The following is a 72,089-nucleotide window of genomic DNA, read 5'->3' as shown; positions in this document are numbered from 1 at the left end:
TAGTAAAAAAATGTAGACGGTGATTATATTCTGTATACCATTATTTAAAAAGGTTTAGTATTTAACCATTTCCTTTTATGCACATTTAAGTTCTGTTTGTTTATACCGACAAAGACATAAGAAAAAAAGAAATAAAAAAAATCAATAAGAAAAAATTCAAATGAAAATTTTAAATATGGAAAAACAATTTCACACTTAATTTTCTTTATGTTATTAAAAAAATAAATTGAAATATAAAAAAAATATTTATAATATATATATATATAATAATAATAATAAATTACATTGAGAAATATAACCAATTATATTTACGTAAATATAACTACATATTTATGTTTCATATTATAATAAAAATTAAAATAAGAATATTTTAATGAATAAAATAAGATAGTTTAAATGTTAATACCTTGTGAAGTTCAATATTTTGATATTTACATGTGATTTTGTGAGACTTTTTTTTATTTAATTAATTAACTTGTAAAATAATTTTATTATATTTTAATATTTTAAATTAATATATGAATGAAAAATCACATCTATTTTATAATTAATTATTTTTTAAAATAATTTTTACCATTATTATGAATTTTATATATATTTTTTCAATTTTAATTCATACTTATTTTTTTTGCATTTTAGTTAAAAAATATTTTTGATAATTTACATGATTTTACTTATTTATTTTTTCATTTTGTTATATGTAACCAGTTACTTAAAATAAACTTTCTTCTCTTTTCTTTCGTTTCTGTAAATTTAAATAAAAAATATTAATTTATTTACTTGTTTCCTAATATCAACAAAATGTTATTGATAAGATTTAAAAAAACTCACATACTAAGTTTTACTATGAATTTTAATACGCAGACTAAACTAATTCCCTAACATTCAACAATCATATATCAATAAGTGAAAAATATATGAAAAAAACAAGTAAAAAATATCAAAAAACTAACTAACGCTCTCAATGAAAGAAAGTTTACAAATCTAAAGTTTAAGAATTGACATTTTTTAGTAACAATAAATAAAGTATCAAATTAAATAAAATCTAATCCTATTTTCAGTTTGGCGTACATTATAAACAGTCAACACAAGTATTATCTTTAGAGTAAACATTAAAATTAGATGTGGCATGAGCTTTTAATTGAGTCAAAACCACTCATGTGCATTAATTAATTTGAGGAAATAAAATTTCTCCCACTTTTCCATTTATATGATTCAACTTAAAAATACATTAGGCAAAAAGGTTAAAAAGATTCTTTAACTTGAATTTGCAGCAGTAGGAGATACAGTAATAAACCCCTTAAAGTAACATTGATTCATTTAGGTATATAAAAGATAATTTTTAGTTGCAACATATAAAAATTATTCAAAAACTATTGTAATTTCTTTATTTCATGATGATGGCTATGAAATTTTCAACATACAGTATTAAACATCAAACTCTACTAAAAAAAATTCAAAATTTCTCATTCGACAATATATTTTAGTTTAACTAAATTTAAACCACTAATTTGAGTTAATACCAAACCAAACTTTATAAGGAAAATACTCACTTGGAACTCAAGGAGTAATGGTCAATAATTTATCATAAATAATTTGACATGGTAATTGACTAAACAATACATTATAATTATGGAGTAACCCTTCACAATTATGAAATGCAATTTTTTCCTTGTGAGCTTTTTTTGACCACAATATAACTCAATCCCTAAATGAATCACAATTGTTAATTAAAAGATTGAATATATTTATGGATGCCCACAGTATTAATAAGGGAAAAAAATAGTGTGAACAATGCCATGCACGTGGTTAATTAGTTAACCTGTCTCTCTCACTTTATGTGACTTGATCTTCAATCTAATGTAAGAACAAATAAATTGACTTTAGCTTATATATAAAAAAATTATTAGAGCTTTGAAATACTAATCATACTACAACTTTTGGTAAGTTACTATTACTGTGTTAAATACCAAATAACCAATTTTATTTTCATGGAAAAAACCTTTTAATCAAGAGTTTAGTATAAAGGAGAAACGTAACATACAAGAAGAATGGGTCAAAACTTTGGCTTTAATAACTTTATAACAGTCATCAGTATAAACTATCTACATATTTTATTATACAGTTAGAATGTGACACTCAAATTTATGGACACAACGACAATTTAAATTGATAATAACTTTTATATATATATATATATAATTTAAATATTTTTAAGATTTTACTGAACTTCATAGCAAGATGATTCGATATAAATTTTTTGTGTGTCGCATTAAATGTACAAAATAAAATATGGTTACTTTATTCAATCATTTAGTACATGATCTTACCTTATGCTGTGCTTGGATTGAGATATGAATTTTGGAGAATGGATTTGTGTTGATTTGAATTGATTTATAGGTAAAGATAAGATTGTTTGAATTAAGGGAAAAATAATATGATTTGAGGGGATATAAGTGGAAAGTTGATGAAAGTTTGTATTCGATGTGATTAATAAAATTTAATAAATTATAATTTTTAATAGAATAAATTGTATGATTACCATTTATAAAACTCACTTTTTTCGTAAAATGTCTTGGGCCTGGTTTAATAATAGAGGGCCTAAGGCCAGTCCAGTTGTCTATCCATGACTCCTTCCAACCATTCACTAATTCCATTCTGTCTCATTAAGCCAGAGACTTCTATTGCTTAGGTGAAGGGTTCTAGTTTCTAGCTTGAGGGAGACTGGTGTAAGGACGTACTTTCGTAATGTTATATTTGGTTGCTTGTCTCAATGATTGAGTGATTTACCTTAAAAGTATGAAGTATGATGTCCTGTATGTTTTATGTGATATACTGAGAATGAGATTTTTGTTGTGCTTGGTATGAAACGAATCATGAATGGGTTGGTTGGTGGTGCATTAGCATGAGATTATGATGTTTTGAGACAAGATGTGGACTTGGTGTGGAAACATGGTTTTGGTATGAGCTAGAATTAATTCCATGAGTCTCTTGACGAGATTTCATGGTGATGTTATAGTGTATATAATCAGATAAGGATTTAAGCAAGGTTGCATCTGAAACTCTAAAGAATCAATCAGTCTCACATAGAGCATATTGATTCAAGTGGCTAGAGTAGCAGGAGGTCCAAGTCTTTGGCAGGATAATGACCATAGATGATCATGGACTAACCTTGTTCGTGGTAGGGTGAATCCCATTGACAATGGCTCTGCAGAGCAGTAGACGCCAACACAAGTGCAAGCATCCAGTGACTTCGATATTTTTATATTTATCCGGATAATTGAGTTTGAGGGTCTTGCATTATTTGCCTTCACATGTCTTGTGTGCTTACTGAAATGCATTTTTAAAAATCTGTTGGTATACATATATGATGAAAATTATTTTTATCTTTAGCTTACCCTTTCTCTATGTGTTTGTGTTCTATTTGATTTTCTTTTCGCGATGAACACCACTTCCTTGGTGTGAGTAGATGTGGAGACTATCGGTGATCGTAATGTTGGCGGGGAAGCTGCTGTTTAGTTAGGCTTACTGGATTCTTTATTGCTCATCGTTGAGCCTTTCTCCTTCTGAAATGTTATTTTAACTTCATATGTGAGCAACCTTTTGTTTACTATTTCACGTGTAGTCTAAGTAGAAGGCATTGGGTTGTACTTTGGTATTTACTTCAGTATATTGCTTGCAGATAACTATACTGATTCTGATATACTTTCTGTGGGTGCTTTATTTTTATACTATAATCATGCAACATTTTTATTTATTAGGATCATTTTATTAGATTGGGTCGTTACACTATTTTACCCTTCATCGTAAATAGAAGAAATAATATTAAAATAAGATTAAAAATGTTATTTAATATTAAAAAAATATAATTTATTTATATTATTATTAGTAACTTGAAATAAATTATTATTATTCTTACTGATAATTTAAAATAATTTATAATATAAACTATTTAATTTATATCTCCATATTTATTTAAATTTATTTTATATTCAAAAAAATTATTTAAATAATAATAATATTATTATTATATAATACTAATTATTATAATAATAATTCTTAATATTTAAAAAATTGTGATTATAATATATATAAATATATATATATATATTATATTATATTATATAATAAAAATTATTATAAAATTATAATTATATATACATATACTGATTTCAAGTTTTTATCTTAATCATTGTGAAGTAGAATAAAGTGCTTAACGAGTTTAATGACTAAGATAAAAACTTGAAATGAGTATTTTTTGGTGTCTCCAAAATAATTTTAAATTGTTCTGAACAAAAGAAATTCAAAATTTAAGTTTGTTGTCTCTTCAATAAATTTTTGTATTATGTTTTCAACTTATGTAAATTTAAGTTGAAATTTTATCCAACTTAAATCGATGTCTTCTGTAATTGTATCCGACCAAGAACAGACATAAAAGTATTTAACATAATATTTGTGTTGGTGGGATCAATTTATCGAACCTATTTTCAAAGTACAGTAAAGTTAATGAATCGATTTATTATCTTTATAACAAAAATAGGTTAAAAACCTATTTTATTTTTCTTTGGTTTTCTAATTTTCAGAAAAAGATTTAAATAGATCCTTTTATTTATATTTTATTCAATTTATTTCTCTAATTTTTTTAAATAATTTAATTAGGTCATTTTTATTAAATTTACGTTAAAATATTTTTATAATTTATAATATCACTCTACCTATAAAATAAAATTAATTTGAATATTTACTCTTATTAGTGAGATTATTTGATGTATTAATTTTAACAAAAATCTAATACCAATTAATAAAAATATCAAATTGAATTATTTTATAAAATTAGAGGATTAAATTAAACTAAATAAAATATAAATATTTAATTGAATTTTTTATAAGAAATAAAGGAATAAATGAGAGTATTTTTTTAAAAATATCTTTCAGAGATTATTTTATGGATGGAGATGTAAAAACATTTTACATTGTTAATGCGTGAAAGTTAAACTCTAAAACATGAGAAAATAAAACGAAATAATTATATACTAGTAAGTTTAATATTTTGTACATAAATTATTAATTGATATTGTAAAGGTTAACACTGAATTATGAGAAATAGTTGCGATCATCATCATTACAAATAAGTCTGTATTGTCTTTGTATAAGAAATCATTATGCATTTTTCTTTTTACTTTTAAACACTATGATTTAATTATCAGCGTAAAACGTATGAAAAGATAAGATCTCAAAACATTACACCATTAACCTAAATCCCAATTTTAAAGTAATAGTTTAATTAATTTTCAATGAAATAGAATTATATTTATTAAAATGTTTTAACGTTTGCAATCTTTTAACAATCAGTATCTTTTTATGTTAGGAAAATTATATCAAAACTCTAATTTTAATTTTTATATTTCATTTCATCTTTCATAACGTAATTTAGTGTGGATCATTAATTTTTTTAAAAATAATAATATATTAATTAATAATGTACATTAAACTACATCCAAAAATAAAGAATAACAATAAAAATGTGAGAGCCATAGAATTATTATTTTGTAGGTTAAAATACTCCCTTAGTCCATGTTTTTGTTGAAAAATCTCAAATAGGTCCTAAGATTTTTTTTAGTTTCAATTAGGTCCATATTTTTGAAAATGTGTAACAATTAGGTCCATTCCGTTAGTATGGTGTTAACGGTGTTAAAGATGTGCCACGTGTCAGCTCCATATTTTTTTGATTTTATTTTTATTTTTTTTTGAATTTTTTTTGAATTTTTTTATTTTTTTTTAAATTATTCATGCCACGTGTCACATCAATATTGTGCCACGTGTCAAGTCAGTAAGGTGACACATGTCAAGTCATTGTTTGAATCTCAATTTGGTCCATATATTTGTTATTTTAATTATATTTCAGTCCATTTTTTTTTTAATTTTCAATTTCGTCCTCTCCAAATGGAGATCAAATTTAACTTTTATATAAATTTTATAATGATATTTTTATTAAACATTTTGATAATATTAAGTTTATTTTATATATTTTTTTAAAATTTTAAAATATTTATTTTAACTTGTTACAAAATTGTTTTAAATAATTTATATACAAATGTTAGAGTTGATTTAAAATTAACAATTTTATAAATTTAAATATAAAATTTTAAAACAATTTTGTAAAAAGTTAAAATAAACATATTTAAAAAATTTTGAAAAATGGACTGAAATGTAATAAAAATAACAAATATATGGACCAAATTGAGATTCAAACAATGATTTGACACGTGTCACCTTACTGACTTGACACGTGGCACAATACTGATGTGACACGTGACATGAATAATTTTCAAAAAAAAATTAAAAAATTAAAAAAAATTAAAAAAATTCAAAAAAATGTGGAGCTAACACGTGACACATCTTTAACACCGTTAACTCTATACTAACAGAATGGGCCTAATTGTTACACATTTTCAAAAATATGGACCTAATTGAGACTAAAAAAATCTTAGGACCTATTTGAGATTTTTCAACAAAAACATAGACCAAGGAAGTATTTTAACCTATTTTTCATCTTATGTTAACAAACTGTTTTTATGTTATGTTAACAAACTGTTTGACTCTGTAAGATAAATAACCTTCACCGTGCTTTGAAATTCAGACTGCAGGAAAAAAAAAAAAAGTTGATTATATTATTTGGTCACATGCAACTAACAAAAAGTTGAAATTGGAGCACCCATAAAAGAGTTGGAACCGAATTAACCAACTTCATGAGAAAATTAATTCCATGTCCACTAACAACTGTTTGACTACCACATGTGTCTAACATTACTTATTTTATAGTGAAATTTATGAGTTTAAAACTTTAACTGTGTCAGTTACATTGACCTTTCTGTAGGTTCATGAACCATACCCCAATTTATTAAACGCTTAATAATCTCTTATAATAATTTTAGCAAAATTTAAGAAGGAAAAAAAAAACATTATTGACTAGGTATACTTAAGTTGTTTTTGTCTTCCTAATTCTTAAAATTAGAAAAGGTAGTAAATGAAGCAACACATTTTTTATATAAAAATAAAAAGGAAAAAGGTTGACAAAAGTGACTGCACAACTGAAGTGTGTTCGGCTTTAGGTCAAACTCAAATGATGGGTTCACTTGGTCTCAAAATCTATCTATCTATCTATCTCTTATGTTTTGTTAACTACCTTGAGTTACACTCTTTGAATCAATTCCTTCAAAAATACTCACTCTTCAAAATCTGTTGAAAGGGGACAAAGGTGCTGCAGTGCTGCTGCTACTTCCATTCACCCTTTACTTCTTTAACTAACTTCGCTTCCACTCTTTCAATCCCTTTCTTCTGAAACACTTATTCTTTTTCTTTTTTTTTTTTAAATTGAATAAAAAAATACAGCAATTATTATTATTATTGGTTCTGAACCCAGATACATTTTCAATCACTCTAAGTGTTAGGCTTAGCACCAATTAATCATCCCAAATTCGCAGCCTTCAAAGTTTGTTGAAAAAACAACAAAAGCTTTTATTTTATTAGGTAACAATGCTACATTTCAACGTAACCATCACCACACTGTAGAATTCTAAATATATAAATTAACTCCGGAATACACCAAGTGCCTTACACGCTATTTATGGAAACAACTCTAACTTTCCCTAACATAATTACGATTTCACCGTTTTGCCCTAACATTTTTTTTAATTAACTATTTACTTTATGAGACGGTGTTTTCTATTTTCTGAACAAATCATGGTTGGCATCATGTTAAGATTTGGAAGGTTGTGTTTATTGGATCAAATGGAAAGTAAAAAACAAAACTTGGGTTGAAGCCAGAGAGAGAGGGAGAGAAAACGAAGAGTTTTATTTTGTTTCTTTTCATATATTTCAACGCGCTTATACGCCCCAATACAACTGTTTTATACTTTTTGACTTCACATGCCAAACACAGTTCATTTAGCAATTAGCATAAGCAACTTTCTTATTTTATTTTCTTAACTTCCTTTTTCCTTCTTTTATACCACGCAACTTTTATTCTTTTAATAATTCAACGAAAAGGTAACCACGGTGAACAAAACTAAATGCAAGAGTTAAATGATTATAATTTTAGTTTCTTTATTTTAAATCATGCCTAATATTTTCCTCTTTAATTTAGATATTTAGTATAGAGTTAATAACATTTAATAAAGAGTTTTATAAAACGTGAGGCTTAGAATTAACGTGTGACAAATGTTTTTACTCATCGAAGAAAATTGTTTGTCAATTGTCTTTTCTAGAGAAGACTATCCCTAAACTGGAAAGCATAAATATATCTTAAACAATAGGAGGAGTATGAAAGCGAAGTTGCGCACCGACGCTTTTCTCACTAAGTTGCAAAAAAATCACTTATTCAAGTCACTTCCTTAACTAAATGCGAATGTAACGGATTTAAATGAACGACGTGATTGAACGTCAAAGTCTTCAAAATATATGCTAAATATCTTTTTACAACGCGTATTTTTTTCTACATAAGATAATTCCACTGAAAAAAAAATCGAATAATAAAAAAAATTTGTTTTCAATTTAAGACTTAAATTCAAGACTAGGAATTAATTAAATCATAGATTCACGCTAATGTGTTTCCTGTGATATACAGATAATTAAGATTAGATAGCTAATCAAGTTGCTTTCTTAAATTAATTATGGTGTGTCGGTACAGTGAGCAAAATGCTCTTGTACTTTTTTTCTTATTGAGAATGGCACATGGGTTTGTATCCTTATTGTGCAAGCATGCATGATGTATAAACAAAGATTCAATGCCAAATTAATATCTCTAAAGAGAAAATATTAACATTAATATGACCGCATTTTATCCCACATAATATTTATAAAAAATAAACCAAAAAAAAAATAAATAATACAAATAATTTAATTAGTGAAAGTTTAACTACTTTTTCCTTTTGTAATAGACTGAAGGCATGCACCATCGAAGTAGAACATGTGAATTTTGAATTGGATAAATTACTAATTACAACATATGGATTGTTAAGGGTTACAGGTACACACGCACACGTACACGATCATGATCTTTGATTCTATAATTAAAGAATAGAATGTGTTTACACGATTAAATTTCTCATTTATGCTAAGCAACACCAAAAATAATTAAATAAATGAATACTTTTATATTTGAAGTGACTAATAATGTTAATTCATTATATAAAGAATTTTTGCACGTATAGAACTACAAATATTTGTACATTTCGTGAAATAAGTAAAAAAAGAAAAAAAATAGCATCTAAAAGTGGAATGATGTAGAAGACGAAGGGAGGTGAAGGAGAAAATTAGGGAATTAGTAACAAAAAAAGCCTAACCATTGTACTTACCTTTGTTTTACCTTAATTAACCTTCCCAATGAAATGTCGGCATGTTACCTCCATGCTGGGGTGGGTCCCGCGTTTCATGTTCGAAAGTTCAGTCCACACGTTCATCAACGTGGCGAATATGGACTACTACCCCACCCACTCAATTCCAGCAACACCACGTGACGTGGGGACTTCCCTCACGTGACCTTGCCATCGCTTCTTCTCATTCGTCACCTCGCTCCACTCCCCCAATCGGAAACTGCCACATGTTCCTGCTGACTTTTTTCCGTCAAAGCAACCCCTAACCTGTTATTTCATTTTGTTTTACATTTTTATTTCAGAAGCAAAATACGAAAGAGTATTAAGATATTTTCTGTTGTTACAGTTTTTAAAGAGTTTGGTTTGGATGCATCATGTGGCGGTGGGGTCCACATATGGTAGTGCCGTACCTAAACATGGTCCGGGACAAAATGTGATCTCTCAGGGAGTTTTGTGGGTCATGCCCCTAACAATGCCTACCCCACAAATCAGTCCTTAATTTAGGATTACGGCACCATTATCACTTTAATTGTTATATTTAATGTAACCAAGCATATCACGTATCAAATGAAATCACTCAATTATTAATATCATTATCAAATCAGCCTCACTGAATTTACTACAAATACTGAGGACAAGTTGGCCGAATATGTTATAGATGAAATAGATAATAATTTTAAGGTAACCCACTAGGATGTTTTATTAGACAGTTAAAAAAATGAATTTTTAACACTGAAAATAATTATGTAAAGAGAGAGTATGTTGTCATAGATTCATTTTGTGCTATTCTTGATATGTTTGAAATTGTGAAAAAATTACTTGATTTGGTGTAACAATAATAGAGGAATAGTTAATGAGAATTTTGGAAGGTGGTATGTTACAAGAAAAAAACAGAAGATAATAAGAATGTCTGATCCATTCAGGGTGTGCAGCTCACTGGCAGAATGCAGTGAGCTGTAAACTTAAACAAACACGACAATGGAAGAAGCAACGAACGAGGTGAAAGAGCACGATTCTAAGTGTATGTTGACTATATATAATTTATTACTAATTTAATGTTAAATCATTGAACTTAATCATATTTTTTTACAGTACTATACACATGCTTAGTATTTCAGAACCAGGGTTTGGATCCCAAAGCACATTCTTATTCCTAATGTTAGTTCCCTCTTTTAATTTATTCTTAGCCCCTTTTATCTCAATAAATTTTCTAACCAAGTGGACAATCATTTGTTGTCACCTCTAAACTTATAATTTTACTGTATAAATTTTCTTAACCTTAACGAAGTATATGTTTTTACTATCATATTTATTCAACATTAGGCCGACAGATTATTATACAGTGAAATCAAAGTAGATCAGCTGCTGATAGAAACTTTAGGTACGCTACTTGATAGAGAAAATAAAAAATTTATTATAATCAGATTAAGCGAAAACAAAAATTATCGAAAACATTGGGCCAAAAAGTCAACCTTTTGATAATATTTAGAGATGCAGTAGAAGGTATGAGAATCGTTCAAACGAAAGATATTTGCAATGGAGTAGAATGTGATGATTGATGTTTAGTGTGAATTAATTGATACCACGCTGAAGTATTGAGAATAATATTTTGGTAGTTAACAATAGAAATGAAAGTCATACCTATTCGTATTAAATATATACGATATTAATTAAAGAATGGAATATTATTTACACTAACAAATACAAGTTAAAAATCATCATGCCTTCGAAAGCGATTACATCGACCTTAACATCTAGGTTAAATCATTCCAGAGGTCTCCATTTTTGTAGCGAAATCTCAAGTAAGTCCTCCCATTTTTATTTGACTTAATTGAGTTCTTATCTTTGAAAATTCGTTACAATTGGTTCCTTTCCGTTAGTTGTCCAGTAACAGTGCTACTTATGTGCAACGTGTCAGCACGTGATTTTTTATTTTTATTTTTAAATTTTTTTAAAATTTTTAAATTTTTTTATAATTTTTTTAAAAAAAATTTAAAATTGCCATGTGTCAATCTAACATTGTGCCATGTGGCAGAGACAGTGTGATGTGGCAGTGACAGTGTCACGTGTCACTATTGGATGTCAAAAGTCTCGATGTAGTCCCTGTATTTGTTATTTTATCTCAATTTGGTCCCAATCTTTTAAAAACTGAATCAATTTCATCCCTATATCAAATTTAATTTTTATATAAATTTACAATGGTATTTTTATTATAATTGATATTTTTAACAAAATTAAGTTTATTTAAGTGTATATTTTGCATTGAACTTTATTTAAATATTGTTTCAAATATTTATATATCAATAATTTATAGACAAATGTTAGAATTGTTATAATTCATTTTGAAAAATTTTATATTTGAATTGATAAAGTTTTTATTTTTAAAGTCACTCTAACATTTATCTATAAATTATGGATATATAAATATTTAAAATAAAATTTAAATAAATATCAGTGCAAAATATACATTTAAATAAATTTAATTTTTAAAAAAATATCAACTATAATAAAAATACCATTGTATAATTTATATAAAATTTAAATTTGATACACGATAAAATTGATTCAGTTTGAACAAAATTGGGACCAAATTGACACAAAATAACAAATATAGGGACTACACCGAGACTTTTCACATCCAATAGTGACACGTGGCACTGTCACTGTCACATCACACTGTCTCTGCCACGTGGTACAATGTCAGATTGACACGTGGCAATTTAAAAATTTTTAAAAAAAATTATAAAAAAAATTAAAAATTTAAAAAAAAAATTTAAAAAAATTTAAAAAAATTTAAAAAAAAAACAAAAAAAACCACGTGCTGACATGTGGCCCATAATTGCAACGAATTTTCAAAAATAGGGACTCAATTGAGTGAAATAAAAATGGGGGGACCTACTTGAGATTTCGCTACAAAAATGGGAATCTTTGAAATGATTTAACCTAACATCTAATATGTGGAATGATAATCACATTCTAAAGTTATACTTATCTAATTTATTATGACAATAAGATATTTATATAATTTAATCATATTAGGTCTATATTAGGAATACAACTAAACACATGATATAAAGATTATAACTGACTTAAGCATGAACTATTTTTGTTAACTTATTATTAAAAATAGTTATTTATGACATTAATTAATAACACTTATAGGATCACTTTGTAAAAATAGGTGATGGTAATATTGTAATTATATTTTAATAACAATTAATTGGGGAACCTTATTTAAAATCTTACCAAGGCATACAATGATAATTCTATGGATAATCGTCATTTAAAGTCTTAGATTGTCGATTTTGTGATAAATTATAGTTCAAAATCATACTTTAAAAAAAGTTTCTTTTTTCATTGTCCTGCTCATACTGTAATTTTTTTTGTAACATCTTCCTCTCTTCCCCACTTTTTTTCTGTGCAACTCACCATTCCACCTTGTTATACGTCACACCTTTAAGCTTGTCAATCATTGTACCATCAAGGCTCTTCAATTATCTTGCCGTCAATGTTACTATTTTTTTGTGTCGAGTCACTCTATATTTGCATGGAAAGATTTTTTTAAAATTCGAATAAAATTAGAGGATTAACTTAGATATTAAGCTTTTTTTTAGTTTTAAATTTTTATGTAGATTCTCGATTATCTATTCAGTCATGTCATACACCTTGAATCTAACTTAGAAAGAAAAAAAAAATCAAGCAATCAAGCATTGACCCCAACCTTGTGAAAGAGTAAAATTATCTATGTATAATGTGATGTTCTAAACTTAAATTAAACTTTTCACATTTTAGCTTAACTTGAGTTATATTAGAAGATGAATATGTTAGTTATGCCCACTCTATTCCATGCTTTATTTGGATATAGAATTAGAGAAAGGAATTGTTTGGTTAATTCCACCACACTCTATGTAAGTAAAATTCAGGTGCTCATTTATATATCAGTAATGATAATAAAACCTATTCACATTGAACGTTACTTTGGAGAATTCTTATCTTAATTAAATTATATGAAAGGTGACAAATTTTTATTAGTCTTTGTAAATGATATATATCAAAGTATAGGTAGTGTACTATCTTCCTTCTCTTTGCTTAGTCTTGTTGAGTGGTATGCAACTATGTGGTGAATCTTTTTCTTAGACCAGTTTATGCGAGCCATATCTATATATAAGGAGTGTCTTGAAAGAGTAATATTTCAAGAAGATATAATCAAAGTTAAAGAGCGTGAAAAATGTTATTTCTTAATTTTGTTTAACTTGCGGGATAGATTATAAGTGACAAATTTCCATATTTGATTATCTCATGTAATTCGAAATATATATAGTTCTTTTTAATTTCTAAAATTAGCTTGAATTGTATATTATTTTGTGATGTTTTTTTTTTATCGATACAAAATCAATATCAGAAATATATTAAAGTTTTTTCCTTTAAAGAATACATCAAGAAGTAAAACTTAAGATAATTCATTTGTAATCAAGTAAATGCTTCCATTTCGATATTTCCCAAAATTTCTATACACCTTTGTGATGGAAACTACTTCCGCCGACATTTGTAATTGGTGTTGCCATTTTCTAATATAAGCATTCCATAGTAATTTTCAAAAGAAAAAAAAAGTTTTTCAAGGATTCATTAGGGGCTCAATGAGATATTTCATTATGTTTGGTTCTATCAATTATAAGTAAAAATTAATTTAGAAACTAATACACAATAAACTGCTTTTCCAAAAATGAACTAAAGCTCATTTTCACACGTTTTTCGCCTTTCAAAATTGCACTAAAATGGAACAAAACCGAATTAGATAGTATGTACATGTGAAATAATACTTGAAAAGTGTAGCGGATTCAAATAAACTTAAAAATGATTGCTTCACAAACTCGAGTAAAAGAGATAATTCACTCATACAAAAAAATCAAACAAATGGAAATGATTTTTCCTTTGTTTTCCTACAGTAGGTAACAAAAACATTTTTTTATAAAAATAGAAGAAAACGTGTGGAACGTTTTTTCTGCTAATATCTGAGTACATGATGTAATATTATGACAGTTATGACGTTTGAAATGTAAAGTTGTACGGTGAAAAACTTGTACAGTAAATGTAATGCAAGGTGGCATATGAACTTACTCAGTTATTTATTGAACGTGAGTGGTACTAATAGTTATTTAGTGGTTAAGTTACCACTTCTTGGCTTCGCATGCCTTTTAGCGAATATTGGTTGTAAGTCACGTGGGAGCTTGATCCGGTACTTGCAACCACACGCTAGGAAATACTGGTCCCCACATAATTATAAACATCTTTCACTTCAGACCCTACTATCGTGCTCCGCACCGCAGCCTAGTAATCACCACCTCTTGAAGGCACGTGCCACGTCACCGGATATTAAATTTCGAAGGCAAAAATATCCTCTGACAGTGAAAGCACGTCCAAAGGAACATACTGCACCGCTTCAAATGTTATTATTATTATTATTATAGAAAATAATTATAATTATTTCATAAAATTATTAATAATAGTTATTATTATGATTTCATAAATGGAAATACCAAAAATGAAGGAAAACGACCGGAATAAATGTGGCATGTTGGTGGTGCCGACAGTTATGGCACCAACAGGGTAACCGGGAAAAAGAGGTTGATTACCGGTTAAGGAAGGGAAACGGAGCTGAATCCCATGCATTCGCCGTCGGTGCGTACTATTTTGACTTGCTTTTAACTCCTTTTTCCCAAACCAATTTTCGTTATCTCAACATATTTATATATGAGAATGAAAATCACCATAAATTATTTTCATGTTTTCGAATAAAGTTTGATTGTATTTACACAAATTGAGAAAAATGGATTCTCTAAATATATATATAACAAAAAAGGACTTGCTTCATTTTAAAGCCCCAATAAGTAATATTATGTGTGTATTATCCAAAGCAGAAGAAGACCATATTGCAACGGTCAGAATTTGTGACTATATTGTATAATTGGCGATTTTTGTTTTGTTTTCCTGATAGGAGTATACAAGGTTCTTGTTATTAACATTTATTTATTATTAAACTTTGGAGACATAATATTTGTTTGTTCTTAAGACACAGGAAAAGAAAAATAAAGGAATCACGTGATGGTGTCACGTGGGAATGCATATATTAATCTGTAAAAAGATTATAAAACTAAACATTTGTGAATCACCGAATAAAACGCCGAGAATAGGGAAAGGAAAGCGATAGTTACATGTGAGGTGGGGCTAAGAAGGTCTTTTCCGCAATGCTTTTAGTCTTAAATCAAAGTTTGAATTATTAAATTAAGTGTCTCCTTCAAAAGACAAGGAAGATTTATGAGGCATAGCAATACACAACATCTTTGAATGCGGACATGTGCCACGTGGGTGCCACAATTACATAGCACAACGTGGGGACAACGTTGTTATTTTCTCATTTCTATGTGTGCTCAAATTACGGTGTTGCCCCTGCGTACGATGAATTTGTCGGTGCATGAAACAAGGGCATTTTGGGAGAACCAAAATTAAGGGTTTTAAGGGTGCTTCCCATTTAAGGTAACGTGGAAAAAAAAAATTGAACAGTGTTTGGAGAGTGGCAACCCACTCCTTATGAAGGGCATTGGGGACACAACACAACACAACTCCAAAACACTCTATTTATCAATCACAATCACAATCATATATTATAAAACACTTATATCAAAAAACAATGAGAGTTGGATAATCGTTTTCACAACTTAGGTTGGACCCATTTTATGATTAAATATTGACTCTTTTTTATATATATAATAGGAAAAAAGGTGTAATAATTTCATTTTGAGTTGTGGCTTGTCTTCAATTTTGTTTGCATTTTTCTTATATGGGGACTGGTTTTTGTGGGAAGGTTGGATAGTAACTTTTGTGGGCCTACCCAAGTTCTAATAAGAGAGGCAACTTTGTCCCAAAGCCCAATCCCTGTTTGGAGTTATGTAGAAAATTGATTACGAACCAACTTGGCCCACACCCATAAACCACAAAAATGCCAAAAAGACACCAAAGAAACAAAGCAATAAAAATTAATGGAATCATTCACGCCAATGACCGACACTTTTTTTTTATTTTTTCAATTTTTTTTTGAATTTTGTAGGAATTTGTTTGGAGCCACGCGTTTCAAGTTTCAACTATAGTCTTGTATACAGAGAATGTTTTGTGATCCATACTCTTTTAAGATTTTTTTTTATGCATTTTATGAAACTTTAGCCACATAATTGGATGGATCCATTTCAAGCTTGTTGCTCTGAAGAAGATTAAAGTGAATGATATTCATGTTACGGGTGAGATTGATGGATTGAAGATGAAAGAAAGGTTTAATTATTGGATTGAAGAGAGAAGAAACAAAAAATGAAGAGATTTGAATGGGCAGTCATAAATGAAAGAATGCATGGGAAGTATTATGATGGTTGTGTAAGAGTATGGTGCAGTATGACTCTATTATGAGATAGTATTTTGATTTTGAAGGAATAGAGTGTTTGATAATAATTGCAGAGAAAAAGTAGAGTGGTGGTGAGGTCACAGGAACAAGACCATGTCTTTTGTCTTCACTCTATCAGAGTTAAGGGCAGTGCAAGATAAAAGATAAGTCACAGATGTGCCAAAACCCTAACCTCATAATCTCCATTTTATCTTTTTCTATTTGAAGTGTAAAACTTTGTGCAATGCATTTTAACAGTAACTTTGCGAGCTACCAAATTATACAAGTTTTTTTGTATTTGTATTTATTTTTTCAAAAAAAAAAATCTTTTTGAAAATCAGTGCACCCCATTGCCCTCGTGAAAATCAGAGTTTCGAAAGTGTATACTGGAATTTAAGTTCAGCACTATAAAACCTTGTAGAAACAAGTAAAAGGGAGGTGCGTTTAACAGTTATGAATCCATGGACTTCACGTTAAATGTGGGCTGAGCCCAGGACAAATAAATGCTTTTAATTGTAGAGAAACCTCATAAACTTGTTTAAAGATTCGTTATTATTAAATATTATTAATCCAATAACAAAAATATAACCATTTTTTATATTATTTTTACCTTATTTTTGCTTATAGGATGCATGTCGATAAGTTGCAACAGTTTTATTATCCAATCATAGGAAAAAAAAGGTAAAATTCATTTTTATTGGAGAAAGGTGTAGACAACATGGCATGTAACCATAACGTACCAACGAAGCCACTGTAGAGAATACGTGTTTTAATATATTTATTTTATTATTAATATATAATACTACTATCAGGATTAGTTGATACAATAGTAGTAATACGACTTTCAATTAAGTAATCAAGATTAAAATCATGGCAAAACAGGTTGAAACATGAATAATATATATGAATACAACGATTAAAAAAATAATAATATATAGTATGCACTATTTTCTCTCACGTCATCTTTCAGTAAAATTAAATTATCGTAGGTACTAGACACAATTATAATATTAATGTATATATAACATTTTTTAAAAATACATTTTTTAAAAATATCGCGTTAAAGTTATGTTCTAAAAATTTATTACCTGGAAATAATAGTTCCATCATCCATAAAAATATCGATATTATACTGCTTTCTCTCCTTGTCAAAAAATTACCCACTCTTCTCCTTAGACAGATGCAAATATAGAGCATTTTTTAGCATATGAATGTAACTTTTGAATAAAAACAGATTATAATTTAAATTTGGGATCCTGTTTTCATTCTTTTTTTAGCTTGTGATTTGCATATTATGTTAAACCGTGACATTGATACAAGCTAAGGAATTAGTTTTTGTGTAACCATAAATTAGATAAGGAACAAATGCTTTAAAAACTGAAGCCCTGGGGGAAAAATCACAGGAAAACTCCCAGCACCAGTATCAATTTTGACTGGTTGGACAAAACATGAAGAATGCAGGGCAACAACCTCTACAACATCTGACACTTCTACTCCTTAACTTTTGCAAGTGCAGGAGTATCAGCTTCTGCTCCTCAAAGACTCCACTGTCAAGTTAAAAATTATGAATTCACCAGAAATGCTTTCGATGCATCCATATGATTTAGTCGACATGTTCCAAGGAGGGCTTCCGGTAGCTCATCCTGTGTGTTGCTCTGCACTCATTTTAAGATGTGTCATTTTTGTAAGGATAACCAAAGTTGTTTTGTTAGGTACCACAGTAAGTCCAATACACATTTTACTTCGGAGAAAACTTATATACAGTTATATAGGTGCTATTTGTTTTGCTATCTAATCATAATAAAATGCAGTTTTACTTTGTTAATTCAAGTAATATAAACTTCTATTTCATGGATTATGGAGATCAAACTTATGCTCTAACAGAACCACATTGATCCATTACTTTTACCTGTATCAAAAACGCCATTTCTACCACCAAATTGTTCAGGTAGCCAAGAACTAGGCTAGCTACCCCTCTTGCAACTGTTGAGGATCCAACGTCGATATCAAGCTAATAAGGCAAACATAATTTAAGGGTTAGCATGTAGAACACCAGTGCTGAAAGTAATAATACGGCAAAATCACTAATGCTTTCCAAGTATTACTAAATTTGGCAATGTACCTCTAAATAGTTCTTCCCACGGAAATAAAGTACTTCTAATGCTTGCCCCACCAAACATGCTTTCTTTCCAACACTTTGCTTTACTATCCATGATCCCTGGGAGAAACAAATCAAGTGGGGATGAAAACCATTAGATACTCATCTTGATGCTGAAATTTTTATTTGTTTGTTGCATGCCACATTTAAGCAGAAATGAACCTGGGAGATGTATGGTATCAGCTTAAATCTAGAGTTCCTGTAAGCATCATCTCCATCCACAAAGCTCTGCAATAAGGGATAGTCTTCCAAAGGACCTTTCAACATGTAATAAAGTGCAAGGGAATACATAGGAGTTCCAGGCATCTGATACATCATCAAAATAGTATTCGTTATCAAATCTTATACTTTAAGAGTGATGGATGTAACAATCAAGATAAGGTAATACTCACTTGTATGTTGATGACAAAAAAGAATTCTGGACCACCTTTTGCTGCATATTGCTGAATAAATCCAAAAGCACAAAATGGCAATGGTTATCGGTTATTTTGTGACAAAATTTTGGATCGTTTTATCACATACACAAATAGAAGATTGAGAAAAAGGGAACATACCTGAACTATGGAGCCCGCACGACTACTTAAGTTATCTTCTCTTGCGTCCGAACGAAGCCAATCTGCACCAACCATTTGCGTCAAGGTGCCGTGTGCCTTGATCTGGAAAACAGAAATTCATTTACCCTTTAAAGTAAACAAATGAAAAAAGTAGCATAAATTTGTTTAGTATAGTTTGAAACATCAGCATCTAGCTTCACTGAAGCCTTTCACAAATAAAAGTTATGATGACAGTTTCATCTCGTATAAAAATGAATTCGGGGCATAAAACTTTCTGTCTCCTGGGTTTAACCTTTGGCTATGCAGAAAGGAGAGGGTAATGAGACTTTTTGTTTTTTATTAAGAAATCATATATTTGGTGATCATATTTTCAATGTGATACATGCGCAAATGTGTATTACCATTCGGCTAGTATGTTTTCACTAGTAATTGTAACAATGTTGGATAGTTTATTAATTTTGTGTTCACGATTAAGTGTGCAAAATAGTCAAAACAAATTTTAAAGTTTTTAGAGATTCCTTTTACATGTTGAATATAACTCCAAGATGTAAAAATGAGGTAACATCAAGTTAAGGTAAAAACATAAAACACACCGAAAGGTTAAAATACCTTTTGATGGTCTTGTAAATAATTTTCTCCTCGAACCAGAAACAAAGATGGATCAGAAGCAGTCCAGGTACAGGGTAAAGAACAACTTGAATCCTTTTGAAGAGTGGCACCAAAAGGGCATGATGAACTTTCGTCCCTGTTAGCTTCGTGCAAATCCATATACCCCTTTTTCTGAACTGAAACGCATGTAAAATATATTAAAAAGAAATATGTTATACACATTCTATCCCAAAAAATATTAGTAAGAACTTAAATTATACCTGCAATGTCGTGTAACTTTTTTACCAAACCAACAGCTGTTGATATTCTGGGGATGGACATACCCTGTGCATCCATTGGTTCAATAAAAAGATTGTTTATATAAACAAAATAAACATATGACGGAATCACACAAAATCTTAATGTGTAATTAGATTCCTTATATTAGAAAAAACATCATTGTAAACCTGTCTAAAATTATCGACGAGGAAAAGTACAAATCATAAAAAGACTGTTTAGATAAACAAAAAAAAAATATGACGCAATCACACCAAATCTTAATGTGTACTTAGATTCCTTATATAAGAAAAAACATCTTGTAAAATTGTCTAAAATTAGCAACGCGGAAAAATACAAAAAGAAATAAAATAGAAATTCAAAAACCAATTAGAGGATGAATGTTGGTAAGCAACAGTACCATCTGATCAGAAGCCAAGTCAGTATGCCATTGATTGTCGAAGTGATCATACTCTGTTGGTTCAGGAACATCAAAGAACTCATCAGAATCATTCAATCCCATTAAATTTGTACGACCGGAAGGTTCTACACCATCTTGTAGAACAATAAGAGGTTCCTCGTACTTGCTTTTCTCGTCCGAAACTTCCGACTTAATATCCTCCTTTTCACCAAGAGGCAATCCAATTTCTTTTGTCATAGGTTCAGAGGAGGAATTTCCACCTTTGGTTCTAAACAATTCCCGAAGAGCTGCGAAAAGGAGAATATAGTAAAAGCTTGTAAAATTCCAGTTATAACTAATGTGACAAGACAACATAGATGGCAGAACTTTGAAGTCTGCCACATACCTGCAACTCGTTCAAGCATACGAATAGTAATGGACCTTGAAGATGAGGGGCGCAAATACAATTTCCAAAACTTCCAATCAATAGCAAGCATGTGTCTCACCACTGATTGCGTTCCCTTGTTAACAGGAGTCACTACAAATCCTCCACCTGCAGAGTGTTCAAAACCATTATTGGTTATTCTTGGCATTTTTCCGCATTTTAGGAAACTAATAAATATTGGTTCGAGAAAACTAAGAAACATTTATTTTAGAGCAGTGATTGGGATTTGAGTGAGGTTTTATCACCCTCGAGTCATTTATAAACCGGTTTTTATAGTTTGTGCCTGGGATACACTAATTCATATTTTATTATATGAGAAAGAAAAACTTTTAATTGAAAAAAAAAACTAATTCAAATTTGTATATTATTTATGATTTTAATTAATATGATTTTTCAACAGATTTGAAAAGATAATTTAAGTACACAATGATTTTTAAATATATTTTATTAATTCAATTTTTCTTACGAAAATAAATTAAACTTAACACTGAATTATGTTAAACCTTATAATAGTACTAAATTTATGTAATTTTTTAAGACAAAATATTGCCAACTAAAAATATACGATAATAATTGTTAAAATGTGCTGAAAGCCGCACACACTAAAAAATAAAAAATAAATGCTCTTTATCTTTGGATGTTGGTTCTTATTTTAGGGTGTTGCAGCATTTCCTGTATCCCTCTGCCATAGGATTGAGTTATTTGGCGGCATCGATAAGTAAAATAATAATCTCAAATTTAAAGCATACATTACTTTTAAGGCAAGCTCGGACATAGCCTTTCTTTGGTGGACACTTGGAATGGTACACAGAATGGTATAACAACACTGTCACAGAATCAGAGATAAAAAAGTTAAAAGACGGATTAAAATGAACCATATCTTCGTAACATATGGTATAACAACCTAAATGTTTTATTAACAGTACCATATGATCCATCATCCTCCCTCCTCCAGTATCTTCGTAACAACAAATCTCTGGGTTTCATTCCCCTGGACATGTGACATAATGACATGTTAAAAATGTTCGCTTACTGAATTATCATATACAAGGTTTCATATATATATATATATATATATATATATATATATATATATATCCTACCATGGTAACCAATCACTGTACAGCTCCATATGAACAATATCTGTGTGTCCATCAAGGTGATCAACCACACTGCCTCGATAAACACAAAAGTCCCATCTGCAAAAAGCTAGGTGACTTAATATAAAAGCTATACTAAATCATGTGGATCACATTTCCTATTTAGTGGTTCCACATTTCCTATTTTTCAAGTGAATAAGACTTACTCCGATCTTGAGGGATCAAGAGTCATAAGAGTGTTGAAGATGGCTTCTGAAGTTCCATCGACCACACCAACTGCCATTATTGCTGGGTGATCACCCCAATGCTGAACAAGGAAAACAACTTCTCATTTTTTAGAAGAGTTGACCGCTTACTAAAATGAAAGTGTTATCCAGTTAGGAGCAACTTACATTTCCAAGGGAATCGCAATCTTTGGCTTCTTTGAACATCCTTAGTCCTGCATAAGGAATGAGCTATATGAGATACAGATTAGTGCCGTAACCATGTGGTCTAGGGCTAAAGCTTTACCATTCTGACAACCAAAAATCTTCCATGGTGAAGGGGCAACAACATCAGAGCTAATCGCTTCAGTGCCTATTTCTGTTTGAAGATTCAAGTTGATGTATTTCCAATCTGTGCTTTTTGAGCCTCCATTTCTGTTTGAACGAAACTTAAGACATTAAAAAGCATACTACCCATAATATGATTAGTTTAACTTTAGATAAATATAAAAGAGTACAGGAAGTTCAATGAATTGTAGGTACGTAAATATTATCACTGCCTTCTAGTAATGTTACAGCAGAAAGAAAAGGACTGATGAGTGTGATTATGTTAATTTTAAAGCATTTTAGATATTCAGAAGGAGAAGTAGAAATTGCTGGACTAAATATTAAAAAGTAGTTAATGTACCTCAAAGTTGAACGTCTTCTTCTAATACAAGCCACTAAATTCTTTGTTGGAGATGGGCACTCCTGAAAAAAAAAACAATAAAATATGCTTCTTATAACGAGAACACCATCCACTCATTAAGATAGCGGAGTACAACCTTCATTGCAGAATCCTGCAAGGTGCGTATCCATTTTGCAGCTTCTTCTGAACTGCTTGCTCCTAACTAAAAAATTATGAAATATACAAGATCAAGAATAATCAGTGAAAATTTTTGTCAGAAATATTTTGCTCGGATTCTTAATTTCAACACACCTTAAGCTTATCACTCTGGTTTGTTGCATTATAAACAGTAAACATGAAGAACACCTGCACAATGCAAACAACTCGTATCGTAAATACAATTATTAAATGTTCCAGGAAACAATGCAGCTCTGTCAAATAAGTAAAAAATAAAAAGCCTCCAGTGTTGTCCCATAGAAAGAGCCGCAGGTTGCTTACCTTTTTGTTCATACTCTCCCTTCCATTATCATTAACCCGAACGCAAGAGTCAATTATTGCACTTCTAATTGGCTCCTGAAAATTAATAAAATGCTTTCATTAATCACAATTTGACAACTCAACCATCGCAAGAAAGGAAATTTCAGAAATATTGTTGTCATTAAAATCGAAGAACACACATACCACACGTATAGACATAAATTAATCCAAAGCCTTAAAAACGTTATCCGTTCCAGGATACATCAAATAATCAAACGTGGTAACGAAACGTTACTCGAACATTAATCAAAATAAAATATTAAAAATAACATGTATAGAGACAGACACCAATGAACAGAGTGAGGTCCATTCAAGAAATTGATCTGTTCGGAGAAATATTTTTGATAGAGAAGGACCTGAGATCAAACTCCTCATCACACACTTAAAGTGAGAAGAAGAACGTTATATAGGAATGGGGGAACGTGGAGTATTTACCTCGGTTGGGGTAGCGGGTTGGATTTTGAAGCTTCGGAGGACATTGTCTTTGAGAATAAAGTACCTCTTCCGTGAGTAATGCTGACCAAAGCGATTGGCCCGAAGGAGATAAAGCCACCCTTCCATTTTCCTCTCACTCTGCGGAAGAACACCCATTTGGAAGAAAATCGGCTACAAAGAAAGAAAACAGTGTTCGAATTCGTGAGGCTGCATGAAATGGAACGAACGAGAATGCGAGCAGAGAAGGAAAAGAACCTGAGAAAGGGGATCGACGATGGCGATTCCCTGACCCCGTGAAAGGGAATCAGAGAATCGAAATTGTGAGGGCAGTGACAACGGTGGTTGTTGTTGCTCTTCTTCTTCTTGTTCTATTTCCTATGTTCCCGCTTCATCAATTCATCAATAACCGTCTTCTGCGTCTTTCCTTCTACTTCATACCACATCATATACTACAATCCCAATTTACCTTCTTGCCCTTCTTCTTTTACCTTTAAAACCACTTTTTTACTCACCCACCTACCTAAAATACATTTCCTCTTTTAAAATCACATCATTTCTTTCTTCATCAATTACTATATCGTTCTATTACATCAAAATTACTTTCTTTTTTCATTTGACTAAGTCTCACATTTTATCTCATTTATCAAAACTTTAAATCCCGATATTTTTCTACATTTATTTTTAGTTTGATTGCCACGTAAATTTTTTGTAAACTATCAATTAAGTAGGAATATATGTGTGTGTCTTTTATAATCAAAATTAAAGTTTCATTTAGTTTATGTCAATATTTAATGAAATTTGTTCTTTTTTACTCATATATTGATGTAAAATTTCAATTCTCGTTAAAGACTAACAATATAAATATAACGTAATACACTTATGAAGTGAGTATCTTGAAGTATAGTTGTAGTTAGGGATGTAAATGGGACGGGTAGAATACAGATAATAGCTCTCTCATACCCTATATGTTGGATAAATACTTGTATCGTACCCGTATTTATATTCGTCGCGCGTATCCGTTATACGAGTACTTCTATAATTTTTTAATATCCATTGATATCCACGAGTATCCACGGATATTTACAAAAGAATAAAAATAAATATTTAACAACATATTTTAATCATAAATTTAAATAAAATGTAATACATAGCATTCATAAATTTTAAACAAAGTTCAAATAACTCATTTAAATAGTCTTGAATAACAATTTACAAAGAAATTATTTTTTTTAAACTAATTGATAAAAAATAACTTATTCAAAATCAATATATTAATATTTTAATCATGTAATTTTATTTTATTTTTAATTTAAAGTATAGTATAGCGGATATGGATATTCACGAATACTATGATATTCGTACTCATCCCGTTAATATGCAGATATTAAAAATACTCGTATCTATTACTTGCGAATATCCATTTATAGTATTATTTTTTATCCATTACAAATTTTATTAGCAGTGGATACAGATTTTTTTACTTGGCGATCCCTAGTCGCAGTATCTATAATAAATATATTTTCATCGTCGTTTTATTAATGAGTAGGGTAGTAAATGGTTAAAAGATGTTTTTGCAGCGTAGATAGAGGGCAAAAAGGTAAATGAAGTGTTATGGTTGAATAGGAAGAAGATAAGAGGTTGTTTGTGAGGCAAGACAGTGATTTTGTTGTTATTAAGATGAAATTAAGAGATAATAAACCTTCAAACATGACTTGCGGGGAATCGTTGTCTTGCATTAATCATGGGACGACAAAAAAGGCTTTCTTTAAAGCCAGTTCCATTCATCTCTAGCTTTACGTATGTGTATATTTTTGTTTTTAAAATTTAATAATATTCACTGCTAAACACAAAATATTAAAGAGAATTTTCTTAATTACTTTGGAAGTGATTATTAAATATAAGACCAGTTTCTTTGTACTTCAAGTATTATTTCTTTAAAAAAAAGTTATTTACTTTTATTAAGGATAATCGTGTTTTTTTATATTATGTAGACGAGATTTATAAGTAATTTACTTTTAATAAATTATATTATAGTTCATTTCTATATGGTTCATAATTTCAAAGAACAAATTTACGATTAATAAATCTTATACAGTTATTAGCAACAGACGATGTTGCTGCGCTTCTATGTAACACTTCTATCATTTTATTTTTTTTATTTATCTAAAATTTATTCATGAGGAAATTTTTCCCTGCACTCCCATATTTTCTTACTATATCTCATAAGCAAATTAGAAAGTTAAATTTGCCCTCTTCATCTGCCCTCCTCCTTTCCCATAGCACCTCCATATTTTTCTTTATCTCAACCTCATTATCTTCTCTCAACTTCATCCTATCTTTGTCTTCGAGTCCATTTTTTCCCACCTCCATCTTCATCTCCATTTTCATCTTCACCCCATCTTCTTCCTCGAAATCAACATTATCTTCTTCTACTTTCACCCTAAGTAATATCTAGTAGTGTTTACTAAAATAAATGAAAAGATCATAATAATATGAAGTGTAAAAAAGAATATAAGGATCAATAATAAAAGATGTGTAATTTAAGTTTTGAACTTTACAATTTATGTGCATTCTGGATTATATAATCTGAAACTATAACTATATCAAGGATATAATTGAAACTTTTAAAAGTGAGAATGCAGGATGAAAATATGGAAGTACAAGAAGAAATTTCCTATTTATGGTTATAGTTTTCTTTTTTTACATTTCATCAAATTTTTTTTATCATATGGTAATATAACATGAGAAACTTTTTTTTTATTACATTGTGATACATATTTATTAATCGAATTAAAAGATATGTTATAAATTATTAACTTAGTTGGAAAACTAAATTAAGTATATACAATATATAGGGATGGTAACAGGACGGGACGGAAACGGGTTTCACTATTCCATACTCATTCCCGTAAAAAAAATTCATCCTCATCCCCATACCCAAACCCAACGGGTATCAAAGTTTTATCTCATCCCCATCCTCATCCCCACCGGGTAACGGGTATAATCTCGTACCCATACCCGTACCCGTTTCCTTACTACTTCAATATAAATTTTGATTAATTTTTATAAAATAATAAAAAATTACGGTAAAAGAAACATAATATTATCAAATATTCAATATTAGGAGGATGATTGTTTCTTCGATATTAAGTACTTTGAAATAAATTATAATTGTTTGCATTTTAGATTGGAATACCAAATAAAATTTCATGAGAACTAAAACATTTATTAAATTTGCAAACTACAAACATTAATGAAACATAGTTGATAAAATTTAAAAATATTTTTAAAAAAACTTAAAGGAAAACAAATATTCAAATTAAAATATATTTTAAATGTTTGTTTACTTCAATTTTTTAAATTCTAATTAATCTCTTTTTTTATACACTAATAAAAATGATAATACATCATTTAATCAAAATGATGCAAATAACAAATAATAAACATAATAAAACAAATTTAACATGATTATTGTATATTTTGAACTCCAATATATGTTGGATGGTGATAAAAAAATATTCATGACAATTACATTAAATTTTGATATTGTAGTAAATAAAAGTTATTTATACAATTATAGTGAAAAATTAAAGTATGATTGATATAATGAGTTAGAAAATAAAAATAATTAGATAAAATATATTGAAATAATATTCTACACGATGAAAATAAACAACAAATAAAAATATTAAAAAATTAACAAATGTATGTCTTAGAAACAATTTGAGAAACTATTGAAAGAAATCACACAAAGGAAAACAAATGTATCATTAAGGGTATGATAAGATGAAAAATACTTTAGACATCTAAGAACACTTTTCAAATATCAACATATATACTCAATGGTTGAGAAATAATTGTTTTAGGGAAACAAAAGAATTCTTCAAATGAAACAAAAATTAATAAAAATAAGTAAATTTTTTTTATATTATCTGGTAAATGGAAAGGTTTATGCTATTATACACTTAAATTGAGAGTATTAAACATACTTATGTGAAAGGAAAACATACAATAAATAAAAATATTAAAAAATAATAAAAATATTCAAATATGAGACATAAAAGAATTTTAATTAACATCCGTCATTTTAACATAATTACATAAATGTTATGATAAGATGATAAATATATTGGAGATGCGAATGAGTTTTATGACAAACCAAATAATTAGAAGAAATAAAAAATTGAAAAATAAATAAATAAATAAATATAAATAAATAAATAAATATATATATATATATATATATATATAGGTTACTTAATTAATTATGAATATTTTAATAATTTAAATGATGACGGAAATATGACGGGAACGGATATTATGGCGGAGATATGTACATACTCATAACCATCATCATACCCAATTGAAAAAGTCGGCCGTCAAAATGGGAACGGGTTCGGGCAATCCTCACTCCTCACGAGGACGAGTTTATTGTCAATATCTTGCTATAAACAAATTAATTTAAGAAAAAAATTTCAATTACCCTCTCTAAAACCTGACTTAAACTTATGTATAGGTTAATTACAACTGCTAAAAGAAATTTATTTTCTTTTGTCTTTTTTTTCTTCTAATATTTTTTTTATCTCTTTTCCTTTAATTTGTTTTACCTCTTCTTTTTCTCCATGTCAGTATACGTTCATAATACTATTCAAACAAAGCCTAAGTCAAACCTTAACTCCTATCAAACAAATCAGTGTTACTATAAAATTTTAAAAATATGATAGCCTACTTTCATTCTTCCGTTAGATTATTTAAAAATGTAAAGTTGTTATCTAAGACGCTTAGGTCCTTCAAAACAACGCTTTTCATGTGTTTTGAAAATTCAATTCTAAGTATCTCGTTTTAAAAATCTTATTCTGAAAATTTTAAAAAACTTGTTCCAAAAAATTTCAAAAACATGTAACAAGGTAAAATGTTATTTTCAAAATTTGGGAGGTGAGCAAAGAAAGAGTGGGGTGCAGGAAGTAAAAGCCTAATGTCTTACTACAAAGCCAAACCAAGCCTTAACAAGAAGCATTGCTATACAATTTAACTTATAGCTTGACTAACAAGCCTATTTTTGTATTTTGCAGCTATATTATAATTTTACAACAGCCTAGCGAAAAAAGCAAAACTAACTGGGAAAATCTACTTTTAACTTAAAAGTTCCTCTATCCAAAAAGTGCGGATTACCTTTTAACGAAATGATTATAACATAGATGACTGAATACGTTTTTTTTTTCAATTTAATTCAAGTTTGTATATTGATTGCTAAGTTTCACATAAATATTTCTAATACCTACATAGTAAAATCTTACAGGTTTCTTACAATTAAGTGCCTAAGATCAAATTGCCATTGGAAAATTGTACAAGCAAGTAAACTCTATAATTGCAATCAGTCCTCTTAACTCCACACAATATTTCCAAAAATGCAATAGGAAATTCCAAAACTAAGGAAACCTTGGATCTGCTCAGTCACTGCCTGTTAAGAAAGGCACAATACTTCAATAGAGGGCAGGGCCAAAGAGAATGTTTTAATCATAAAAATAGTTGGAAGAGGGATTTATTACCTTTCAAGAAACTGGTTAGATGTTCTTCACTTGCGTATGGAAAGATCAATGTGAAGATATGCCACAGAAGCAACAAAAAGCAAGAAAAATGCAGATACCAGCATCAATGGCTCAGCAAGCATGAATATAGGGTTAAAACCATAGTATACCTACCAAAAATGAAAACAAAATTGGTTAGACCATACCAGACTTTAAGGTAATTCAAGTAGTCATTGACAAGTTGCGTAGAAATATATTTGGAAAATAAGTCCATGATTTCATAACTATAAAATATTTTATGCCTTCCATTATTGTAGTTGCAGATATGAAAGGCAGCGGTAAATGTTTTTAGTAAATTAAGTAGTGATAGAGAGAGGACGCTCTGTTACATGTTTTGTCGTCTGAGATTAGAAGGCAAAGAGAATTTTGTTTAAAATTATTTGTGGAAACCAGAAAAACATTTTTTCTTGGATTTTACAACTAAGAAAGGCAAACAAAAGGGGATCTAAGAAGAATTTTTCCATTCATCGTTTGTAAGCTTTAAGCCCAAAATTACGAACTGAAGGCATAACATTACCAAACAGAGTAAATAAACAGATTCAAGTAAAACACAACTTTCATCTGCAATAAGACCTCCATCCATTTGCATAAACACCACATTGTTTAAAATGCCTCGTTTATTAACTTGCATTGCTAGGAAATATAGGATACAGGATATTCTATATGCTCTAGAATCATTTTTTGTCATTAACATGGTGTCAACAAATTCTGTTGCATCATCATCATCACATTTAAACAAAAGTATCGTTAGTCCCTGATTTGGACCGCAATAAGCAAAATTATTATCTCAGAATTCGTAAAATGCTCACATACCAAACCAGCTTTATAATTTTCTATTTATTTTTTTCGCATTAGATTGGTAAATACCTGCAAACGAATATTATGCTCAGGAACCACATTTCTTTTTTCTAGAACCACCACAGTCCTGCCGACAACATCAAGATATGAATACTTGATCTGCAAAGTTCAAATTAAAACCATTTTAGCTGCAGGGAGTCAAATGCTTTATGCTACAAGCACAGCAAGTGAAATTCTTCAATAGCAGAATCAAACTAGAGAACAAAAATGAATTATCTTGGAGAACTTGAAGTTAAATTGTATATCTAGACCATATACTATTTTAGTCAAAGATTACGAAATGAAATATTTCTTTAACATATTGATACACCCACCCCCTTTTTCCTTTTCGCAATAAGTTGTGTACTTCTGATTTTTTAGTACTCTGTTGAAACTATAGGATGGGGAGCGTGGCGGGTAAGAGAAGACACTCTGAATAATTTATATTATACGTGATGTATGTTATAGTACAAATCACTGCACCACTAATCAAGTTGAGTACTGGAGCATTACAACAAGTACACGTTCTACTCAGAGCCCACTTTTAGGAGATTTTCTCAATATATAAATATGTAATGCACAAGTTAAGGTCAAATCATCATGTATGATGGCAATTTGACCACGCAGTAAAGAAGTATATCTAATATATTCATACACTGTATCCTCAAATCATCATGGTACTGATTGAAATGCCCTATTTAGAAGAGGGCTTATTATAGACATTGATCCCTGATTATAAGATAGAGAAATGCAGCTGATGTAATTAAAAGTCACAAGTGCACATGTTCCATCTATTTAATGCAGATGAAACTTTGACTGCAGTCGAAAGTTGAAACTAAACCAATGTTGAACGAAAATCATTATCTTAAGAGAAAATTACCTCTAGATGCTGCTTTACTTCAAAAGGAATCTCAGCTGTGGGATCTTTGGATCCCTCCGGCAGCACAACCTGAATTTTAATGGTTCAACAAGAAAGGTAAATTAAACCTCCACGTTTGCATACAAAATCAGTTGAAGCAAGGAGAACAGTTTTCATCTACATAACAAACCCACTTTTACAATCAACTTATCAACCACTGTCTCGACAAGAGGGCAACCAAAAGTAAAATTGAGGTATCTTCTGCCATCTGGTGATTCAAAAAGGAAGTCTTGCAATGGTAGTCCATAGCCAATGACAAATGTTGCTTTCCAGCCTCCAAATAGAGGATACCGAGGTTCAATTTCAAGTTCTGACTGCAATCAATAAACGTGTAAATAAGTATGAATCAGAAAACATGACATTTTACAAAAACGATTATGTTGAATAACGAAAATGATCTATTTGTCATTCAAGACTAAACCCCTTGGTGATCTATATACATCAATAATAACCCTTATATCGCCTACTCTTCATTAATATAGAAGCATGTCCATGAAGAAGTCATCCCTTCCATTCATAATTCATACTTCAGTTTCTATCAACTCATTATGAAGTTGATGTTAACCAGTAAAGCATAAATATAGACCAAATAAAGAAGATGACGATGCTCTTTATGTTGACATGAATGACATTACTTTCAAGCAGAAAAAGCATCATGTCTCACTTATGATGAACACAGCCATGTGGTCACCTATTGAGTTGACACAGCAGTATACTTTTTTTCTAGTGTTCTTCACCCCAAGTTTTGCAAAAGAAAGAGGGAGAAAAAGAAAAGAAATGGTGCATGATGATGCCAAGAAGGATGGGAGAAAAATAATCTTTTTTAAAGACCCGATAACATATATTACCTTCCGAGAATCTGTACGAAGATGTGAAGAGGAAATATTTCCTATTCCATCCCTGTAGTATACTGAGTGGACCCTTGGGGGTAGTTTTGCTAAAAGATGTTTAAATGATGAAACACCAGTACCAGCTGGTCTAGTTTGATATTCAACCCTGCCAACAGAAAAACTCCAGTTATGCACACAGAAAAAATTATATATGAAGGGGAAAATGGCAGAATAAATGTAGAAGAATATAAATATAACATATAAACCAAGAGATACTATAAGTTAATGTTTCATTAACTTTCATCCAGCTGAACAATTGGTAAAGTACATGTTAAAACTGAGGCCATTTCAACTCTCGGAAGTTCAAATACTGGAGTAAAACTACAGTATAAGTCCGTGCCAATCTATACAAATATAGAATAAATAACCCAGGGTGCTTATGAAGAAAGTGCCAATCTATCTGTTCTTGCCTGGATGTGATAAAAATCTTAAAATGATCCTTTTTTTCTGCAGTTAACTACTTTTTAAAAAATATTCATGGATGCTGTCATCACATGTTGCACTAAAACATGTAGTAAAAAGACAATACTTGAAGTTACTACCACTTGAAAGGATTAATATGAAGGAAAGAAGATTTTTATTCAATTGATTAATTTGAAACATAAACATTACATCAGCCTTTATATATAAAGAACTCTAACTCTATAGTAATAATTACAGAGAGAAATCTAGAATCTTCTAACAGCTTCTAAGAGCTTCTAGTAGTAAACTTAATATCCTACAAACAACACACTACCAAATTATCAAACCAGGAAGAATTGTGAGAAACTATATAATGTTTCTAGAGGTGAGATGAGAACACTTTGGCAAATTACAACACACATAAGAATAATAAGCATAAACAAATAAATAAAAATATTAGAAAAAGGTCATTCCAAAATCTTAAACTAACAACTATTTCCTCCTGTTATTTTGACATGTAATTTTTTTTATTTCTTCCAAATTTTAACGGATATATATGTTTCCCAAAGAACTGAATGCAGATCTGAAGCATCAAGTAAAAAAGCGAGATAACAAATATACCTTGAAAAAACACCTTTATGTTGAGCACCGGCATGGACCAAGCTATATCGCTCAGTGACTTGAATGCTTCCCCAGTGAGATATTTCTATTTCACGTTCTAGCTCCTCAACAACCGCAAATGGATTGTTATTTTCAAAATGAACAAGTACAGGAGAATATGAATACGGGGGATGATTTTCATATGGCCCATATTTCAACTCTGTACCAGCACGTTTAGTGGGGTCCACCACCGTGAATGATTCTACCCTAGTGCTTGGTGTCTTGAGAAAAGTTGTCTGTTGTTTGACATGATAGGGAGATAATAATATTGCACTATCACGGAAATAAACCAATTGTGACTCTGATTGACTTATTTCAACTGGGAAAGGTTCCAAAGACCGTGTCAACATGTAAAGAACCTCTAATGTCGTGGTTTCATCTTTACTTAGTGGAGTTAACAAAGTTATAGAGAAAAACTTAGTTCCATTTGGTCCATCAGGCTGCTTAGCAGACTTGACATCAAGAGGAACATAAGTTTTCTTCTTCCTCTTACCAGAAGTTGCAGCGGCTTTGAGTAATGCAAGATGTTCAACTTCAGTGGGCGAAAAGGCCAAAAGTACTTCAGAAGCAGCAGATGTCCCCAAATTTTCAACCTGAAAGAAAAACTCTCAGAAATATAAAATCAACAAATTTTGTAAATGATTATTTGATTGCACAATCCTTCGAAAAGAAATAAAAAATAATAATTTCAAGTTAAAATTTGGTCCAAACAAATACTGATTTGTTGGTCTAAGAATCCAAAACATGTTATAGACTTCAATAGACTCAAACATTCATAGACCCGACACCCCCCCCCCCCCAAATATTTTTTCATGTATTGATGGCTACCATTAAAAGAATAAATCTCCACATAAGGTTCCCCTTTACCAAACATGCCCTAAGTGTTTGCAAAAGGTAACTCTAATCAAATTCAAAAGTGAAACTCAGAAAACTCTATGCATGAGATGTGCTAATGTGTTATTACGTTGGTTTGTATAGACATAAGTTTGGTTCAAACCACTTTTCACAAAATTATAATAAATAAAATTCATCTAGCCAACTTAAACATGACTTTTACATGCCAGTAAGTTAATCAGATATTATACTTAAAGCCAAGTCCCTATTCCCAGCTGAACATGGAACATAGTTTACAGATATGCATAACTTAAACCAATACAAACACCAGATTTACCTGTTTGGATAAACATTTCCAGAAGAAGAAACTAAGAAAAGAAATCCTTAAGTTAATACTAACTTGTGTACAAACTAATTTATAAAAAGATCTCGCTTCTCAAAAATCTGACTTTTCACTTGTATATAAACTAACTTTAGCCATTGAGAAAACCTATTTCATCTTTTCTTCTAATTTTCTTCTCCTACACATGCTCGAGGGAAAAATTATCCAAACAGAATCCTACTATCAAAAAAGTAATAGTATGGAGAGGTTACCTTCAATGTCAAGTACACCTTAATAATGTGAGAGGTCAAGTCAATCTGCAAGGATCGTTGGCATATTAGTCATGCAATATATAGAAAAGAGCATTTTGGACGGCGCCAAATATAGTGGAACACACCCAACATTTCCTCAAAAAAAGAACACAGAAATATAACAATTGTTTTGAAGAAAAAAAATATCTATCTAATTTATCAAAAATTGTATTGCATAAAAAGGACAAACTAGTCCACTTAAATCCGCTCCAAATCGTACACCACAAATCTTTTTAACAAACCAGCTAGAATAATGTAATCTCAATTTCCCAGAACTCTAAAAAAACACAAGAGTAAGCAACAAAACACAGATGGCACGCATTGTTCACACAAGAATTACCCATTCACATGAATCTACGATACTCATTGTTATACCCATGTTGCAAGTTCATATTTTCTAGGCACTAATCAGCGCAGGAGAACAAATTTCCCATTTTGACACGGATCTTGAGCGAAAGTCGACGCGCATGTTATCGAGAAAAGACAAAACTTACCCTGCGTTCGGCATCGACGATCTGAATGTGTTGAGAAGGAGAGGAGTTGACAATTGAAAGAAGGGAGAGAAAGAATAGAAGGATTAACAGAGGTTGAGGGACCATTGCCATTGCAGTTGTTGACAGATGCAGAGGAAGACTCTGAAGTCTACACTGCAATTTTGGGTTTATTAGATTGGAGTGTAATAACTCCCGATTCACCGTAGATGATGCAAGTCTCATTTTGGGTCAAATCAAAACAATTGGGTTTTCTAGATTTGCTGCTTCTTCTTCCTGCTCCCCTTTTTTCTTCCCGCACCCCACAAAACTTATAAACCCCAAATTATCTTCATTAAAATTACTAGCGTAAACACAAGCGCTATCGTATATGTGTATACGCATTTTTTACATATACATGATATTATATTAGTAGGTGATGATATTGTAATTTTATTAAGTTAATATATAAAATAAAATTATATAAAAAATAAAATGGAATATATCAGAAAAGATGAGAGAACCGTTGATAAATAGGAAAAAAGAGAAAAAGCATAGATAGACGATTTTATAAAAAACTTGTAAAAATAACGGTCAATTTTCAAAAATTTAATAAATAATTATATTTTAAAAGGTAAAATTAGAAATTTGAAATGTGAACACAAAATATGGAATTTTCTTTATATATTGTTATAAATAATAAAATGATAAATGTTATCCCTAAATATAAACAATAAGGTGGGAGCAGAACGAACTTTATTACCTTTAGGGATGGCAAAAATACCCGCGTCCATGGATATCCGCAGATAAAATCCACGACGGATAGTTACTACCCGCGGATAACGGGTAGTGGGTATTTTAATACCCGCTTATAAACGGATCGGGTATGAGTATCATACTATCCGTACCCGTAGGTACCCATTACCCGCAAAAAATTAAAATTAAAATTTAATTTATATTTTATTAAGTTAAATTTAACTAAAGTTAAAATTAGCAGTATATTTTATTATGTCAAATTTAATTATAATTAAAATTTAATTTAATTTATATTTTATTTGTATAATTTAATATTAAAAAATTTATAAAATAATTTTTTTTAAAATATTTGCGGATATCGGGTATCCACGGATATCCGTCGGTTTATTAGCCGGGTAGCGAACAATTTTTTTTTTTTGCGGGTCGGGTAGGCACTATCCGTGCCCGACCTGACACGTTGTCATCCCTAATTACCTTATACTCCTCTCAAAAAAAAATAATTTATCCTCATTTTTATACTTGTACACAAACATTAATATCTGAGTTGGTGTTAGCTTACTTAATGTTTTTATTTCAATATCAATTAGGTTACCTAATAAATACAGTAATTTGGCAATTTAAATTAAGCGAAATAACTATTAGGATAGGTATGTGAATAGGAATGAGAGGGTATGTACATTCCTACCAAATCTCTATACCTAAATGAAAATTTTGATATTATCCTTACACTATGAGTATTCTTTGTCAAAATGGAGACAAGGTTAAACAATATCTACGGTGTCAAGTTTATTTGTCATTCTTATTTATTCATACATCTCTTCCTCTTTCATTTTACATCTTTACATTCTTCGTTATGTTCTTTGTTTTTCAGTCCTCCTTCAAAGTCCTTTATTCCCGTTCTTTTGAAACTTTTATTTATTTGTGCATCAATGATTGATAAATTGAATAAATATGCTTATTTTTTAAAATAATTTAAAATTGTGCTATTAATATTTTCAAATGCAAAACCATGTATCATAACGTAAAATCTGAAATATATTAAAAACCATACATTTTGAAATATACATTTCAAAACATATTTTTATATTCAAAATACCTTTGGATTACATAACCCAAAATATATTTAATAAAATTACATGAACATTTTGAAAAGTGTTTTTAAATTTGTAAGTACGTTTTGAAATACATTTAAATAAACCTTTTGGATTCAGTGTTTCAGAAATATTTTCAAATCGCGTGTTCCCTTCTTTCATATTAGATGTCCCCATGTTTCTTCTTTCCTTCCTCCACCATGCTTATTCTTCTCACTCCTTCCTCCTTTATGTTTCTTCTTCTCCTTATTTTTTGATCGATGACAAATGGTACAAGACTAGGCATAAAGGAAAAAATAGGGGATAAAACTGTCATTTCCTCACATATATGGGTGCAGGAACAAAAAATAGGTGCGTCATTTCCTGTCATTTAATTTCATCACATAAATGTTAATTCAAGTCGACCCGGCCCAATCAGCCCAACCAATCCATTTCTCTTCTTGTTACCAATACTCACTAGATTTAACTTCAAGAAGTGAGGAAATGAGGGATTATAGATAGTTTAAGCTTATAAGATATTTTTAATAATAGATCACCACTTTCTCACTTTAAACTGATCTAATTTTTTATACATGTGAAAAATAAAAGTGTTGGATCTATCTTACAGGAACTTCTTTTGGGCATGAACTTAGGTTAAAATAATTATTTTAAACTTAATATTTTTACATGATAAAAAAAAAGTTGATTCTAATGTCTTTTTTTGAAAATGAAAATTGAGAGGTAACACATGTTTCCTTTTATAATGCAAAAGTATTTACTTATCATCATTGGTCACTTCTATTTAAAAGTATGTCAATTTTGATTCACATAAAACCATTCCTTTTGACAATTTAAATTCGATGAACATTTGTTAAAAATATTATTCTACAATAAAAATAACATGTAACTTAATCATGACTGAACTAATTTATTAGGCAACAAAACAATGTTTATATTGAATTTGATTAATTTTTACTACTGGATCCAGTAAATATTTGTATATTTTAAAAATTGTATTAAAATTTTGTCAAATAATTAGAAAATACCTGATTCAATGCCATCATAAATAATATATTTCTTAAACCTAAAAAGATGATATAGTTTCAGGAATGATATTGTGTCTAATTGACCAATAACAAAACAATACATACAAATATTATTAAAAAGAAAATGAATTAATATATTATTGCAATGGTAAATTAAATTTTCAAACTTTAAAATAAATATAAGTATTGCTAGAAAGAACATATTGAATATATATATATATATATATATATATATATATATATATATATATATATATACCTTTATATCTAAGAAAAAAAAATTATAATACTATTTATTATACTTTATACTTTAAGCATCCTAAAGATTATTGGCATGAACATTTAAACATTGTGTATACAAAGTAGTCAATGAAAAAAAAATTTGGAGCTATTTTAAATCTATGGAAAAGCATGTGATTAGAAATATATAAGAATATAAAAGTATGATAAATTGACTCTCATATATCATAGGTTTCCTTACCTGGATTTCATGGGTGAAAATACCACTATGACTGATTCATTTATTAAATGTATAAGAATAGAAAAAAAGTATTCAATAGTTTTTTCCCTTTCACTTCCTTTTTTATTATAAATTAATTTAACCTAAATTTAGGCATGATCTAATTGAAAATTATTTTCTACTAAAGTTTTGTACATATTCTATGAAACTCCGTATTAGATTTGCATACCAAATTAGTAAAATATAATTTTCAAGTGCGAAGTGTATTTATTTTTAATTATTAATTATCCATTTTTTTATGTTTATACTAATATATATATATATATATATATAGGATAATAATAATAATATAATGTATGTTTACAAAAATACACTGTGAGAAATGTTTTTACCAAAAATTTATTTTCTTTTATAAAATCAAATATCAGCTCGAATAGATAACAGAATATGCATATGATATTATTTTTTTTTTCAAAATAATAATTTTTTTACTTTAGATGTAATTCTTTTAATATATACTTAATTTATAATAATTTCTTGATAGAAACTTGTAATACATTTTATTAACGTGATCTATTATTGTTTATAAATATAAAATTCAATAGATTTGCTTAAATCAATTATTTATTACAATTTAATGAATATATTCTTTAATACTATATATATATATATATATATATATTGATAAATTTTACTGACAATAGAATCTAATAATAAATGGAGCATTCATCAACATGCTTTAAGCACATAGAACTTTTGTTAAACTCAACCATGATATAGTGTTTTATTTTTATTATTACGATAACGAAATTTAATTCTAACAGCCTCAATAGAGAATCACTCTTCTCATTACACATTAGCATAACAACTGTAGCTTATTTTTCTTCCTAAATTTTCCACCTTTAGAACCGGAATCAGTATACACACTACAACACATTGGCATAACAAATTATTTTTGTGAGAGAAAAACGTGGAAAAAATCTCAGTACCCAAAACAGAAACAAAGAGAAAAAGGATAATAGCTATCATGTAGCTTTTAATTTTGTTTGCCACTTTGAAGGAACATTTTGACGTTAATTAAGTGCCACAAATGGCGTGCATGAAGCTGGGATCCAAATCTGAAATGTTTTACCTCTATGGCCAAAGTTGGTCAGTTCTTTTCCACTTCTTTCTTATTGTTTAATTACATCTCTATAATCTCATAAGTGATCTTTGTCCCTTTTTTGTGTCACTGTTATAGCATGTTTCCTTCATCATTTGACAAGCTTAAAACACTAGTTTTGGTTAATCGGAGGAAGTTTCTGTCTTGTCTATTGGTGGCTGATGAATACATGCATGGCAGTGAAATATGTTTTCACTGTTACAAACAAAGTAGATCGGTTGTATAACCAACATGATAAACCTCTGTGTGTGTTTCATCTAAAGATCTTTTGTATGCGTGGATGATTCCATTCGTCGTGTGTTTTTCCCAACAAATGTTCAAAATCGAATTCACAATTGAGAACATTATAACTTCAATTAAATTATACTTGTTCTTAGGGTTACATCAACAGTGGCTATATATTCTGTACATAATTCATCATTTTATTTATCAGTGAAATCTTGTTATAGTTTATCAGTTATCAGTAACCTTGTTGGCTTCCAAATGATTATTCTAGGCTTTGCTCAACTGGACTTCCAAGTGATATCATCATTGAAATTGGTGATACATCTTTCCATCTCCACAAGGTGTGTTTTCATACTTTCTACACAATGCGTTTTGAAGATATATCACTGAATGCATCACAAAACAATAAGAGTATCAGTTATGCTTCAACCTATATATTTGTTTGTTGTCATTACCAGTCACATTGCATGATTAATTCGTTTGTTGCCGCGTTACCAGTTTCCACTGATATCAAGAAGCAGAGAGCTAGAAAGTTTGATGAGGGAAGTACCATGCGAACCTGATAAGTCTGTTTTGGAACTGCCTGGTCTACCTGGAGGAGCCAAGGCGTTTTTGCATGTTGTTAAGTTTTGTTATGGTGTCAAAATGGAGTTGAATGCATCGAATGTGGTTGGTCTCAGGTGTGCAGCAGAGTATCTGCAAATGAGTGAGAACTATGGAGAGGGGAATCTCATCATGCAGACAGAAAAATTCCTTAATCATGTGTTTGGTTACTGGACAGACACTCTCATTGCTCTTAAAACATGTGAAGAGGTTTTACCTATGGCTGAAGAGCTTCACATCGCTTCACGTAGCATAAACTCTTTGGTGCAGAAAGTGGCAGATCAAAGTTTGGTTAATTTGCCTGTCTCATCAGGTCCAAGTGTTGCTCAGAGTCCAGAAGATGCAGAAGTGTGGAATGGAATAAGCCTGACACCAAAGGCATCAGGTGAAGATTGGTGGTTTGATGATGTATCTTCTCTTAGTTTGCCATTGTACAAAAGGTTCATACGAGGTGCTAGTGCACGAAACATTAAACCTAAGAGAATCGCTGGATCACTTATTTACTATGCAAAAAAGCACATTCCCTTATTGGGAAGTCAAACAAATTCACTGAGTGGAAACTCGTCTTCTCTTAAGTCATCTCTTTCTACCCCTTCTGAAGCAGATCAGAGGAATCTTATTCAGGAAATAGTGGAGTTGCTGCCAAATGAAAAGGACATAGCACCAACCAAGTTTTTGTTGGGGTGTCTGCGGACAGCAATGGCCTTATATGCTAGTTCATCTTGCTGCTCAAGCTTGGAGAAAAGGATTGGTTCTCAATTAGATGAAGCATATTTAGAAGATCTTTTGATTCCAAATATTGGATTCTCAATGGAAACTATTCATGACATCGACTGTGTCCAAAGAATGCTTGACCATTTCATGATTGTAGAGCATGATCTAATTGATACTACGTCTAATGATATAGAAGAGGAAGAAAGGCGCATAGTTGGAAGTTCTCAACCTCTGAGCCCAATGGCAAAAGTGGCTAACCTGATAGATTCTTATTTAGCTGAAGTTGCAGCTGATGTAAATGTGAAGCTACCAAAATTTCAGTCACTTGCTACTGTAATTCCTGATCATGTCAGGACCCTGGATGATGGTTTATACCGCGCCATTGATATATATCTCAAGGTACAAAATAAAATCTACAATTTTCTTTCCTTATCTTGTAAAGGTAGCATAATAATGATACTAACGGACTCAAAATTTCAGAATCATCATTGGCTGACAGACTCTGAGAAGGAACAAATCTGCAGGCTCATGAATTGCCAGAAGCTGTCATTGGAAGCTAGCACACATGCAGCTCAAAATGAGAGATTACCACTTCGTGTAGTGGTCCAAGTCTTGTTCTTTGAACAACTGAAGCTGCGCACATCTGTTGCTGGCTGGTTTTTTGCTTCTGACAACGTTGAGAACTCACAAAACATGAATGCAAATCTGTCTCTGATGAGAAATGATGGCAGCATTCCACACAACCCGGTTGTGGCTTTTGATAACGTGAAAGAGAGAGTGGCTGAACTTGAGAAGGAGTACTTGAGCATGAAGCATGATTTGGAAAAAATGATGAAGTCAAAGGGAGGTTGGAACATGTTCCTTAGGAAATTGGGTTGGAAGCTTGTGCCTAAACCCTCTAATGCCAATGTCTCCAAGCCATGCCGGAAGTCCAAAATATCACCGGCAACTACTGCCCAGATGGAAGAAAAGGCCATGCAAGTGAAATGAAAGACTTCAAGTTGAAAAACAATTTGCAATTCTTTCCTTTTTCTTTTTGAAGTTTTAAGATCATCTAGTTGCTTGCTTTATTCTACTTAGACATTAGAACTTGGAAACAGTTTCTCTTCTGGCAAGGCCATTCTAGTCAGCATAAATGGCTATTGCCATACCCTCGTTTATGTTTAGTTGGAAAACTGAAGAAGCTTTTCTATTGTCTGTGTTCTTCCATTCATGTTCACTTTCTCCAAATTCAAAGAAGAATATTTGAACATTCAAGTTTTAAGAGTAGTTCATTGCACAATGAAGAGGAGAAATACATCAGTAAAATAGTTTAGTTGAAATTCTCTCATGTTTAGTACTTTACAACTTGCAAAACCCTCATGTTAGCTGTTCTTAAACGTTTTTCAGCCTTTTATCTAACTAATCTTATAAAAATGTGGCCAATTTGCTATTAGTAAATTTGCTTTTATCTAAAGTTGGAAGTAGAAAAATTTGAACAGTATGTTTTTTCATTACTGAGAAAGAATGTTGGCTATATGTTGTTTGAAACAAAACATTTGAAAAAATGTCTAGACATGGTTATCCATGAATGTTATCAAGTGGGAGTTGTACTCTAGAATTTTAAAAAGAGACACATTTTGTCAACACCCAATTTCATCCGGGTAAAAAATAAAAATTTTAATTTAAAAAATAAAAAAATATAAAAGAAGGTGAACCTTGACTTGAGTATAAATAAATATTTTATTTTACTTTTAATTTTATTTTATTATTTGTATTTCTTATATATATATATACACGTACATATTTATTTTTTTATTTTTCTATTTTATTTACTTTTATTTATTTATTTATTATTATTATTATTATTATCTTGTTTTATTTTACATTTATTTTATCTTATTTTGAATTTTTATCCTATTTTATTTCTTTTTTTATTATTATTTTCGTTTTATTTTTATTCTTTTTAAAAGGAAAAAAATAATAATAATATAAAAAAAAATGAAATGGTCAATGGGGCTAGAGCTGCCACACTTGCTGCACTCCCGCTGACCCTTCTACTCTCGTCCAAAGAAAGATTGTCACCTTGCATACTTTTCTCTGATTTTGGGTCTTGACATGAAAAAGGAAGTGTTTAGATGGCAACTTATCACTGCGACATCAGCCATAGGGATGCAGATTACAACCGTAGGGTGGTTGGGAGGCAACGGCGGGCTATTTCAAAAAATACAAAGAATGAAAGAAAAAGGGGAGGCTTTGGTTCGGGGGTAGGAGGAGAACACAAGGAGATAACAAAGAGACATCACACACATCCTCATTTAATTCTGGTCATTTAATAAATGATATTTTCAGGAATAACTTTTTAATTTTTCAGTTATTCTTTTTTCTTCCTAGTCTATTAATAACAAAAATGGATTCTTTCGATATATAAAAAAAAATTCCAACGGCTCTTGCTACTATACCTGCCCCAACCACGATTTTTTATATTAAACATTTAACCTCAAAATCAGAAATTGTATAGATACTAGATATCAAATAAAATAAAAATAGTAAATGAAATAGGACAAATATTTTTATAATGAATTGGTGGGTTCCTTCCTTTCTATGATTTTTGTTAGAAATGACCCGGTCCTCTCTATACACCAGAGCCTTTTTATTTTCATTTTTGATAGAAAGAAAGGAGAGATCTCTCGGGCTAGAGAAAAAGGGAGGAGCGAGTGAAGGAGAGCAGAGCCCGCAAAGCACCTGCACAAGCCAAAGCTAAAGCTAAAGCTAAAGGAAGGCCTAAGAGGTAAGCTTCAACACACGAATACTTGAGTGAGCATGATGAAACGATTTTGTGTTTGGTCTCCTATGCTTACGCTTGAATAACATGTTGTGGTTGTGTATGAGATTTTGTTGCGTCTTTCAAATATGTTTTTTCAAATATGTTATATGCCCTGTTGCTGTTCGAATGCGAGAAATGATATGCTCACTCAACCACCACATTTACGAACCCCCATCCATCTATCCCTGCCATCTTCATACTTTTTTTTCGCCAACAAGAACCTCCGAATAAGCCATTTCATCCTTCATCTTCTTCGCCAATAATCATCTCCAAAGCTCACCATCGCCTCTCCCATCACTGTCACGCTCCTTTCCATCATCAGTTAACCTCTTTCTTGCTCTTTCTTGATCATTCACCTGCACAAAAATATAAAACAGAGACCCAAGAAAGCATCCACGTGCAAATCCCCTCCATTGACGTCCTCACTTCAACCTCAAACTCGTTCTCCACTCCAATCCCGTGGCATCCCATTCCAACCCCAAGAGCACCCAATCTCCCCCGCTGTTTTAAATCCACGATCATCATCTTCTTAGGCTGAACATGAACCACCCTCACCCTCACCTTCATCCCACGCCTGCATAAAAACCAATATAAAAAAAAAACAGAGAGATGAACGGAGGAGTAGAAACCCTCGCCGGCGGCGATTCGGAGCTTCGAACGAAGACGCGCACTAATGGCAGCGACCTTGTGTGTCGCACAGAAGTAGTTCGGGTTGCGCAAGAAGAAGAATGAGAGGCTTGGGGCACAGCGGAAGCGATCTGTGTCGCGAAGGTCAGGGGTTGGGTTTCCATGGTGCTCGCGTGTCCCAATTGCGGTGGTCGGTGTGGGGGCAGCGACGTTGGTTGGTCGTCAGAGCCGAGAAAGACGCAGTAGCCAACTGGTTCTGTGGTGCGCGAGAACGAAGACGTCGAGCCTCCGGCGGAGGTCGTTGGTGGCGGCTAAAATGCAGACGCGGTCCCAGGGCTTGGAGTTGTGGTGGTGGCGCGGTGAAGCATAGACAAAGGAACGGCCCCTGCCACACACGCGAAGGAGAATGAAGGAGAAGAGTGGTTCGAGCGCTGGCAACTCCTTCACGGTGGTCGGCGTTGTCGACGCGGGTTCTGGCCGGCGTGCGGTGGCGTATTGGAGTTGTGGTGGTGTCGAGAAGGAGAGGCGGCCGTTCGGGAAGAAGAGCTGCGTGCGTAGAGAAAATCTTGATTAGGGTTTTAGTTGATTTTAGAAAGAGATGGGGCTGAACTCTTTTGCTCGCTGCACCTCCATCTTTGTTCTTCGCACCCCTCCATCACCACATACACCCCTGTTTTTACTTCATCTACCTTCATATGTCATGTTATTTTTCTCTCTTTCTTTTCTTCGTTCACCCCCACTGTTTTTACTTCATCTACCTCCATATGTCATGTTATTTTTCTCTCTTTCTTTTCTTCGTGCATCCCCACTGCTTATCCCTGCACCTCCTCTTAATTTTGTTGTTCCTGTGATATTTCTACTCTGCGCACCCCCTGTTTTAATTTCTGCAGTTTCATAATTTGTGTTGATGCTTACCTATTGCAGCCCCTGTTTTACTGTACATACACCCTTCAATGTTTACTAATCCGCACCACCATGTTTACTGACTCCACCCCCTCTGCATTTTATTGTCTTTTTGGGCTTGTTTTATATTTTACTAGCCGCACCACCACCTTTAATAAACACACCCCATTTACTTCATATACCTCCCACTAATCACTCACGCACTTCCATATTTTGTTTCCCACTCTCACCCTTCTTAATTAAATTATTTCTTTTTATTTAATTATTTATTTATTTATTTTTTCTTTTATTTTGTTTTTTTATTATTATTTGTTTATTTTCGTTCATTTATTTATTTATTTTTATTATTATTATTTATTTTTTATTTTTATTTTTTTTACTTATTTTTTATTTGTTTCTTATTTATTTTATTTATTTTTATTTTTATTTATTTTTATTATTCCTAGGAAACAAAATATTTGAAAATTATTAAAAAATTACAAAAAAGAAAAATAGAAAATCGGTTGGTGGCTCTGTGTGTAGCTTGAACATTACATGTTTGATAGAATGCCAAATCCAGTGGCATGAATGAATTGGTAATCGGTTGGGTTTTCTTTTCACTCATCATGTCACTCGGCTGAGATTTCAGGCCAACATTTGAATTCTGTGACCAATAATAATGACTACAGTCCAGAGCGAGGGGGCAGCAAAAGGAACTGCCATAACTGAGAAAGCATTCAAAAGATGGGGCAGGAGAAGCCCATTTTTGAGATATGGCCTTCCTATGATCTCTCTCACTGTCCTCGGCTCTCTAGGCCTTGCCCAACTCCTGCAAGGCAGGTTAGTTACTGCCCAATAAGCTTTATGTTTGAGAGAAAATAGTTGACGTGTTTAGAATTGTTACTGTATTTGTTGTATTTTTCACTGTCATTCAATCACACACACACACATATTTTTGTTTACTTTACAACAACTATCTTTAAATTTACGTTTACCACAATTTCTTATTATTTGACTATGTAAATATCTTGTAGAGACAGTGTATAAAAATTTGACTTTTTGTGTTACTCAACCCTTCTTTTTTCATTGCTCATTCTGTTTTACTTCGCCCTCATTCTAAAATATAATGCAACTTTGTCTGCCCAGCAAGGATATTGCAAGGGTGAAAGATGATCAAGAGTGGGAAATCATTGAAACAAGAAAAGCATTGTCTAGGACAGGACCAGTGCATGCGTACAATCCAAAACAGATTTCCTTGGACGATGAGCTAAAGGTTCGTTTTCCTCTTCATTATCAATACAGCGTCGTCTAGATTGCCCATGATTTAATTTTTATTTGTTGTTGGATAGGCTTTGCAACAAAAGGTGGACATTAACAGCTATGAATACAAGAAAATTCCTAAACCAAATGAAGGCAATCAAGACTAGTGTTGAGTTGTGGATTGGAAACAACTTTTGTCAGAATTTCTCATGTACCGTTCTGAAAATAAACTTTTATGGAGTCAAAAGCCAATTTCATCTTGCTAGTGAAGTTGGTATTGCCCTTCATCTTTAGTGTTTTGACTTTTGCTTACGACATTATGGGAGTTGAAGTTGAGGTAAAATTTTGAAATTTGTGTACCAAGGATTTTCAAGTACGGTGCTGGGAATAGCTAAAGGTACTCGCTTGGTTCTACTTTAATAAGGGTGAAAAAGTGTAAATGTTTCTTGTCATGTTTTAGTTTGTCTTTTTTACCTATCTTGCAGTGATGCACATTGGATGTTATAACGTTAATCCTGATGGAGCTACTTTTGCCGTCACAAAACTCAGCACTCGTGGTTCATTTTCAGTGTTATCAAGTAAAATTGCTCGTAGAATTACTGGAAACGGTAAGCGAATTTACTTCTCTGTACCGAAAGTTTATATCTATAGGCTCCAAAAAAAAATTAGTACATTTCTGAAATTACTTTGTAAGGACGTGGTTACTTGTTTGCAAGCGGAGTACAACATTCCATCCATTGTTTAAACTAAAATTTAAAATCCCAACTGCCTCTGCAGCATTAAACTTTTTACTCTCAGGAATTGCATGATGACTGCAATTATGGCTTTAAAAGTAACATCTATGCATAATTTTCTACTGTATTAACTACCACCACATAACTGCAAATACAATGTAGAACACTGTCACATTCTAAAGTCCCCAATATATGTACAATGACCTAGAAAAAGAATTCGCACTATATCTTTGATATTGTTGAGATCCACAACTTTGAGGCCAAGGACGAAAATATCCATACACCACGATAAGTGGTCTCAAAAGGAAACGAATTAAGCTTCTTGGTGAAAGTTATGATCAAAGTGTACTTTTTCCAATGATCCTTGTGACCTAGGGTACCCAATGATCTCCAATTTTAGGCCGTCTAGATATAAAGTTTGTGGGGGATGCATCCCGCAAAGTATCTCGTCACTTTCTTTGCATATCTCTTCAATGATCATTACTTGAATTACAACAATATCCGCTTAACATCCCAGCAAAAAATGTAATGTGAGGTTTTGCCCTTAGCTATGCATGCTCTAGACTTTTAACAGAAGCATGAGATTGTATGCATATTGAAGACTGTTCTTCGGGTATTGGTTCAAATGAATGTGGTCACCCTTCGTAAGCAGGTGACTACACTTGGTAAACAATTCCTTACCCGAAACACTAGAATTGAATTGAACAGAAGCGGAAATATTATAATTGAATTGAACAGTAATTATTTGGATTCTGCTAAATTCTTCAAGAGAATAGTTCAGAATTTTCCAAAATTCTGCAAAATTATTAGTGATTTGACAGAATTTGCATGAAGCCAGCTACCAAATTCTAATCATGAAATCGTGATCCCTGACAAGTGATGACTCTTGTTGAAATAGACTAAGACAACTAGAACTTGCCTCCTTTGTGCAAGTTAATCGTTGGTCTTTTAGTGGATAGTTCTCTGGTATATTCAAGTTGCGAACCCTATAATTGAGATAAAAAGGTTTCGGTGTGGTCGTTAATGCCCAATCCAAATACCTATATTTTGGCTTTTGTTGTACAGATACCAACACATGGACATACTATTAAACTCTGGTTTTAATATTTGGTTTAGACTAAGTTTAGTGTCTGCAACCTAAAAGGTTGGTCTACATGATGAACCATAGTCCATCATCTAAACACATTGCGAAAAGCAAGAACACTTGTTTACGATGCTGCAAGAGAACGGGATCACAAATAACTAGAATAGAATGATGGACCACACTACAACTAATTATAAACATGTCCATGTATGGCAGGGATGGGTTCACTGGATTTGTCGTTTGAGACATGCTTGCACGTGACTTGTATCAGTGCACTACATTAGTCACATGTGACTTGCATGGTTTCTCCCTATATGCAAACAACCTAGAGTTCTGTGTGAGAAAAAAACAAAATTCTGTTGGACCACTTCAGACATCATACCACTGCTTCTAAGGCGATGGAGTAACAATTTTCTAATCCCAAAAGCGTAGTTTTTTCAACATATGTAAGAAAATGATTCAACAGTGTGAACGCAAACTAGATGGATATGAAGAGAAGAGAAAAAAAATGAGATAAGTGATGTCATAAAGATAAAGAGAAAAGGTGTGCAAATTTTGTTATAAAGATTTTTCTGCTAATATTTTTTACTCATCTCAAAATACTGCTTACCAGCTAGCTACATGCTTTTAAAAAGAGCAACCATAAATTACTGCCTTTTTTTAGTATAAAAATCAAACGTAAAAAAATTCCAATGACTGAATACAACTAATGACTAGATGTTTAATGTCTTGGTATAAAAATCAAAATGTGCCATTTTTTCGACTGCATTTCCATGCCCAGAGATGGAGATGTGTGTAAAAGACAATACTGAAAAGAACAAGTTCTGAAAGAATTGAAAACATATATTATACTGATGAGATCATCCCAACCATTTGCACAGCTACAAGCTTTATACCCAGGTGTCCCAGAAAAAAAGAAAAGGCATTCTTCTGTATGTACACCACCCCCAAAAAACGACATAATCAGAGGAAAGAAAACTGAAGCCAAAAGAAAACCTTTTAACCCCCAAAATAGAAGAAACACAATGTAGTAAATTCCTGTCTACTACCCTTTTCTCCATTGGTTTTAAGTAACCCTCCACCCTTTCCTCAATATTTTATTCATTTTTACATATATTAAAAAACAAAATCACAGCTCAAAGAAATCTTCTGTTCATGACTCCCGTTTACTACCACCCTCCCCCACATATTTTATAAGCCAAAATGGCAAAATCAGTGGAAGGGCTTAATCTGAAGATGGTTCCCCAAAACCCCTGTTGAATCACCTTGGGCTCGGTTGTGCTCTGACCGACAACAGTGGCTGGAGCAGCCTCTGCCCTGATGGACTACCTAGTAACGTGGCCTGAGATCGAGTAAGCATCTCAGCCATTGATGGTGTCTGATATGCCTGAACAAGACTTGACCTATCAGTGGAATCACCTCTTGCTGTTGCTCTTTGCCATGAATGTGAACTCAATCCAGAAAGTATATATGCTCTCCCAGATGCTTCATACACATGCCTACTCGCCATCCGCTCTTGCATTTCCTTAAGCTCAGCATCTAATGCAACACATAAACGGTCGTTGGATTTCGCTGAAACAGTCTCCGACAGCATCTTTCTAAAGTTTTCAAGAATCAATATTGCTCCACTCAGGTCCCCTCGTTCAGCTGCAACACGAGCCTGAGCCATTGCCTCAGCCGCTTGAAGCCTGTTGCGTTGTCTATCCACTTCAAGCGACATTACTACCTGCCCAGAGATTTCACTCCGCTTAATCTTAACTTCTTCACTTTCTATTGTTGCTGTTTCCTGAGTTAATGGATCCTTGTATACACATTTCACCTTTATCAATGATGTTTCATTGCCAGATGCAGCAGGGACATTAACTGACACTAGAAAATCTCTCTCTTCATCGGCATACAGGTCTCCAACTTCAATCGATCCTTTGCGTCCATCACCCACCACACGGGTTGGGTAACTCCCTGCTTTTAGCGAGACAAGACTGAGATTTGGGTGTATACACTCGATTCCCACTTGAAGCTCTTGAACAACTACGCTCAGAAGTCCTCCAATGCATTGTGCAAACGCATCCTGTAACACGGCTTCAGTCTCGATGAAAGAAAACGTGCCACCAGAAATCTCTGAAATGGAGTGCATCAGTGAAGCATCGTGGTCTGCACCAAAGCCAAAAGCGTGCACGGGAATTTGAAATCCTGAACTATCACCACCACTGATAGAAGTGGGCAGAAGAAACTGGTAATTTGGTCGAGGCTGGTTAGTTCCAGAGCCATTGACAGTGTAGTTATCTTGACCATCGGAGAGTAGGATAATACTGGCAACTGGATTCTTTTCCTTTCGATCTTCCATTATCTTGGCACCTTTTCTCAGCCCTTCTGCGATATTGGTACCACCGTTTGCAACCAAAGAATTAACAGCTTGCAGTGCCTGCTGTCGCCCGGAATCGGTCATTCTGCACAGAGGAAAAAGGCGCCGAGCTGTGGAAGAAAAGGCGATAACAGAGAGCCGGTCATTAGAGCCTAGGTTCTGTATGACAAACCCCATTGCTCTTTTGAGTAGTGCAAGCTTAGTTCCAGCCATGCTACCACTCACATCAAGCACTGTGACCAAGTCCACAGGCGCACGCGGAGTCTGAGAAATCTGTGCCAAATTTGCCTGGTTTCTACTAAGGTTTTGTCTTTTGACTGCAGCTGTGTCTGCGGCAGTAGCAGCTTTGAGATGAACCAAAACTGTGAAGTTAGAATGAGTCTTGGATCCCGGAGCAGCAGATACTTCTGGGAATGTTTTAATCTCTATAGCTCTAGCAGCCTCAGTATCTTCAGTATTCTCAATGCAAGGACTTCGCTCAGAAAACACATGTTGATGATTCAAGGATTCATCATCGTCAAATATGCCTGGCTCAGAAGCCTGATAAAGTGGCACAACATGCCTCCTATTTAAATCTCGGTGAGGATGAGGTAGGGGTAGACGGTGGACCACTGCCATCAAAGCATCATTTTGGGGCCAATTGATGGGACTTGGTGAAACTCTGCCAGGGATAGGATCCAAACTGGGACCCGATAAGGGTATTTCCTTCCATTTTGCCCTACACACCGGACATATTTGGTTTCCATGTTTCACATTTGAAGCAATGCAGTGGAAATGGAAGGAATGTGAACATTCTGCAGTGAATATAGCATGGCCGGATCCTTGCTTCATTTTGGTTAAGCATATTGAGCAGGTTTGCTGAATGTTTGAAAATAAAAGCTAGTCAGAACATATATAATATTATGTAAATAGTTTCACAGACTTTCAAGGCTTCATGCAAATAAATACATTCATGAACAGATTACACAAGGTAAATAAACAGTACCTGTATCAAAATCAGGTTTAGTTCTAATAAAGGAAAAAGTCAAACAAATAAGAAAAGACGAGAATATTTTAATTCCAGTACTCATATTTGATACGGAAGTTTAAAAAAAAAAAAATCCTCTGCAATTTCATTTTCCAACCTTAAGTATTTTAGCTATTTAATTCAACATATAATATGCACAGTGGGAAATAATCTTCTATAGTTGAAGATATGTAGTGTTTGAATATTACCAAGTTACTTAATATTGAAACAAACAACTCTGAAAACGACAGAGGGCAAATGCAATGATACATTGACTTAAAACACCCCTTTGCCATTATGATATTTCCTTTTCATATCTAGCATGTTGCCAAAGTAAGGCTTAACAATCATTCATAAGATCCCCATTAAGCATAAGGCTTTTCAATTACAGAGATTTAGAGGGATGGTGAAAAACCTAATCACCTTGTCTAGTCAAGCACACCTGAATGCTACAGAAAGGGACTAAACAGGATTTACACCGGCCCAAAAGTATTGCAATAAAAAAATTGATTATTCAGCAAATCAGGTGTACCGGTCATCAAAAACTGCTACTATGACTTGACTAAATGAACAAGCCAACCAATACATCGTATAAGGATTGCTTTTAGAAGAAAAGAATTGCTTGGCAATAGAAAGGAAAAGAAGGAAAAATCTTATGCATAAAAGGGGTATTGAAACATGCAGGAAACAGTAATATCAGCTCAAGGCACATGAAAAGTAGAATTCTTGATACAAAACTTCAAACTCACTTGTCCCCTGTATACACTATTGCTACAAGTCAATAAATTACAGCTCTAAGCCCAAGTTGCAGTACGCTAGAAGTAGGCTAAAGAACCAAACTAACACAAGGAACTCAACAACTAAAAAGGAATTTTGGTCCCTAAAAATTGGTAACACCACCCTGAATATCAGTCCTTAATTACAACACCACGTGCAATTCAATAAATCGCTCCACCTCATTCCGCGATACTACCCAACGAATTCAAATGAACTTCACAACTAAATCACACACCAACCTTATATCAGAATCACGTTACAGAAAACCGATATTCTCAGACACCAAAAAGATGCCACTTCATTCTCATGAAGAACAACATAAGACAGTTCATTAAAACAGCAAAACCCAGTAATGACAAATCATTACTTCCCTGACAAAAAACATCCAAAGACCCTTAAAGACATTTAATTTCCTTTTATGTTAACAACGTTTAACCCGGATTCATTTCTTAATTTGAACACGGTTCAAAAATTTCTTATTTTGCGCAAATTCATTTTTAGTCCATCTAAACTTTCACAATCAACCAGACCAAAATAGAACTTGTCAAAATATTTAAATGAAAAACACAAACATACATGCAGGGAGAGAGAGAGAGAGTAAGAAGTTGGAAATGAATGAGAGCCGGACCTTGGAGGATTTGCTGCCACTTTTGGAAAGTTTCAAGCCATGAAAAGAGGAAAGCGGCGTGGTGGGGCGGGAAGAGCTGGTGTTCCAGCTGGCCGGAGATAGTAGGGCGGCGTCGGAGAGGCGCTCGGAAACCACCGTGTGGGGCGGCGAATCGTTGTCTAACGTTCTGGGGACGAACATGCAGAGGTTGAGACCAAGCGCGACCTTGGCTTTCTTCCACTTGCTTGCCATGGTAAGAGACGTTGGGATCTCTCTGACGCCGAAAATGCTGCAACCCAGAAAGGAAAAAGCTCCAGCCCGGAAATCCCAGATCTCAAATGGCGAAAAGCTTCGAGCTTTGCAGAGAGAGAAGAAATGGGGTTTTATGAAAAGTAGGAAGGGAGCACGAAAACCGAGGCCACTGAATGAATAAATATAAATGAAACGGATGGCAGAGAGGTACTACTAGCAAGCAATATAATGTAGCACTAGCATGGTATGGTTTGAGAAGGAAGTGTTTGGTTTGGTGTGGTCGTTGTTAATATTGAGGATGTTACGTTGGTTGTTGTTGTTTGTTGTTGACGTTGTTTTTGTTGGCGGCCATGGACTGAGTGTGTGTCTGTGTGCTGGAGATGAGTGAGTGAGGAGCATTTTGACCTGTTTTTTAGGCTCCTTTACCCAAAAGATTAAAGACAGGGTAAAAGCCATGAAATGAAATCATTTTCAAACAAATTATTATTATTATTATATAAAAAAAAAATATTTAGAAAGCACGTTTTGGTTGAATGGGAAAAGTTGGTTCCACTCCTTGCTTTGCTTTATTATCTCCTCTTTACTACCATCAGATCATATCATGTCATCATCTTCATCTCTTTCTTCTTTTATTGCTCCTTCCCTTTTCCTTTTTAACCTAACTATTTTCTTCAAATTCTTCATTTAAATACTATTTTCAAAATTCAGAAAATTTTTATTAACAAGTTACATGATAATAAAAATTCTTGGGTCATTTTTGTTTCTGTATTGTTTATCTTGTTCAGACAAGGTGAAACTTCAATTATTCTTGAATTTCAGTCTCATTAATATTTTATTACTGTTATTAGATAAAAATATATGTAACCAAAATAGCAGATGATGATTAGCTGATGCATATTTAATACGAAAGTATTGAAAAAGCTATTTTTTTGGCATCAAGTACGAGATTTTTTTTTTCTATTACAGTATTAATATCAACTAAAGTGCGTACATTTTATGACAGCCTCGTTATGATTGAGTTTGGTTCGAATATCGATTGCAGCATTAGTTAGGTTAACCAAATCTAAATTCATTAACAGCATTTATTTAGGTTAAATTTTATTTGGACCAGTTGGTAGACTTGGTGAAAGAAAGGTAGTTGTTGGTTTGTTGCAAAAGAAAACCAAGAGAAATGTGATGTCGATTCTCGCGTAGTAATAATAATATAAAAGAAAAACTAACATAATCATTGTCTGCGATGTAATTAAAGTTTAATAATTTTGTGTACTTATTAAAATTATTTAATATGATTTCTTAATTTTTTCTTTTAATGTAGTCTTTGTTTTTTGTTAAAAAAAATTAATGCAATCCTTATGTTAAATTTGGTAACACTAATTAGAGAGTAATAATTGTCAAGTTTATCCAAAATAGTTAGATATTATGTATTATATTATCATATTATTATCTTTAAACCAACATCAATATATATTAATCTAATGGAATAAATGACATTGACCCTTGTTTTAATAAAAATAAAAACTAAGCAATAAAAAGTCACTGAAATAATTCTATCAAAAACTCAGAAAAAAAATAATTAAAGAAACTATACATCATCCCCTTAAAAGGTTTGAATATACTTAAAAAAATTATAATTAATATTTTTTCAAATAATTATAAAAATTAGCAAACTTAATTTAAGAACTGAATAACAACTACAGTAAAACCTAATTTAGTTAAGAAACTATACATCATCCCTTTTTATTATCTTCCAAAGTAATTACATTTTTAGTCTGTTTTTTGAGAAATACTTAAAAAGGATGGTAAGAAGAAAAATAAAATAAAATAAAAACACCTTTTCCACAAACTAATGTTACAGCATTTCTTTCACAATAATTTAAATTATTCTCTTAATTCATCTAACCAAATCCTTTATCTCCTAGTTGACGTGAAGCTTTCATAATAATCAACCAAAAAGTCAAATAAACTTTTGTTTCTCACATTCTTTTTTTCTTTCCTTCCTTTTATCTCTGCATTATCTACAACATTTGTCTTTAGAATGAATTTGTCGATGCAGATCATCACCACCCTCTTTCTCCATGTTTATGGAACCAACATTTAATAGTTTGTACAGTTTATAAACACATTGAAATTGTTATTAACGTGTAAAACAAGGAGAATATTTGTAGCTAAACTGATATGGATATTTTGTATAGCTACATGTTAATGGGATGATGAGATGGGTACAGATATTATAATATATGTATCTGTAGATATTTGTATTCATTATATTATAATTTAAATTAAAAATAAAATAAAAAATATGATTCAAATATTAACACATTGATTTTGAATGAGTTATTTTTTATCGATTGATTTTAAAAAATATTCATTTTTTTATAAACTGTCATTCAACATTATTTAAATGGATTATTTACACTATACATTATATTTTTATTTGAATTTATAATTAAAATATTTTGTTAAATATTAATTTTATTTTTAAAAAATATCTATAAATACTCATAAATTTAAAAAAAAATATACAAATACTCGTATAATACATATTTTTACAAATATAAGTTCGTAATAAATATTTATTAAACAAGTAAAATATAAAACAATTATTACTCCTACTCTATCTGTCCATTAAGATCCTAATTAGTAGTAATAATAGGATGTCATTATTATTACTATTCTGAATCAATAATCAAAGTCCTTATAAGCCACCCTGGGAAGATGTATCAAACCTAATCTAATCTAACACAGTGACATTAGTGACAAGTGTGGGCATAATCAAACCTAATTGATGAAAACAGCTTTTCAATTATTGCAATTTCAGTCCAATCCTCCTTTAAGCCCCTTCACCTTTATTTATTTATTTTTTGTGAAAGGGGTAAGTTGGTAAATGTCCATCACCATAAGTGATTCATTTTGTCTTCCCTCAGCCTAATCAAGATTAATAAAGTAGGTTAGTGGAAGAAGTGGGAACATGGCATAACATAATCCTTTGAAGAGACCATGGTTTTTGTATAAATGTTAAAAAGTATTTCACATAATTGAGTGTGTACATGACCATGGCCCTCCCATGCATCATCATCATGGAGGATCATTATTTGGCATGAGTCAACATGGTGGGATTTTCTTCATCATTCAAAATATGAATTCCCATACTTTTTATTTTGATTTTTATTTATTTTTTATTTGTTTAACCCTCACATGAGATGATGATGATGATGGTGAATATGGCACACGTGCATGTCATCACAGCAGTTGTTTTGTGGTGCCCTTGTCAACCCTGTTGACATTAGTGCCTGCCAATGGATCTCATCACATGCCATTCATTTCTTTAAATTTCTTTTTATCTTTTCTTTTCTTTCCTCTTTTTCACCTTTATTTTTATTTATTTTTTCAGTTCATGAAATTGCTTTCTGCTTTTTTAATTATCAAGTTGAATAATCAATGAATGGTAAATGTGATTTAGGAGGTTGACCAATATGATGGTAATGGAACCAATGTTTGGCGTGCAAAATCTATAATTGCACAAATCATATTCAGCACAGTGATGAGTTTTATATTACTTAAAGTACCCAAATTATGTTATTTGTTAACAAGATAATTGACATGTCAAAAATGATTTTAAGTCAAAATCACGTTAGGGAAAGGTACACTTTTTTTCTTGAAGACCGTGTGTTTGCCATTTTAAGATTTTTCTTGGTTACTTTTAATTCATTTTATTTAAACTTTTATTTAGTCCAAATAAATAATTAATATAGCGAAATAGTCTTTAACTATTCGAGTACGGTCAAAATAATGTTTAAAATTATATAAAATAAATTATGTTTGTATCTGTAATAAATAATCCTTTTTTTAATACTTGGCTTAATACTCAGCCTTACATTTTAAAATCAGATTCTTCACCGTTTACATGATATATTCTATTAACTAGTACTTTGTCATGTGTTAATTGAAAAAATTAAAATATAAATGTGTAAAAAGAAAGTCAAAATGCGTGTTTTTTTATAGCAGCCTTACAAAATATAAGAGAGAAGAATTGGTAAAATAATTAAGATTTGGTGTACTTTTCTTCCTCTCATTTTTTGTTTTGTTGCTGAAAAAAAAATAGTCTTTTACAAGTGGGAAAGCTTGGTGTATATTCATTTTGGTTCCTGTAGCTGGGTTCAAAGTGCTTTTATATATTATAACTTGTTAAATGATATATGTAATTCTCACACTCTCAATTTGATATAAATATATTTTTTTCATGTTGATGTGTATGTTAATATGTATAGAACATCTAATTTATGTGTTTTAATTATATTGATGTTTTTCTACAGTCATTTGACAAGTTTAATTATTACTTAAAATAAATTTAAAGTTTATAGCAAGAATTTTATTCTAAAGAGTGAAGTAAAAAATTGTAATTATTAAGAATTAAAAATAAAAAATTACAAGACGGTGAAATTTTCTTAAAATTTAGAATAGTCAAATAGATGTATTTTTTAATTTTATTTTTGAAAATATTGATAACACCAAGGTTCAAAAATAAATTTACGAAATATATGTAATAAAAATAAAATTTTTATATAAATGTTAATTAAATGTTAGTAAGATATATCAAACACTTTTTTAATGGTATAGTTTCCAGAGCTAACAACTTAAATCTTAAGTAATTAATTTATTTATCTAATTATTGGTGTAAAAGACAAATTAATTTGGATTTACATAAATCGATTACCTAATCAAACAAAGAAATTTCAAGTTAGATTAAGTTGAATTTTTATTTTTCTAATTAGACTTGGTTCGGTTTCGTCTTCATTAATGTTTAATTTAATTAAGTCAAAAGTTTTCAATTTGTTTTTTTTTTCTAAATTTTTCAAATTTATAAATTATTGAATTAAATTTTTTATAATATTTAAAAAAAATAAACTATATTAATTAATATTTTAAAAAAATCAATGAGTAATTAATATTTTATAAAATAAATTAAATAATAGCTACATTATTATTGTTGAATCATATTTTTGACTGTTATAAATGGTATAGATTATCTTATTTACTAAATAAGATTATCAAATGTTCTTTCTATGAATCATACCCTCCAACTTATTAACTTCTTTGAGGTCAGGGTTTTTTTAATCCTGGCAATTTAATTTGTTACATGAAGTATATAACTTTTTTCATGCTTTCTAGCACCTTTTGATACGTCAAAAGAGCATTTATTTTATAGTATTATTCAACCCCATATTATGGCATTATTAAAACAACAATTTTCTATAAACTTATTATTTTACGAAATCAACGCCCTTTTGGTTATCACTCACTTCTTTCAACAACACATCACACGATGCTGAAATATGAAACAGTGGAAACAAGAAGTTCCATAGTAGGGTTGAGTAAGACCGTTTGGTATTAGAACATTTGTTATCTCTTGTAATAATTATAATAATGAAGTCTTCTGTAAAGTTTTCCTTGAACATGGCAAACTATTTGTCGTGCTGCATATTTTCTAACTTATAAAAATCAAGGTAATATCGGTCAATGAACCACAGCCTCAAAATTGGCAAATGAATGGTCAAAATCTAGAGCCTTGAAATTTCTGCATAATAAAAAACTAGGATTTATTGCAACAATTGTATGCACATACAAGAACAATATAAAATTCTCTTCATGATTTTCTAGAAAAACCCTCGCCAACAAAACAGTATTTTAGGGTTTGATGATTTCAATTTTTCCACATTTGACTTGACTCCGTCATTTCTGCAGTAACAATCTGCAAGCTCATATCAATAATTACAGTACTTTGTTCTGCATGACAGATAAGAGCATATCCTTGGAAGCAAACCAGAAGAGTTGACTTTAATTAAGAAAAGGTTCTAATTTACAAACTTTAAGCATCAGCATTTCATGTTGATGAATGACGAAACCAGATCTAAAATATGAGTGGAAAGTTGGGAAGAAGAATATATGCTTTTTGTGGATTGATTTGTTCTGTGCCCACCATTAGAAAATATAATGGATGTGTTTGAAATTTGGTGCATGATGTGTAGATGGCATGTTTGTGGAACAGTGCATGTGCATGTATAGCATCGAAAACCTAGTTAGTGGTGAGGTTGTCTGAGATACTTTTGAAAAAATATGGAAGAATTGTGGTTCCCATTTGACATATCTGTAATTGGTGTGTTGGGAGAATCAAAAGGATTTTGTTGTATTGGTGTTCCAAGGAAGAATCAATCCATAATGGTATGAGATAGAATAGGAAGAGAAAAATGATCATGGTGTTGCCTATTCCCACTCACTTTACTCTCTCAAAAGACCATCTTTTATTTATATATACATAAAAGTAAAAGAGAAAAACCCTAATCTTTCTAGGATGCAAAAAGTTATTCCTCTCCCCCACAAGAGACCATCAATAAGGAACAAAGACAGTGACTACTTTTCAATTCACTCCCTCCTTTTGAGGGCACACATGCCTCACACACACACACACACCTCTTGAGGGAGAGCCTATGAGAGAGAGAGAGAAAAAAAAAAGGTTTTTGCCATGAGAGGTTCTTCCTGGTAATGAGTGGAGAAGCATTAACAAAGAATCCTCATGAAACCCTTTGTGGGGAGGGGATAGGATTCCCTTTACTATCTCCAATTTGCCAGACTTTATGCTAAGTCAACTAGAAAGCTCAACCTTTTTTAGTGTATTAGAGAACTCACCTCTCATGCTGCCTCCCACTTTTCTGTTTATTCAACACACTACCTCACTTCACCATATTTATGTTTTCAAATCTAATTCATCACTCTCCACCCAACTCATCAAACCAAACTTCAAGTTTATTTCACACAAATGCAACAGAATCAAATTAAATATTCTGTCAAAAATTACAGTATTTTGATACATCTAATAGTTTTACATAGTTTAAGAGTCAAAGACAAAAATAATCTGAGACTTTTTAAAGTACAAAACCATAACAGATTTTTAGACTCCAAAACACATAATAACTCAAATGTAATTATCACTTAACTATATTACTTGGAAGGAAAAAAGTAGTAAATGGTTGAAACTTGGAAGAAGAAAAGCTTAAAATATTTACTTGAGAGAGGAGTTTGACACTGCTCGTGGCTTATCCTTAATGGAAGCGTGGTTAAGATAAGTTAGTTTATTGTGTGTATGTGTACAAAGGATAACAATTTTCTTGGCGCTGATTGGAGATGGTGATAATGAAAGAATATATAAAGCTGAAGCACTACATGTTGTTTTGATTTTGTCCATAAAGTTATGATATTATTACCAATGAATTCTTATTAGTGGTGGTGTTGTTGTTATTTGTATGGAAATGTGAGAGATATTAAAAGGAGTTGCAACCACGCAGATGTACCAAAGGGAAGAACCAAAACAACAGTAGCTTTTGTTAATTATGATGTAACATGTGTTGATAATGAACAAGTCAAACCTAATCCATACATTCTGTGGGTCCATATGTTGAATATCATTGTCCCAGATTTCTCACCTTCCTTTTATTTAATGTTAGTGTGTGCTAGCTAGCTTCCTTCTTTGTGTTTTTTCTGCATAGCTGTACCTGAAACACATCAAATACCTGACAAACATGCAAAGAAGGTTCATGTAGATTTTGACACAGAAATCCAATTGGCTTCTTTTCAATTCTCATGTTGGCATTACCCTAGACTCAATTTTTTTTCCTTAACATTTTTAGGAGCTTTTTTCATTGATTGACATCATTGCCTTGGGAAAAAATTGCCAACAAAATTAACATAGTTTTGACAACCAAAAAGAGCCTTTTTACTCATGGCCTTTCACAAAATACTAAAGGTGGAAATAGATATCTTCTGTTGCTTAAAAAGTCCTACCAAAAATAATCTATTGCTTATGAAACCTTTCACAAAATTCATAAGTCAAAATAGAGAAATTAAGTCTACTCAATTCAGAAGAGGAGTCTGGCAATCATTTATTTGGGATCAAGAATTGTTTTGGGGAAGAGAAAGAGAGAGAAAAGCTTACCATAAAAATAGAAAAAGGAAAAGGGATGTCAAGTTTTTGGGTCCACCTTCAAAAGAAACTCCAGTTTCACTTTATTGGCGGTGACATGTGGGCCATTATTGAGTCCAAACATGACGTCACACGTGTCAAGACCCAACTTTGATTTCCATGTTTTCTTAGGCCCAAACAACGGAAGTGGACATATTGCTAGCTGGAAAAATTTTACAATCTGCATAGTCTTTGGCTTCTTGCACCCCATCATTACTAAGTGCACCTCCATATTAATAAAAAAAGATTAAAATATCTTTTCTTTACCATTATCTTGTCGTCACCTCTGCTGCACTGCTGAAAAGGATGAAGCAGGAGAAAAAAAAAAGTTGAGAAAAAAGCTTGTTTCGGAAAGCTCTCTCCAAAATGTATTTTATATGTTTTGAATAGTTTATTTTACGATAGTCGATGATAGTCATAATAGAAATTTCAACGAACTTAGTCAATGAGCTATAATGAGTTATAAAGATCTATTTATAAATAAAAAATACATAAATAAAAAATATTATTTTATATAATTTTATGTACAGTAGTGGGGAATTATAGGACAAAAAATAAATCTGCTTGGTTTCAGACTTGGTACAACTCAAAGTCATGATTCTATTTGGTTTGCACAACCAACAAAATATTATGAGAATATACAAGAAGATAGAAAAATACGAGATTGGATAAAAAAATTTATACAAAAAATCTTGTTCTGAAAGTCATATTTTGAAATTTCTAAAATGTTTGTTCCAAAATAAAATAAAAAAACTCTAAAACAAGTAATTTGGAAATCACTTTTACCAAAAATAAAATAATCATTTTAAAAATAGTAGAGATGTGCCAACAAATTATGGGGTGCAGGAAGAAAAATCCTCTCTCTATAGCTTTTTAAGTTTTTATTTTCAAACTATAATCTAATCTAAATTTGGATTGGACCGGTGAAGTTCTTTTCAATTTTCAATAAATTTGTATTCTTGTAAAGATTTCAGCAACATAAAACTAGTAAAATAAAATATTTTATATAGTGTTTAAAATAGATAATACATCATATAAAATATATTAATACAGTCTAATCATTTATACAAACCAACTGAGAACAACCAAATTTTATAAACAGACTAATCACTTGCTACAACTTTCCAAGACCTTTCACTAATCTAATTCCTCTCATCCTCTAAATGTGTCTTTAAACCTACAACCACATATGCTCCCACCGAATAGGTAATCATAGAAGAAAAAAAGACAAATAGCACGAAACAAAAACACGAAAGAAAGTAAGCTAATGTGCAAAAGAGTTCTTCATAAGATAGAAATAAAATTTACATTGCATACTTTAATACTTAATCAATCATACAAATCATTCGTAAAGACAGGCGTACCACATATAATGGTTCAAACAAAACTCAATTATTAGATACAAGCATTAATATCGGATCTTGCGAAGTTGTGCACTTATAGTGACATCTACTGCTTTACAGAATCATTATCAGTGAGTTTCACCCTACCACATATAAAATTAATTTGTTAAATTTCTTTAATCAAAGTAAAACCTCTAGACTGATATCTTGTTTCTCTCATCACATGTCATATATTCTCTACTTAAAAACTTATGCCAATAATGTGTTTTCTGTTTTTACTTACGAGAAAATCATATAACTTCACAAAAAAGTATATCAAAATAATATAAATAACTTCTTATTTTTTTCTTGTTTTCACTTTCCTAGTGCATAAGTTAACATAAAAAGGAAAAATCGGAAGGATGAAATATTTTTGTCAAATGAACCATTTGCACTATCTCTGCTAATATATTAGTTTGAAACACTATCTAACTGGCATCCAAAAAAAGTTAAGGAACTGTGTAATTTGTATATAGAAATATTTGTTTAACTGTAATTAGAAGGAATTTATTAAAGCAAATATTTATTAAAATAATGATATGGAAGTTCCATTAGGTATGTTTACATAAGTATTAGGTAAATTTCATGATAATAAAGTTTAATAAATGTTTAATCTTAATTTAATTAAATGCGTATTTACGATATCTATGTGGATCAGTTTAGATATTATTAGGTACGCTTATATAAGTATTAGGCAAAATTTTATGATTATAAAGTTTAACAAATGCTTAATCTTAATTTAATTAAATGTTAATTTAAGATATTTATGCGGATTATTTATTTAAATGTTTAGATGTTATTGGATTAATAATTATGTTTAATTGTAAGGTAGTAAGAATAGTATTTATGGACGTTATTGGTTTAGACTTCATGAATTGCGTCATATATAAAACAAAAAGGGAGGAGTGGTGATCTCAGTAGATGAAGGGATTGTGCATAGCAATTACAATATTTCTATCTAAACATTTTCAAAACCAATTCACTTTCAATTTTCATTGTCCTGTATTTCTTTACCTCCTTTTCTCTAAATTTTTTAGACAAGCTATCCTTCCTTTTCTTGGTTCTCTTTTCCATTTCTTAGTGAAATTGTTAATAAAAAGATTTTTCAGTGTTTTTTTTTTTTTCTCTTTTCCATCTTCTTCAACCTCTACCTTAAAGTAAAAGGGACTCAAGCTAATGGGTTTACATTTAAAATTTTAAATTACAGTTATAAATAAATATTGAATTTGAGAAAAATATTAACTCATTCATGTTACTATTATATGTAGTTTTGGTAACTTTGGTTGAACCAATAAAACACTGAAAAAAAAAATATTAACAATTTCACTAAGAAATGGAAAAGAGAACCAAGAAAAGGAAGGATAGCTATTTTATATATAATGTTGACTTTGGTACCACTCTTTAATTATTCTCAACTATGAACTATAAATGCCAAAAATAAAGTTTAAAAGATATATTCTTACATTATATTTAGTGCAAGAGTTTAACTTATCTTCATCATTGTTTTCGAATCAAGTCTTTATAACTAAATCATTTGTAAAGTTAGGGTTTAAAAATACAAGATTCCCTATCCATGAAGAAAAACTAAGATGGGATGCTCAAATATCTTATAAATTGCTCTCCAAAATTGAAACCTAACAAATAAATATATCATTATGAACTTAGATTAATAAATGTTTATTTATTTTTTTTATCAAGTGATCATATATGTGATGGATTTCTAAAGCATATGCACAAAAATGAGAAAAAAAGAACTCAAAATTTAAAGAAAATACAAAACTGATCTTAGTTGAAATTTGATTCAAGATAGGACTTCCTTAATAGTATCCAAACCAATAATTTCTGAAAAAAAAATAACAAAAAGTCATTATAAAGTTATAAAGAAAAATTATATTAAAGAATTAAAATTTTAAAATATAATTACTATTTTTCGTTTACTTTAAACCTCATTTTTTCTAATGCCTTTAAAATGGAATCTTCCCAGTTAGAAGTTCTTCTTGATTAGAAGAATGAAATCTTTTATATTATGTCCCATCCCATACTGGTTAACTAGTAATTTTAGAAAGATATTTAATGTTTTTATTAAGAAAGAGAAAACATTTATGACATATTTAGTGCTCATTAACTATATACTTGCTGTAAAAATCAATAAATATCTATGTTTCATTACTTAATCTACAACCCATTGTGAATCAATTCTCTTACACCCTAAAAACTAATTTAGTATAGTTGCAACTATTAAATTTTTGAAAGAGGGACCGGGATGAATTTGATTAAAATACTAAAATAAAAGTGAAAAAAAAAAGAGAATAAGTAGTAAGTTTTGGTGTTGCTTTGAAAAAAAAAAAAACTATAAACTAATTAAAATCAACCATACTCTATATATTGTTCAGTAAAAGTAGAAAAAAAAAAAACACAAAATTGAAATATACTTTTAACTATTTTTTTCTCTGAAAACCATCTTCTGGACTTTGCACTAATATTTTAGCAATTGATCCTCTATCTTATAAAAAGTATATATTAAATATTATACTTAAAATTGTTTTTGTCATGTATTAAGTAAAACAATTTTTTTTCCATACAATTTAAATCCAAATAAAATTCTCTTTAAATGGTTTTAAAGTAACATATTCAAAAAAATAAACTTACTTTAATTATGGACAAATTTTCTAGTTTAAAAGGAGTGTGTTGTCTATTTTTTTGGGTTTTTGTGAAGGAGGAAAATCATTTAATATATTTTTAATTACTTTATAAATTAATTATTAATAGAGGTAAAAAATTATTTCACCATATGCCAAGATCAAATAACATTTGACTAGTATATAATGTGTCATGTTTTATGTTAGTTTTTCATTCTAACATCTAAATTATTAGATGTAAACTTAAAAGAAATATTGACGAAAACAATTGCGTCTTTCAAATTATCATCATGAAGTCGTAACTGGAATATATGTACGAGAAAAACAAGATACAATTTACACGTAGTAGAGATTTGATACTTGTGCTTTGAAAGTGTGTTTTAAAAACAAATGTTTATATTTTTTGAACTAGTGCGCAAATGAAATCTTTACCTATCAACACCAAAATTTAAAAACTTCCATTACATGCTTAGTTTCTTTAACTTTTTTTATCTTTAAGTATAAATTATACTTTTCAAAACCATCTTTCGTCTAGTTTTTTTCTTCTACTTTTACATTTTGGTAGATTATTAGAAACAATCCTTTTACGACAAAGTTTTACAACACTTGATTGAATTTATATACACAGATCTGTACCAAAAATGTTGGTGGAAAAGACAAAATGTGTTGTAGATATCTGAATGAGGTGTGTGATGTGCCTCTGAGGAAAGCAACAGGTAACACCAGTGTTGACAAACACCCTACTACTTTGGCTTCTTAAACCACCTTCCATCTTATCTCAACATGCATCACTCCATTCCTTGAATTTATAAGATTGTATTTCTCATTGATGCGACCATTGTGCACCACATCCCTTAGGTTAATCTCCACATGCCCCAGTTTTTCTTGCTGCATACCATACACAATCAAACAACCTAATTAACGGTTATAAATAGATTGCAAAAAATTTCAATAAATCTGTCTACACTAAACATGTCTTGTAATGAATGAGAACAATGAATTGGCACCTTTGACAGAAAACTGAAGTTCTTCCTCTTGCTCAGGACCTCAATGTGTATCTTCTCATGTTGAGGAGGCTCCTCTAGCATGAATTGGAATTCTTCATTCCATAGCGGGTGACGAGTTTTCTTCATCGTCTGTATAATTTTGGAATAGATTGTGTGATGAACATCCTATGTAACGTTAGGAAAATGGTGCATACTGAAGGAAAAGGTGTACCTTTGTTCTCTTCTTTTCCCCTCTAAAGGTCAGCACTGCAAATGGGTTGTTGTGATGTTCCCCCTCAACCTCTTCTGCCTCTATTATAACAATTGAAAGCAAACCTGCTCCTTCTTGAACCTCATCATCGGATACAACATCAAATCCACTTTCCTTTCTGCTATATCCTTCAGAAGGTCCACCAAACTTGCTGCTATCTTCTTTGAAAGGAACAAAAGTCAAGTCCACCACAATTTTTCCTCTGGGCTTCTTGTTTGGAGTTTCGCTCAGATTTGTGTCCTTCAGTAAATCAAGTGTGAACTCTTTATTCTCATACGGCTTAAGAAGCTTCAGAGGGACCAACTGCATTCCCAGCTTATCATGTGCACCAACCTTATAAGAATACAATTAAAAAAAAATCATGGACATGAAAAATTGCAAATTCACCAACAACTTTTGACCAAAAAAAGCACTTGATTTCTTCAAGTGATGTCAATGGATCAAATGGACAGAGATGAAGAACAAGATTGAAGAAAGATACCATTGATGTATCAGTCCTATCAAAACCAACAAATACATAATCCATTAAACAAACAGCTGCACTCAAATTGAAAATCCAGTTGTTCCTTAATAGTTGAAAAGTAACTGAGAATTTGTAGAAACAAAAACAAATTTATTTGACAGGATTTTATAGTTACTGTCCATCTAAGATATAATATAACTACTGCCAATTAGTTTAAAATAACTATCCATTTTCTTGAAGAAACTTTAAAGAAACGGGCATTTAGGTGAGAGTCTTCCATTCAAATATCTTAGTACGCTTTTTTATCTTCACGACTTGACTATTATAGATAAGATTTTTATAGTACGCTTTTTCTGTCAAAATTGAACAACAGAAGAAAGAAGAGGAAAACCTTGTCCCAGTCATAGACTTGTAATTGAAGAACTTGAGATTGAGGGTCTTTTACAACAATCTTGAACTTCTCATTCCACACTGGATTCAAATTCTTTCTCTTGACAGTGGTTTTCTTTGCTGGAAGTTTGTCTCCTGTAAGACTTAGTTTAACGTAAGGATCAGAAGTTCCTAACAAATCCATCTTTAAGAGCTTCTGAGCACGAACCACATTCACATGTAATATCCCCACAGGCTTCTTCATTACCACCCTGTAAGAGATGTGAGGAAAGTATCAGGAATCATTTTTCATACAACAGACAGATTTTGAACTTAAACTTCAGCAAGGCAGAATTTCTTTTAACAACATTCATATAATGTTTTAAATAATAACATATTTCTAGTAAGATGAAAAATAACAAGTTATCCTCTTTATGAGCATTTTAAGACAAGTCATCCTTCAACTTCAGATAAGGAGCAGGAAATATTTTCTGATTATATATAATTTTAAAAGGCAGGATAAAGTTTTACAAAGGTCATAGGCCACAGATAAATTAGTATTGTTAGCACATAGAACTCTCATCATTGGATACAAACTTACATTGATTCATCAAGAATAGGAATTTCCAGGGTTCGAGGCCAGAGATAGAGATTTGCAACTTGTTTTTTTATTGTATCCTGTATGCAACAACTATGTTTGTTAGGTCTCAAACTCTAATCGAATTATGAAATATAATAGAAATTGGAAATGCAAGGAAAGAAAAATATGATGACAAGTAAGCAACAACAAAAATAGCCCTTTACAAATTTGTGCAGGGGTGTAAATAATCCAGAAGATCACTAAATAACTGAAGATTAAACGAGCACAGGAGTAATGGATTATGCACAAACTAGAGCCACAATGTTCCGAGAACGTAGTGATTAAAGGATAATATAAAGGAAAAGGAAAAATACAAAATAGAAGTTTAATTTACCAGTAAGTTCAATACTACAAATATTCTAATGCAAATAGAAATTAAAAACATAAGGTATAAAAACAGACGGAAGCACCTGCACAAATCTATAGAGACCAGGTATTGACATGATATCCCCTCCATATACTTTCATCCCAAAGTCCACGTGAGGCTGGACATTAAACATAATTAATTACATAAGAAAGAATTTCTTCTAACTTCTAACATCAGAAAAGGCAAGAAATGAAAATAGGCATGAGTACAGTGTTTCATTTACCTTCTCCAACAAAGATACCACAATATTTGCAAAACATGGAAATGTAGGCACCAAAGGTCTTAAAGTTATTCGTGGTGTTGCAAATATTTGTAAGTCCACCAACTGCAAAGAATCAAAATGAATTTCCAGAAGGAAAGCATCATCTAGAAGGATCTCAAAAAAGAAAAAACATTTACCATTTAGGATTGTGCCTCAAGGCTTATCTGACCTGAACGGTGATCTTCAAAGATGACACATACAATGACAACACTATGTTTGGATTGCCAGCCCATTTGATAACTTGTTCCATCACCAATTCCTTTTCATTTGTTTCTACAACTTTCATACCTGCAGAATTACCATTGTAGAAATTAAAGACAAAAAACAGTATAGTACTAGAGTAACTAGATCATAATACCTCCTATAACCTATCAGATGGCAAAGGCACCAATAAAATGTTCTGCAAGCTTATATAAGGTAAAGATCGATGGAAAAGCACATCCATAAAATGCTGTTTTTCTCACCAGGAATTATTCAAGTGAAATTTATTTTCTGATGTGAATTTGTACTTCAAACATCCAAAGGATTCATCCTTAATCATGCATTTTTATGCAAAAGACTCTCGGCAGATGCCAGTGAGATTACAACAGAGATATCAAATATTTATGTTCTGGTTTATTGCATTTCCTAGTATCATCAACCAGTAATATCACTAAACGCGTGCTCATTCCAGCACCCAAAATGCAAAAAAAGAAAAAGAGAAAAGCACTACAATTACTTATAAATCTCTGGGACTCTCAAGACAACCTTTTCGTCCATTTCCAAGATAGAACACATGACACTAATGTCAATCAGTGTTTCTGTACCTTTTGCTGAAATGGATTGATTAAAACTGTCCTGGGTGAAAACTATCCTAAATAACCATGTTCTAATCTGAAATTCCATTTTGGATGGTGAAATTTCACAGGTTATAAGACAAACACTAGAATTTGCGGAACAGAAATTTGAATTAAATATTTGCACAAAAGATCAGGATGATGTGAGAAAAGACTTACCGCAGACAGTAGGAGGAAGAGTACCAAGACTTAACTTGTCAAACTCAATTGCTTTGATCTGATACTTCCCAATGTACTCAGCAAATATCGGCTGTGCCGTGCTTCTAATAATCTTACAGATTGCCTGTACACCAAAACGAAAATATCATTGAAGAATCATCCAACAGGAGCACGATGACACCCATATCCAAATGGAATCACTGAAATACCGTGTCTAAGTAAGGCCACATATCCGACAAAAACTTGTTCAACCAATCAATCTGAAGAACATAAAAAATCAATAACACAGTAACACCATCATCGTCGTAAACCTTAAAAAAAACTAAAACACAAAAAAAAAAAAGTTTATAATATCACAATTCACAAAACTAACTCGTTCGAATTCAGGCGTCTTCACCCAGAGAGGAATCTCTGGTAGAAGTTCCTCCAAAGCATTTGGGCCCAATTCACTAATCGGCCTAACAACAGGGTCCTGCGACATTAAATAAAAAAATATCAGATTTTGAAGATCACCCAGAAATCAAAACGCAAAACGGGTCTAAACCCCAAAATCAGCTCCCCCGAAGTGATCAGAAGAAATGCATGTGTCAGAGTAAAGAATTAGAATACAACAGAATGAACATGCAAGAAGTTATTAACCTTGACGTGTTTGGTTTCTGAGTAGACAAAGAGAAAGAAGCCCACGAGGAGGCCAAGAGGTATTCCAAGAGTAAAACCGATAATCCCGAAGAAACTGCTGAGCAACCCCATTTGGGTGCTTTGGATGAAGGGAGAAGAAGAAGTGAATGGTGATGAAAATGAGCAGAGGAGAAAAACCCAAGAAAATGATTTTAAGAGTTTGGGAGGAAAGCGAGAAAAACTAGAAGGGTGCGATGTGTTTGAGAAAGATTACGAATGAAAGCGCCAAAAAACAGAGACACCGCACCACCCTCTCTGTTTTCACTTCAATGCAATACAATACAAAGGCCTTTGCCTATGTAACAATGAATGCTAAATAAAGAACTCCTTCCTTTTGTGCCTACAGTCTTATGTGTCATCCATTCCTCTTATTTCAAACTATATTAATTATTAATAGTTAAATTATGACTGTGGTCCCATAGAAAAATATTTATTTAATTTGTCTTTATTTGATTTTTATTTTAAAAAATTTAATACAATTAATATTTTTATGTTATTATTGCATTACCAATGTTAAAGAGGTGTTGCCTAATAGTTTTTTTTTAAGTTATTTATTTTTATTTTTTTAAAGGATAATGATATTTTAACTTTTTTTTTACTCACTTTTAACCTACTATTTCGATCGTCTTTAGATCATCACATCACATCACTACAAAAGAAAATAAAAATAGATATTGAAGGGTGATTAGAGTGAGTCAAATAATGTGGGTTAAAATATTATCATCTTTTTATTTTTAAATAAATAATTTGTCACATGTCAAGCTGACATTGTGTCACGTGGTGTCAGTGAAAGTGTGATAGCATACCATTGTCATTCTTTTATTCTCAATTTATTGTTCTGTATTTTTATTTTTTTCTCAATTTAATCTTAATTTACATAAAAATTGAACAATTTTATCCTTTTCATATTAAAACCGAATTTATTTTTTATATCAATGATATACAAATATTTTATTAAAATTGTTATTTTTATTAAATATCTTTAAAAAGATTAAGTTTATTTAAATTTATATTTTATATTTAACTTTATTTAAAATTTGTTTAAAGTTATTAATAGAAAATAATGTTATTAGAAAAAATTCAAATAATTATATTAATATTTTATTACATCATATTTTAATATTGTTTTTTTATTTAAATTTATATTTTAAATAATTGTAGATTTTAAAAATATTTAAAATTTAATAATTT

At 31.1% G+C, this 72,089-nt stretch overlaps 6 protein-coding genes across 8 annotated transcripts; 2 read left to right on the top strand and 4 right to left on the bottom strand.

Annotated features, from left to right (window-relative positions):
• Positions 1-18,158: 18,158 nt before the first annotated feature.
• Positions 18,159-24,596, bottom strand: LOC114190785 (protein ENHANCED DISEASE RESISTANCE 2-like). Its single transcript, XM_028079818.1, has 22 exons — positions 24,422-24,596; positions 24,167-24,337; positions 23,693-23,767; positions 23,507-23,560; positions 23,352-23,417; positions 23,216-23,277; positions 22,835-22,962; positions 22,717-22,763; positions 22,531-22,631; positions 22,328-22,423; positions 22,151-22,215; positions 21,979-22,050; positions 21,186-21,332; positions 20,801-21,087; positions 20,385-20,448; positions 20,125-20,300; positions 19,516-19,617; positions 19,354-19,404; positions 19,124-19,267; positions 18,926-19,021; positions 18,713-18,814; positions 18,159-18,458 (listed from the first exon to the last, which is right to left on the bottom strand). Exons 2-22 carry the CDS (start codon positions 24,320-24,322, stop codon positions 18,366-18,368), a joined length of 2,184 nt encoding a protein of 727 aa, XP_027935619.1. The 5' UTR covers positions 24,323-24,337; positions 24,422-24,596; the 3' UTR covers positions 18,159-18,365.
• Positions 24,597-29,365: 4,769 nt separating this feature from the next.
• Positions 29,366-35,663, bottom strand: LOC114192259 (dolichyl-diphosphooligosaccharide--protein glycosyltransferase subunit 1B). The gene is made up of 9 exons (XM_028081920.1): positions 35,424-35,663; positions 34,891-34,935; positions 33,424-34,055; positions 32,359-32,506; positions 31,645-31,824; positions 31,472-31,540; positions 30,622-30,711; positions 29,716-29,864; positions 29,366-29,627 (listed from the first exon to the last, which is right to left on the bottom strand). Exons 1-8 carry the CDS (start codon positions 35,643-35,645, stop codon positions 29,742-29,744), a joined length of 1,509 nt encoding a protein of 502 aa, XP_027937721.1. The 5' UTR covers positions 35,646-35,663; the 3' UTR covers positions 29,366-29,627; positions 29,716-29,741.
• A 4,158-nt stretch (positions 35,664-39,821) lies between these two features.
• LOC114191399 (BTB/POZ domain-containing protein At5g03250-like) lies at positions 39,822-42,425 on the top strand. Its single transcript, XM_028080570.1, has 4 exons — positions 39,822-39,880; positions 40,390-40,459; positions 40,617-41,834; positions 41,916-42,425. Exons 1-4 carry the CDS (start codon positions 39,822-39,824, stop codon positions 42,423-42,425), a joined length of 1,857 nt encoding a protein of 618 aa, XP_027936371.1.
• Positions 42,426-43,976: 1,551 nt separating this feature from the next.
• Positions 43,977-47,769, top strand: LOC114191761. Of its 2 annotated transcripts, XR_003606007.1 has the most exons (5): positions 43,978-44,205; positions 46,400-46,590; positions 46,897-47,023; positions 47,100-47,407; positions 47,496-47,769. XR_003606007.1 is itself a non-coding variant. In XM_028081137.1 (4 exons), the coding sequence occupies exons 2-4, from the start codon at positions 46,430-46,432 to the stop codon at positions 47,175-47,177; spliced, it is 366 nt and encodes a 121-aa protein (XP_027936938.1). In that variant the 5' UTR covers positions 43,977-44,205; positions 46,400-46,429; the 3' UTR covers positions 47,178-47,692. The 2 variants fall into 2 exon arrangements, 1 of the variants encoding a protein (XP_027936938.1); XM_028081137.1 differs by having other exon boundaries at positions 43,977-44,205; positions 47,100-47,692.
• A 1,881-nt stretch (positions 47,770-49,650) lies between these two features.
• LOC114191759 (E3 ubiquitin-protein ligase WAV3-like) lies at positions 49,651-54,264 on the bottom strand. Its single transcript, XM_028081136.1, has 2 exons — positions 53,602-54,264; positions 49,651-52,048 (listed from the first exon to the last, which is right to left on the bottom strand). Exons 1-2 carry the CDS (start codon positions 53,830-53,832, stop codon positions 50,090-50,092), a joined length of 2,190 nt encoding a protein of 729 aa, XP_027936937.1. The 5' UTR covers positions 53,833-54,264; the 3' UTR covers positions 49,651-50,089.
• A 12,167-nt stretch (positions 54,265-66,431) lies between these two features.
• Positions 66,432-71,205, bottom strand: LOC114189968 (synaptotagmin-3). Of its 2 annotated transcripts, XM_028078697.1 has the most exons (12): positions 70,860-71,205; positions 70,594-70,692; positions 70,430-70,480; positions 70,221-70,344; positions 69,395-69,513; positions 69,187-69,288; positions 69,007-69,081; positions 68,558-68,634; positions 67,979-68,228; positions 67,086-67,457; positions 66,875-67,003; positions 66,432-66,755 (listed from the first exon to the last, which is right to left on the bottom strand). In XM_028078697.1, the coding sequence occupies exons 1-12, from the start codon at positions 70,968-70,970 to the stop codon at positions 66,624-66,626; spliced, it is 1,641 nt and encodes a 546-aa protein (XP_027934498.1). In that variant the 5' UTR covers positions 70,971-71,205; the 3' UTR covers positions 66,432-66,623. The 2 variants fall into 2 exon arrangements, with proteins under 2 accessions (XP_027934498.1, XP_027934499.1); XM_028078698.1 differs by lacking the exons at positions 70,221-70,344; positions 70,430-70,480; positions 70,594-70,692; positions 70,860-71,205 and having other exon boundaries at positions 69,363-69,460.
• Between the last annotated feature and the right edge of the window lie 884 nt (positions 71,206-72,089).

This window comes from Vigna unguiculata, chromosome 7, assembly GCF_004118075.2.
Source record: "Vigna unguiculata cultivar IT97K-499-35 chromosome 7, ASM411807v1, whole genome shotgun sequence".
Taxonomy (NCBI): domain Eukaryota; kingdom Viridiplantae; phylum Streptophyta; class Magnoliopsida; order Fabales; family Fabaceae; genus Vigna; species Vigna unguiculata.
Note: the sequence above shows the minus strand (reverse complement) of the source record. Positions and strands in the feature narration are given on the sequence as shown.

Excerpts from the sequence above, each read along its gene's own strand:
- LOC114190785 (XM_028079818.1), bottom strand. The coding sequence starts at position 24,322 with ATGGGTGTTCTTCCGCAGAGTGAGAGGAAAATGGAAGGGTGGCTTTAT. Across the intron at positions 20,301-20,384 it reads AAAGTTACACGACATTGCAG|TTCAGAAAAAGGGGTATATG; the intron begins GTATAATTTAAG and ends CATGCGTTTCAG. Across the intron at positions 19,405-19,515 it reads GTGCGGGCTCCATAGTTCAG|CAATATGCAGCAAAAGGTGG; the intron begins GTATGTTCCCTT and ends GGATTTATTCAG.
- LOC114192259 (XM_028081920.1), bottom strand. The coding sequence starts at position 35,645 with ATGAGACTTGCATCATCTACGGTGAATCGGGAGTTATTACACTCCAAT. Across the intron at positions 32,507-33,423 it reads CATAAAGGTGTTTTTTCAAG|GGTTGAATATCAAACTAGAC; the intron begins GTATATTTGTTA and ends TTCTGTTGGCAG. Across the intron at positions 31,825-32,358 it reads TTCGTACAGATTCTCGGAAG|TCAGAACTTGAAATTGAACC; the intron begins GTAATATATGTT and ends TATTGATTGCAG.
- LOC114191399 (XM_028080570.1), top strand. The coding sequence starts at position 39,822 with ATGGCGTGCATGAAGCTGGGATCCAAATCTGAAATGTTTTACCTCTAT. Across the intron at positions 39,881-40,389 it reads TACCTCTATGGCCAAAGTTG|GCTTTGCTCAACTGGACTTC; the intron begins GTCAGTTCTTTT and ends TGATTATTCTAG. Across the intron at positions 40,460-40,616 it reads CATCTTTCCATCTCCACAAG|TTTCCACTGATATCAAGAAG; the intron begins GTGTGTTTTCAT and ends CCGCGTTACCAG.
- LOC114191761 (XM_028081137.1), top strand. The coding sequence starts at position 46,430 with ATGACTACAGTCCAGAGCGAGGGGGCAGCAAAAGGAACTGCCATAACT. Across the intron at positions 46,591-46,896 it reads GCCCAACTCCTGCAAGGCAG|CAAGGATATTGCAAGGGTGA; the intron begins GTTAGTTACTGC and ends TTGTCTGCCCAG. Across the intron at positions 47,024-47,099 it reads CCTTGGACGATGAGCTAAAG|GCTTTGCAACAAAAGGTGGA; the intron begins GTTCGTTTTCCT and ends GTTGTTGGATAG.
- LOC114191759 (XM_028081136.1), bottom strand. The coding sequence starts at position 53,832 with ATGGCAAGCAAGTGGAAGAAAGCCAAGGTCGCGCTTGGTCTCAACCTC. Across the intron at positions 52,049-53,601 it reads GTGGCAGCAAATCCTCCAAG|CAAACCTGCTCAATATGCTT; the intron begins GTCCGGCTCTCA and ends TCAAACATTCAG.
- LOC114189968 (XM_028078697.1), bottom strand. The coding sequence starts at position 70,970 with ATGGGGTTGCTCAGCAGTTTCTTCGGGATTATCGGTTTTACTCTTGGA. Across the intron at positions 69,514-70,220 it reads TCTTCCTCCTACTGTCTGCG|GTATGAAAGTTGTAGAAACA; the intron begins GTAAGTCTTTTC and ends GTAATTCTGCAG. Across the intron at positions 67,458-67,978 it reads AAGTCTATGACTGGGACAAG|GTTGGTGCACATGATAAGCT; the intron begins GTTTTCCTCTTC and ends TATTCTTATAAG.